Here is a 72,089-nt window from a genome sequence, read left to right on the forward strand (position 1 = left end):
AGCCTATGTTCTACACCTAGAAACGAGAGTAATAAAAAAAAAACTTCACCCATCTTGATTGGGACTGATCTCTAAATTAACAATTAGCATTTCAGAAGTTCTTAGAACCCCTTGACCAGGGAATGTTTTGATAACCGTGTTACAAATGAATCCATCTGCAACATCAGAAAACCTGTGTGATATGGACAGAAAGCTGTGGAAGTTTTATCAGACAGCACATTCCACAGGAAATGTACATCAAAAAATGTCACTCCCCAAACTTCTACTACGGTGCAAGACTCATATTGGAGACATGTACATGTACAGTTTGGTCTTGGACTCCCGGAAGGGGGTCCATTTGAATATCGAATAAGGAAGATTGATAAGTACATGGCTGACATTGGTGAGATGAAAGATTAGATGGGAAGAAAGAAATCACCACAAATAGTTGCACTGTCAAGTGTGTATTGACTGTAAGTCGTAGAAATTCTGTCCCTGAAAGTGGCTTTTCCATTATCAAGTGTACTGTTGCAGTGCGTGGTCAGAACCATTCATTGCCTTGCGAACAGTGAAAGAGCAATTTGTGAATGCTGGTGGAATAATGGGCATCCCACTCATTTCAGATCTGTAGAAATCCATGAGACATTTCTACCAGGAATATCAAGCTGACTTAGAGGTCAAGAGAAACGTAAGAGAGATGAGCAAAAAAATAAAAAATAATAAAAGAAAGCAGCAAGACAAATGGCAACAGAAAGAGAAAGTAAGTCAGAGGAGTTTAAGAAAACAGAAGAAACAGAAACTGAGAGGGAAAGGATGTCAGAGGAGTTTAAGAAAACAGAAGAAACAGAAACTGAGATAAAACTTAAAAAATGTATAATCACTGTTGCAGATGCGGCAGTTTCCGAGAGTAATCAGAAACTTGGAAATGTTCTTCACCAGCGTTCTGTGTTAAGAACCTAATTGATGAATGGTCAGGCACAAACTGACGTGGGACTGGAAAGAAAATGTTCATTGGAGAAGGAAATCGATGACCTCAGAAATGAAAAAAAAAAAAGGACACTGTTAACAGACAAAAGAAACATTAATTTGGGAATCTATTAGTCATCCAAACGTGCTATTTGATGTTGCATCTTTTATATAACTGATACACAAAATGTTACAGTGTCACAGAAAACTATGGTGGCATGCTCTGAGTAGGCCTACCTGATGCAACAACTGGTGAAAAGGCCATCCCAGTCAAAAGTTATTTGTGCGTGTGGTGAGGCTCACCAGGGCTTTGACTTTCATATCCAAGTGGACATTCACTCAGAAGAAGAATGTCAGGAAGGTCTACTGCCATTGAAAACGAATGGCCAATGTGACCTTGATGGTTGACAGGTCTCTTCATAGGGATACTTTGGTTGGAGAACAAACCAAAATCCACTCATGGAGCGAACGACAATAGAGTGACTGTCCCAACTCCCGATTTCTCACATAAATATAACGCCAAACTTATTGACATAAACATAACAAACAATATCGGAAAGTAAGTAAGTGTGATACTGCTGTAAATGTAGTCATTATATTATTAATTCAGTGACCTTCCAGTGTCAGGTACATAAGTACATGGTTTGCGGTACATTTTGTTACCACTAGCATTTGTCTGCCATTAAAATTGACGTGAATATTTAATGTAATTTTGTTATTGAAAATTTTAAGTATGTTCTACCTATCTATAGCAAGACGCCTTATCTCGTAAGGGGTGGCCACAAACAAATGTCCTCCATGTCGCTGTGCTACTCACCATTTCCATGCCCCCCTCCCAGCTCACAACCCCTTCTCTCATGTAGCTCTCCACTACATCCTTCCATCTCATCCTGTCTCTCTCTCCCTCTCCTCTCCTCCACCTCACTTACATACACTCTCCTCATTAGTCTCTCACTCTCCATCCTTTCCACATGGCCAAACCACCTCAGTGTATTCTCCTAATGCTTTTTATCACAACCACACCACAACGCTTCTTCACTTCCTCATTTGTCAGTATGTCTCTCCATATAACTCCACATGCTCCTCTCAAGTAACTCATATCCACTGCCCTCACTCATGACTTGTATCCTTCCAACAAGATCCAAGCTTCACTTCCATATGTCAGAGTTGCTATCACAATACTGTTATGCACCAACCTATATACTTCCATGGTCACTTCCCTATTTTATATCACTGCTTTCAAAGAACCAGCAACCTTTCTTCCCTGTTGTACCCTTTCAAGAATATCGTCCTTGAAACTTTCATCCATACTCATCACACTACCCAGGTACTTAAATGCACTCGCATTTTCTGTTTCACCATCATCCAACATCACTCTGCACTCAGTAACTCCATTTCTGTCGAAGACGATGATCGTACTGTTGCCTACACTCCCCTTTAGATAACGTTTCTTGCACACTCTCCCAGACTCATTCACCAAGCCTTGCAGTTCCCCTTTGTCTTCATTTAACAATTCAGTATCATCTGTAAACAATAGAATAGGAAGTTTCCAAATTTTCTCATTAAGGCACTCCAACATCCACTACCCTACCTTGTATCTCTTTAATAACCCCATCCATTTACAGACTGAACAACCATGGAGACATGACACATCCCTGTTTCAATCCAATATTCAAATAGAAAAATTCACTCAGTTCATCATCCATAGGCATTGCAACCTTAGCACCCTTATATATACTCTTCATTTTCCACATCCCCTGTCTATTCCATTCTGTTATATGCTTTATATAAAATGAAGGAAGGCCACATACAAGTTCTATCCCTTCTCTATAAATTTTTCCACTAAAGATAATAGGATCAATATCTGATCTACACAACCTCTTCCCTGCCTAAAACCTCCCTGTTCTTCTCCAAGTAATTCCTCTGTTATATCCCCAACTGTTTCAAATTTAAGTAACATCTATTTTGCCACATCAAATAACGGAAAACCTGTGCAAAGGTTTAACCTGCCGCATCCCATTGACATATATATACGTCCACACGTTTTGTCACTGTCAATCCCGTTGACGTATATAAACGCGCATCAATTGCAAGGTTCCTAATTTGCACAATTTTCAATTTTTGCATGTGATTTTTGGTATGTATACACGGGACACCTTCCTCTACAAGATGCCAGGCAGGGACAATGCCTTACCCCGCATGACCTCCCCCCCCGCACGCCATTATCTCAGCAATTCACCTGTTACCAGTGACCTGGGCAGTAAAGATATGTCATGCCATGGTACGAAATTCAGGGCCAGAGTGATTCCCCAATCGATGACAATGTGGAGGACAAAGTTTATGTAGCATTAGAGGAAGAAACAGTCAGAAATGATGATCAGGTAATGTCGCCAAAAAAGGTCAGGTATGTTGATGTGTATGGTGAGTGAAACAATGCTTATATTGCCTATATTACTGTGTGAAAACCAATATACTCTCGTACTACACAAATTCGTACCAAATAAATAAGTACCGTTTATGAGTGGTATGGAATAGTTACCCTCCCACAGAACTCGTTTTCTTTGGAGCCAGCCTGATAGAAAACCCAGTAAGGTAATGGGTACTGGTACCTGTATTGAGTATTTTAAACCTCAGGTGAGCAATTTCTCTATGAATTTTCAATGTTTCTCACCAAAAGTGGAGGTTTGAGCCAAAAAAATTTTTTTCTAAAAGTAGTTGGGACTGGGGGAAGTCAGTGGTGGAAAATCGGTCAGGACGGGGCGAGTTAACTGAATATTTTACACAATGAACTTTATAATTATGTCCTTTATGAATCATGTCTATTTATAAAGGCAAAACAAAAATAAAACAAAAACTATGGTGAGTTTAAGTTTGGAAAACTCTGATGAAGCTTTCTGTCAGTTTTTACTTTTGGTCTATTCAACTCTTGTCACACTCGGGAGTCTATATGCTCATTGTAAACATCTCAGTTAATTTTACCTTTGATTGCACCGCCAGTATACACGGTATTACTGACGTATCTGAATATATTCAAATACAAGAATCAAATTAGTTTAGTTTTATTGTCTTTATAAGTGTATATATCAGATATACCTTCAAAACATAACCATTTCCTTTGACCCTGACCCCAGTCATTTGTTTTTATTAATGACATCATTTGACTTGACCTCAGGCAGGATGCACTAATGTAGTTGCAGTCTTGTAACTCGCTATGGGCGGGGAAAAGGGGAGTGGTGTCGGATGTTGGTATATACTAAGCACTTTTGGGGACCTTACGGGAGCCGGAGTTTAGATCGCCGCTAAGGGTGGGCCAGACCACCTTTATGTCTCCTGTATCTTTCAGCCACCCGGAAATAAACCGAATAAAACATTCTTTTGTAAACGAATTATTTCACCATATTGAGTCATTTATAGATGTGCTATACAACAATATACAGCGAGGTGTATTCACAATAGTGTAAATTAGTGGTTTCAGTATTAGTGTACGTTAGTCTTCTACTGTATCATGTATACATTAGTGTTGTACAGTATTTTAGTGTACATTAGTGTTGTGTAATAGTACAGTGTACAATAGTGTTTTACAGTATTAAAATATGCTTTAGTGTTGTACAAAATTTTAGTGTGCTTTAATGTTGTAGCCTACAGTCGTATACAGTAATGTTGGTGTGTAATAGTGTAAGGTGTAGTGCTGTACAGTAGTATAATGTGTCATGTTGTACAGTAATCTACACTGTCAGGACGAAATCCCCTCGGAGAATAGCCTAATAGGTCAAGCATCTAGAACAAAAGTCCCTTTTTAAGGTACTGTTTCAAGATAGGTTAATTTAACCCGTCCCATCCCGACGTTTTTGGACCTTTTTTTTTTTTTGGCTCAAACATCCGCTTTTGGTGAGAAATATCGAAAATTCATAGAGAAATCGCTCACCTGAGGTTTAAAATACCGGAATTAGGTGCAAGTACTTCCTTACCTGACTGGCTTTTCTAACAGGCTGGCACCAAAGAAAACGAGTTCTATGGGAGGGTAACTATTTTATCCACTCATAAACAGTATTTATTTATTTACTTGGTACGAATTTATATGTAGTACAAGAGTATATTGGTTTTCAAACAGTAATATAGGCATTATAAGCATTGTTTCACTCACTCACTCATCACCATTCATGACCTTTTTTTTCCCACATTACTTGATCATCATTTCTGACTATTTCTTCCTCTAAACTTTGTCCTTCACATTGTCATCGATTGGGGAATCACTCTGGCCCTGAATGTCTTTATTGGCCAGGTCACTGGTAACAGGTAAATTGTCGAGATAATGGCATGCAGGGGGGGGGGGAGAGGTTATGCGGTGTAAGGCATTGTTAGTGCTTGGCATCTTGTAGAGGAATAGAGGAAGGTGTCCCGTGTATACGTGCGAAAAATCACTCGCGAAATCACTCGCGAAAATTTAAAATTGTGCAAATTAGGGACCTTGCAATGTTGCCGCGTTAATTCATGTCGCCGGGACGGCACGGGTTAAGATCAAGGTAAGGTTAGGTCAGTTTAAGTTTAGGTTAGATTAGGTAAATTTTTATTAGGTTAGGTTTGTTTATCTTTTGATTGGATTATGCTTGGCTTAGCTAAGTTTAACTTTGTTAAGGCCAATTGAAGGTTAGGTTAGGTTTAAGTTTAGGTTACATTAGGTAAATTTTTGTTTGGTTAGGTTTTATTTTTGGACTGGGTTATTGTCAGGTTAGCTTTGTGAAACTTTGGTTAGGCTAATCTAGATTGGGTTAGTGTTGGGTGAGATTAGTTAAAGGGTTATGCAAGGTTAGGTTAAGCCCTGGTTACTCTTAGGTTAGACTGGATAATTTAAAATGGGTTATTTAGATTATGTTAGAGTATTTTGGGGATGGAGTAGGTTAAACTTAGCTTAATTTGATAAGTTAGACTAACTTTAGTTTAGGGTACTGTGGAGTTAGTATAAGTTAGGGGAAGCGGGCAGGGGGAATTTGGACATTCTAAGGGGGGAATAAGTAGAGAAAGCCAAAACTGTCATAAAAGCTTTTTATGTGTAGATTTGATGATTTCTGACTTTTGATATGTGCCTTTTAAGAGTAAGGACATAATTTGGGTCCTCAAATAATTGGCATGCCATACAAATGTACAAAATCTTCATAATATACCCAGAACATACCAAAAATTTCCACAAGACCACAAAATTCCATGCCATTAAATTTTAGAATTAAATCTAGAGTATTTAAAATAACTCCAAGAGGGGATTCCATCCTCCCTAGGGAGTTAGAGAGGAATCATCCAGTATTTTCTGGCAAAGGGAAGGAATGACCAAGAGCAGTATGCGAGTCTCTGGCCAAGGTTATAGTTTGATAAGATAAATTTAGCTTGCTAGGTCAGGTTAGGATTAGCTTATTCTGGTAGCTTAGGTAAGTTTACTCTGTTTGGTTGTTATTTTTGTTGAACTAAGTTATTTATGTTAAGTTAGATGTTTTATTTAAGTAAGGTCAGGTTGTTCAATTAAAGTTAGGTTCGATTAGAGTAATGCTAGGTCAGCGTAGCCTAGATTGTTCAGCTACCTTAGCCTAGGTTATTTTAGGTTGTTAGGTCAGGATAGGCTATTGTTAAACAAATAAAGGAAGTAACACAAGTCTATTTTCCTTGCTGGAGCTTTTATCCCAGTGGCCTGTGTACTAGGGGTCTTTTTTCTACATATACTGTCACGTACAGTAAAGTACAGTGTAGAGTAGGGTCAGTTTAGTTATGTACAACACACATTAATGTCGAAGTATGCTGTATAGCTTTAATGTTAAATATGCGAGAAATTAAGTCTGTACAGTAACAGTATACTGAAAGCAATGTACTGTACTCTGTTGTATAATTGTTTAGTAATTATACTGTACAGTACTGCTGCACAACATGCAGCAGTAGTAACATGCAACAGTAGTTGTGCTGGTAATAATGTGAGTAATGTATTCTCCTCACTCTGCACTTCCCAAACTGATAAACATTTGATATATTTCATTCAAATGTGAGAGGGCCTGTCCCTCGTTTTGTTTTTGATTTCTTGTCACCTGAGAGAGGCAGTGTCTCCAAACACTGAAGTTTCTAGGCAGAGAGGCATCTTGCGTTGTGATTGGCCAAAGAGATCATCAGCTGAGCGGGGAAAAATGCTCCCAAACACAGCGAGTACTTCCACGCCATTAGCCTTACGGTCACCGCACGATGGTAGGAGATACGTTAGTGCATGGCAAAACACCGATCATCGTACGGGGACCGCAGCGGCTGTGGCGTTACGGTAACCCTACGGGGATGCGTTTGTGTATTCTGCCCTTAAAAAATATAATTATTTTGGATTCAGACGGCTTTGTATTAGTTTCGTATATGGATATATGAACATAAATTTTTCGCAAATTGAAATACTACAGAAAGAATATAAGTCAGAGTGATTAACTGGTGACTGAGCTAAGAAAAAATAATCATCCCTCGAATGAAACGGTTTATTAATATTTCCATGCCAATCTCGCCAGCCGGGTAGCAGACAACACTCTGAAAGTCCCTCAGTCGTGGGACGAGCCACTGAGCTCTAAACTATGGATAGGCTTTATCCGTCACGAGCGTGTGTCTTTGGCCGCCATATTGAAACACCTGCACTTGTCGCCTATAATACAAAAACATATAAGGATATTTTTTTCTGCCTGGTTCAACGAATTATACCGAATACATTTAGCCCAGAGTATAAAAAAACGCCATAAGCAGTTACAGTGCATAACATACCCTTTTTCTTTTTCGTTTTTTTGTATGACAACCTAACGTCTGTTGATGATAGTAATGATAAAACTATGTCGACTGAAGAGCACATATATGAAAATAATCTATATTTCGGCATGATAAAGTAATCTTATACAATTAGCAACAAGATATATTTCTTACTTGTGAAATGTAATGCCATCTCTCTTTGATGAATTCCTTTACCCAGTTTTGCATCCATAAGCTGCGCAGCTGACCATGGCACTATTTGCTCGGGAATCATCGGCTGCTTTCAAAAACCCAACGAGCACCCCAGCACAAAAAACTGTGGGCATCAGGCGTGGTGTAACATGGCTGCCACTATACCAGCGGCAGCGGACACACAATTTACGCAGTGCTACCCTTGAGGCAGCCTCTGCATATTATCCCCTACACCGCGGGCATGTTTACCGATGTTTTGCGTGTGCCGCGGGGTTATTTGGGCTCCGACAGACTCTCAAAAAATATTTGCCAAAAATCAGTTATTAGTCCTAGAATATTAAAATTATATATGCTTATGGCACATAACTTCAGCTTTCTCCTGCAATGTTTGTTGAGCCTTCGTCGGTTACCGTAGGACTTGTGGAGACCTCTGAAGTTGGGTAACGAAGACTCCACTTTACACTTCCCGACAACCCGTAATATGATTACCACAGCCAGATATTAACACTATAAACACTACTCTATGATTTTCAAGTAGTTTGGGATCCATACTCCAAAAAAAAAACCACTGTGAAAGCAATGGAAATTATGAGCACGTCTGACCGCCGCACTTGCGGTAGTTCGCTCTTGGTACTCTGTCATTTATTATTCATAAAACCCCTCACACTTTATATTTCTATTACTATATAACATTTATATATATCTACAGTCTTTATCCATAAGTTTCCTTTAGTAGTATTAGTTTATTGTCACTGTAGGGATTCAATTTCTTTCAGTAAAATACGTAGCATTCACTTTCTCGTCCTGTATACTAGCATTGAGAGTGAATGTCACTTTCATCTTCACTCTCATAACTCATAGTATTCAGACATGCTAGAGTGAAACTTTGACTTTCATTACTCCTAGGGTATATACTCGTATTCTTATAATACTACTGATTTACATTTCTATTTACGTTCTCTATTTCATTTACGTTATTTACATTTCTATTTTATTTACATTGTGTTATGCACTGTCACTTGAAGTAACTTATAAAACTATTTTCCATTGTTCACGTATATTTACATTCATTACTTTCACTTGCTGTTTACACATTATTTACACATTATGTACAATTCCACTTGCACTGTTTTACTCAATAGAAAGATCGTAGTCACTCTTTTATCAATTGTCAGCCCTTTACCTCTTTCCACACGAGGTTTAGTAGGGGGTAAAGGTCACAGGGGCTTTTGCATGGGGGTGAAAAAGGCCCTGAAGTCAGCAAGAGGAACAGACGCGTACCTCCTCTTCGGAAGATGAGAGAGAACTGATAAGGGAGGGCCGGCCCAGGTAGAGGCCTACTTAGGGGATATTCAGTACTACCAACGTAGCTCTTGAAACGGCTATATATTTCACTGAAATGATTGGCAGGAAATCTAGACAATACATTATAAATTAGGTTGTTCCAGGTGAATGTAAATATCACTTAGGCTTCTCCCTTCCCTCCTTATATGTATATTTATTACGAAAATAGATTATATGGCATATTTCAAGGGGAAAAAAACAGCGAAAATTAGCGAACGAGTGCACGTGAGGTGTTGTCAGGTGATAATTAGCCAATTCCAGGTGTATGGCACTCTCACTTACCTTATTTTTTTCTTGTATATATTATTTGGTTTAAGAATAGGGCATAGGGCTTATTTCAATGGATGAAATCAGTGAAAAATTCCAGGGAAGATTTACTTAGCGTAGCACGGCCGGGCAGGCGAGAGGATAGGGTATGGAAGGTGGGTAGGGAAGGGAGTCAAGAACAGGGAGAAATGGCTAAATTGTCAACAATGGATGGGAGTACAGATGAGATTAGGAGTGCTGACTAGTGTTGGACATTGGCAGTACTGATAGATGATACAAGCCCCCACTTGGAAGCCCGGGTGAATTCAAAATAACACAGAATCACAAAAGCGACACCCCGCGGTATGATGCCTTGCTCCCAAGCGTCACGAAAGTGACGCCCCGTGGTTAAGGGGTTAAAGAGCTCAGTGGGACGAACGAGTCATCGCATACAGTCTTCACCTAAGGTCTACTAACACCTTGCAATCAAATTATTTGATACTAGTTTCATATATACTGTATAATTACATATACTGTATACGGATATGACTTATTCATTTCAATCAAATAATGGGAGCATGAATATCGGTGGACTGACCTAATGGTCCCGGAAATGAAACGGTATGTTAAAGTACTTTGGTGATTCATTTTTCTTACCATAATGGAGCGTCTTTTCCTCACTGCATGGGTAAATATTTTAATATTTTACTTGTGACTATTTAAGGTGGCAAATCAGGTGAAGAGGGATAATTGGGATATTATAGGCGAGCAGTGTGTGAAAAATGATGAAGGGTAATGGTGAACAGTGGGGATATTAAAGATGCATGGAGAGAGCATTATAACCGGTTGTTGAATGAGGAGTTTGACTGGGACAGGGAGAGTTTGGAGCCAGCAGATCCAGTGTTTGGCCCTTGGCCTTTGATTGACGCTGCTACTGTGAGTGAGGCAATAGGCAGGATGCAGGTGGGGAAGGCAGCAGGTTTGTCTGGGTTGACTGCCAAAATGTTGAAGGCCTCAGGAGATACAGGGGTGAGGTTAGTCACTGACCTGATAAATATGATTATACATGAGTGTGTTGTCCCTGATGATTGGTTGAAGAGTGTAATTGTAAAAATGTGATGAGTTTTCCGTGAATGTTGGTGTGCATCAGGGGTCAGTTTTGAGTCCCATGTTGTTTATCATTGTACTTGAAGCCCTCTCACGTGACTTTAGAAACGGATTTCCGTGGGAAATGTTGTATGGTGATGATTTGGTGTTGACTGCAGAGAATGAAAGGAAAGTGGAGGAAAGACTTAGAACGTGGAGAGTTTGTATGGGGCACAAGGGCTTAAGGGAAAATGCGGATAAAACAAAAGTGATGATATCTAGTGTTGGTGGGGGTACTGTCAAAGACGAGAGAGAGTGGCCATGCGCAGTTTGCCACAAGGGCGTGGGAAGTAATGCCATCTTGTGCAGTGTTTGTGATAAATGGGTGCACAAGAGATGTAGTGTTATCAGAGGTAGACTGCGAGATAATGCTGATTTTATGTTTGCAGCGTGTCGGCAAGAGCAGCTGGAGATTGTCAGGCATGAAAGGATTGAACTTGCTAGTGAGTCTCTTGAGTGTGTGGAAGAGTTTTGTTCTTTGGGAAACATATTACGTGCTGGAGGTGGGGCTGGATCTAGCTATGTGGCTAGGGTGAGTGGTGATTGGAAGAAGTTCAGGAAGCTGTTGCCTCTCCTGACACTGAGAGGACTCTCCCTGCGTGCAAAGGGGTCATTGCATGCAGGATGTGTTAGGAGTGTGATGCTGTATGGTAGTGAGACCTGGGCAGTAAAGGAAGAAAATATTTGCAGGCTCAAACGTAGAGAAATGACAATGATTAGGTGGATGCGCAGTGCGTCCCTGTGTGCAATACCTGGAGGGGCTGGGTTTACGATGGAAGAGTTGACAGGTAGGATGGGACTGGAGTGTATTGGTGTTGTGATGAGGAGAGGTAGATTGAGGTGGTTTGGGATATGGAGAGGATGTGGGATGATAACTGGGTGCAGAAGGTGAGAAGTGTTAATACTGGGGGTGTGGTTGCGTGGGGTAGATCAGTAAAGAAGTGGGACAAGGTCATTAAGTGTGACCTCAGGGTTAAGGGACTGAACAAGGAGGCTGCCATAGATCGTGCAGCATGGAGAGCCTCCATTAGGTGACCAAGGCCGACGCATGCAAGCGTGTTGGAGCCTTCAAAAACGAACGAACAAACGAGCGACAACAGTAAGGTGACTAGATTTATTGGAACTAAAAGCGGGAGAATGTCACGTGTGTGCGTATATATATTTATATCTACATCTATCTATTTATCTATCTATCTATCAAAAGATATAGATATAGATAGATAGATAGATATTCTGTGACTTATGCGAGATCTCACCCTAAGGCTTCTAATCAAACACTAACGTCTCATGGTCTCAACTCTCAAACGAACTCCAATATACTGTGCGGTTCGGTGAATGGGCCGACAAAATTTACCAGTTAGTAGCTATTACTGATTTTATATTAACAATTCATTATTCCATTTGGTATGTATTATGCATAATTTTACTGGTTCATCATACTTTCATATAACAAGGTCATGTTATATCTAATGTAATAGCAATTTTCTAAAAATGGGACATTTTAGACAATCTGCTCAAAAGAGGGACATTTTAGTCATAATTAAAAATGCGGGACAATTGTAAAAAATGCGGGCCTGTCCCGCCTAAAAGCGGGACTCTAGTCACCCTAGACTACAGTGATACTTGAAGCACACAAGAGAAAGTACTTTAATTGACCGTCTTTTATTATATTCAATTATCAGGTGAGAACTGGGAACTTTCGGGAGTTTGTGGCGAAGGCAACTAAGCAAGAGAGGGGTTAAAAAATATATTGTTAGAAGCATAAAGGAACTTGAATTTTAATTACCTGTCATAACAGAAAAATATAATCTGACTGAAAGAAAAAGGAATACAATTATGAATAACTTTTCGAACAGAAGCCAGGAGGCGTGCTGTCATGATAAATCAGTAGTGGCTTATGCATCTAACCCCTACAGTTTTAAAGGTCTTAAATTTAATTATATCCTCTAAATGTGAGGAGAGTAAAATGAAAACTACGTCAGAATAATAAAGTGGTAAATCGTAGATGACTGGAAGGTGCAGTATGGTCAGGCAATTTGCAAAACACACAGCTTCTGAGGCGGTGATGATGGTGGTTTTGGGGGATCAGTGTGCAGCCTCATAGGTGCCAAAGGTAATCTCCAGTACCAGCAACACCACGCTCATAACACACCCAATACCAAGGACAGCAAACACTCCCTGAAATAATGTCGCATTATACAACATACATAGGGTTATAAATACCTTTATATATATATATATATATATATATATATATATATATATATATATATATATATATATATATATATATATATATATATATATATATATATATATATTTGTGTGTGTGTGTGTGTGTGTGTGTGTGTGTGTGTGTGCGCGCGCTGTATAATGACTAAGGGTCGGGCAATGATGATGAGATGTGACATTAATAGGTCAAGGGCCAAGTACCCTACATAGGGCAATATCAACTCTAAGAGTACTGGTCTTATCTGAACTATTTTTAGTGGAACGTTTTAGGGTTAGGCATGGATGATGTAATTCTTTTCTGAAAAAAATCGGACGAAGAACAAGGTCATAGAACAAAGACAGATTTTCGTCCATTAAGCCATAAATACTACTCGTGTGTTTTAATGTTTTTATTACACCTTTGTGTGTAATTAATTCACCGGGTCGGTCAGGATCACTTGATGGTCGTGATCCTCAGCTTTTACCCTCCCGGAAGGGAGCTGAGAGCTCATATAGTCCGATCGAAGGGCAAGGCTATGACCTTCACACACTCACACACCCATCCCCTTGCTCAAGGGGGACAGTAACCACCCACTTCGTCAGTGAAACTTTTCGCAACCTGAGCGAGGCGCGAACTCCCGTCTACCAGATGGCAAGCGAGAACATTACCACTGCGCCAGCGAGCGGTGTGTGTGTGTGTGTGTGTGTGTGTGTGTGTGTGTGTGTGTGTGTGTGTGTGTGTGTGTGTGTGTGTGTGTGTGTGTGTGTGTGTGTGTGACTAAAATGTCAGTGCAAAGTTTAGTGAATGTGTGATAAGCATATGCAAATATAAGAAATTTCCTTGAAATCATGCCAAGGGGTAAAAACTTACTTTCTACTAAAACATGTTTTTTCCATTATATATTATACGGAATATATAACTGGAGGACCATATAACATTTTAGTGGTATTTTCATGACAGAAAAAAATTACCAACATATTCTGGCACGGTATACTGGCATGATCACGCGAAAATAATACTGTCTATGCCGGTTCCTTCAGATGATTGGAAACACCCTAACAGTTGTATTACTGAACCTGACTACGTGAAGGAGCTGGCACGTCCCTGAATATAGTGTTCAGTTTTAAAGCATCTCTGAGGATAGTAATTGGACAGACTGCATTTTTAGATACGATAGTATCTGTAAGACCCAGGTTGGTCTTCAGACATACGGTAGTATCTGTAAGACCCAGGTTGGTCGTCAGACATTCGCTAAAGATTTTTGTAAACGAGGTCTTAAGCTATCGTAAATTTAGCCAAGTTTGCGAATATATTATTTCTTTACTAGTTTTGTCGAAATTAGCAATGAGCCAGAGACGTTAGGCTTCTTCTATTTTCGATTAGGCTACGAACTTCATAATAGTGTCAGATATGGGGTTTTGCTTTTTCTTTAAGAAACATTAGCAAAACGATATTTCCCCCTGGAAGACGGAACGTTTCCCTTTAACAAATAAAATCGTGTGTACGTAGCCACATTTAACAGAAGGTAAGCTAATTACCAGCTGCCTTTAAGGTGGGAAACTGCTAATTAGGCCAAGACTTTGAGACAATTCGGATAATTACCTACTTGTTTTAATGTCATGGTAACAGTTATACAGATGCAAAAGAAATGCTTGCTGTATTGCACTCAGTAGTTACCCACAAGTTTGACAGCGAAAGGACCTCATTGACAGTGATGGTTCTTGGTGGACTGATGCAGGACTTGGGCAGAGGCTTTTCAAATCTCAGCCACTTATCAAAAAGACCAGACTCCACCAGCCAAGCGAGTCTGAAAAATAATCACAGTAACATTGGCTACGGCATCTATACCCATTGCCAGACAACTTGTATCAGAAGCCTGGACTCCCCACCCACCGCCCAGAGAGTGGAAGTCTGTAACCTTAAGACCCTGGCTTCAGGAGGAGGGCAGGGCTTGGAATATAAGTTGCCTAATGGTGTGTATAGTGGTTTATTGGTTAGACTGCCCAAATCTCAGTGACAGTCTTATCTAGGTTCAGTCTCAAGAGGTAGCTGAAGGTTTATCGATTATTTAATACCATCACGAGACACAGCGTTTCCTACTGTCCTAAGATGTACTAAACTATGGTTATAATGGTCATGGGTTCATAAACCTCAAAGGGGATAAAATGGGATTGGTTGTTGCCATAATATCAACTTGTTTATATAGGTATCATTTGTGCATGCAGTAATCCCAGTACTTCATTGTTAAACCATTAACTACAATGACATTCTTTTTAATACAGTCTTTCTATCCCCAGACAATTTTATTATGATTTGGAGAAACTTTTTGAACTAAAGGGTGCAGTTACCTCACTGAGACCGTAGATTTTCCTGTAATCGAGTAATATCGTTTGATGGTGATCTGAATTAAGTTTCGTGCCTGAATTGTAACTATTCAGTCTGTAAGTCAATCTGATCCTTTGAATTTCGCATATCTGATATGGAAAAGTACCAGACTGTTGTCAAAGTACCGTGGTACACATGTGTTTGTATTGGATATAGAATTTAGTAACTCATCCAATAACAGAGTCCTTTCCTGTTTTGTAAATAATTATAACTGTGTGAATGTATCAAGAATAACAATAAAACATGTGATTTGTTTGAAAGAATTAACAAAGGGAATGTTTAACAAGGCTGAGCATGTACCTCTCATTACACAATATTTATCAACACTCATGCTCCTCTGGTGAATGGAATAAGTCTGATAAGCTGAATAAAATCGTCTGGCATTAGCAAGAGTAGAATATTAAAATTTACCTGACAAAAAAAATTAATTTATAACTACCAGTATCAACACTCGCAGGCGCCGACGTTCACTCTCATCTGAATAAGATCGTCTAGTATGAGATGGAATAAAAGACTCTAGATGTCCAGACAATAAAAAAGGTTAATCTAACCAGTGTTACTTCATGCTTCGAAGATTCATTCTAGTTTAAAAAGAAATCGTCTGATGTTTGATGGATTACACACTGTATTTGTACCGACCAGTAATGGAGTAAATGCTCGTGACTCACTCTTAGAAAAAATAATATCGTTTAACTTTACCTGGAATAAATTGGGAGAAAAGACGTGGCCATTAGGAAATCAGTGGTTTAACTACTATACTTTTTATTTTCACCTTAACTTGGCCCAGATTATCATCCTTTCGCAGATCATCTCATGCAGCTCAATGGCAAAGTAAGACAATGATCCGGCTCTGCATCTTTTCTATAGTATTTACTTAATAATAGCGTCACACTACTTTGTTAATCTGTTGTTCAAACTACGCACTCAAGATGGAGCAATAGTAAGTTTTAGCTAAATTAGAGTAAAATGAGTATCGGATTTATTTTGAATGAACAAATTCATCTGTCATTAGCTTAAATCAGGTTCTTAGGTGTACCGATAACAGAGAATGGCTTCTGGAGTTTTTAAAGCCGTCCAGTATTTCGATTTTCTTGCAGTTGAACTTAATGTTGCTGAAATATTAGAGCCGAGTTAAACCCCGCAGTCCCAAGACTTTTTTTTCTCTCTTTTTTTCCATTCCTACTACCTCAAGACAATTTGTTTGTGGCCACTCCTTCCGGGAATAAGGCATCTGGCCACAGACAGACAAGGTAGATAAAGGTAGAAATATCCAGACGGTTTTCTTCAAGTAGGTCACTCGTCCAGGTCGAAGCCCCTCTCGAGCTAAATAAAAACTAAGTGAAGGTAGCAAGAACATAATGCAGCTTACGTAATTGGAGTGGTGTAAAATGCTCACCCCTTATTAATACCAGGAATGAGTGGGCTGTTTTTCTGTGTCAAGATGCCCACGGTGTAGGCCAAGTAAGAACTCCTGCCCATGTAGAATTCACACGTGCCTGGTGAGAGAACATTGCTGGATGAAACAAACTCTCTCCCTCCCCCCTCCCTCCCCCTCTCTCTCTCTCTCTCTCTCTCTCTCTCTCTCTCTCTATCTATCTATCTATCTATCTATCTATCTCTGTAAGTAACTGAAACTTCTTAGAATTATAAGAATTTGACTAAGCAGCATTCAATCAACTACGTCATCATCTCTTCTGTATATTCTTTGATTTATCCCGCCATCCTTGTCATACCCTCCCTACTCCCCGTCCTAAGTTCATGAACTGCACCATTTCTCGTTCTTCCCCAGTGAGTGAAAAAATTAGAGTGAAACGTTGTGAGCTGGAGTATGAAACTTAGAGAATAAAGTGGACGAGTTGATGTGAATGGGAATGAGTGAGTTGTAAGACTTAGTGGAAGAGATTAAGTGTAATTGCGAGAACGTAGGTATGACTGAGATGGAGAGTGAAGGAAAGAAAAGGTGAGAATGAGAATACATGACGCAAGCGATTGTGAGTGTGTGCGAAATGTCCACCCTATTTCTTCTTCTCGTACTAACTGCGCTATCAAAACGCTCTCAATCTCTCTTTTTCAGGTCAACCTGTATAACTAAACCACCTGATTATATTTCCCATACTGTGTCCAGCGGCATTTATTATTGCCTTACACTCGTCAAGTACGCGTTCTAATCCTTTATCAGTCTTGTAAAGTCACTACACATGCAGTTCCAAGGTGTGATGTTTGTGGTGATACTGAGTTGTTACCCAGCTCAGCAGTACCTGTGTTGGCAAAGTCGTCCGCCAACATGTTGCGTATGGTTGTGTCCACGGCAAAAACGACATGAGTGCCGGACCTGACCAAAGTGTCCAAGGCGCCAGGGAGCTCATTTAGACCCTTGTAGGTAACTCGCTCCGTGTCCAGCAGGTCACCCACCTCCCGAAATATACCTGACTTCACTGACTGCGGAAATAAACAGGTTATATTATTTGCTTTATCATGCACGACTGAATGGGCCCAATACTTTGGTGACAATGTAAATCTATATTCCCACACTGCTTCCTCTTGTTGCACTGGGATCTTGTTGCGTCATTCGGCCCGTAAGAAAATTGGCATATGTATTATTGCCTCAGGGTATTTCTTTACCCCCTGTTGTGGGTGTGGTGTAGATGTTGCAGCACAGCAATATTCGAGTTAAAGTTATGAATGAGATCTCTCTCCCGGGTGATTCAAAGTTACGGATCACACAATGAATCAGTGTTTCGTAATCTTCAATAACGATTATGATATATGGATTTTTCACCGTGCCTCATGCTAAAGGAGATAATAAATATGCATCGTTTCACGGAATTTTGTAATATGAACGTATGACTATATGAATACAGAATCAGATAAGTTACATCATTAACAGGTGTGATTAATTCGGCCTTCACTTTTACCGTGGAAAACAACCCACCCCCTCTCATGTTAGCCATCACAGAGCTAAAAGATTCTGATGCAATGAGATTACCTGGTACTGAAGCCCTGAAATGTTTAATAAGTCCTACTTTGTCGTTAATGTCATTGCTATCATTACAGTTGTGGAATGTGGTCAATATTTCTTATATCACAAACACCTGTTATCAAAACACCCTTTGTGACATGCAACTAACATTGAAAATAACGATACATGTATGCTCGGAAAATCTTTCATATTTAGTCATCATAAGCATTGTCTTTACACAGTCCCAGGTAATTCCAAGATAAGCCTTACAAATGGACTGGGTTAGTATCAATGAACCTACTACCTCGCGACCGACTTATAGTCAGGGTTCATGTTGAAATGTTGTCACAATTCCCTGCTGTAGAATCACAGTCAATAAGACAGCTCCAGTATGAATCACCAAGGCGAAAGGTTGTCCTTAAGGGCGAGATTTGTCGGCATGAAGCAGTCCGGTACGGCTATCGCTGCCACTGAACGAGAATTTGGAGTGTATAAACCCACTGTCAGACTTTGGTGTAGGGGATGGGAAGAGTCGGGAATATACGTGATTAACCCAGGTGTGTCGGACTCATGAAAACTGCCCCGGCTGAGGACAGACAAATCCTTGAGGCAGTTAGACGATCCCCACTGACAAATGCAGCTGCACTGAGAAACAGCTTGGGATTTGATTTTTCAGCCAGAACATTCTGTAACAGGCTTCACGAAGCGGGGATGCGCCACAGATCTCCGGCTATTAAATATTAAACGATTGACGTCGACAAGCACACCTGGATTTTGCACAACACCATGTGCATATGGATCTAGAGGAGTTGGGACGTGTTTTCTCGGATTTAAAAAAAAGAAAGAAAATCATTTACTGCTCATGGCCGTCTGCATAATTGGCGCCCAAACAACACACGGTATCAGCCACATCATATTTACAACGTGGCAGGAAGCGGGTACATCATGTGTAATGTATGGGGGTGGATCCAGCTGCATGGAGTGGGTGAGCTAACGGAAATCACAGAACAATTTACTGCTGACTTGTATTTGGAAATAACGGTAGAAGTCATGGTTCCCTCCGTGCACCTTCTCATAGACGACGAATCGTTTACGTTCATACAGGTATAACTGGTTAACTATGCTGTATTTGGCGGTTATTTATTAAACTACTTTACCATACTACAGTCTGTTCAACATAAACAGTCTAGTTACAAATTGCACGTAGTACACAAGACGTATATAATACTTTTAAGTATATCTGCACCTCTTGCTAGGATTTAGGAAAAACTATGGGCAATATAGATGGTTGCATACCACCATCACTACAAGTAAAGATTTTGCTTAGACTAGAAAAATCTTTTGACGTTAACTCGAATAAAATAGTAAAACGGTGAAAAAATAGACGTCCCCGGACTGAAAGTGGCTCAGTGGGTTAGAGTGCTCTGCTCTGACCGAAAGGTCGGAGATTCGAGTCCACCTAAGGGTCACTGTTTGACATCAGGAAGGGCATCCGGTCATAAAGTGCTACATGCTCCAAACCAAAGTCCTCCACCCAGGGACAACGCTGTAGTCCATATCGAAAAAAAGGGACATGGCTTAAAAAAAAAAAAAATGCGTATTATGTTTGCAGGATAACTCCTCCATTCACAGCAAGAATTAACAGAAGATAGCTCCCCCATCCACAGCAAGAATTAACAAAAGATGGTTTGACGAGCAGCGCGACATCCACCTCCTCAACTGGCCAAGCAAAGGGTGCGACCTTAACCCGATTGAAAATGTATGGGAGCCAGGGGTGGGATGTTCGAAGACTCCTAACGGGCGCTGAGATCATCGTAGCGGGTACGATAATCATAGTGCGCTCGTAAACCGCTAAGGTGTATGTTCAAACAAGTTTTACGATCCTTCGTCCGCCATATTTGCTCGTAGTGCTACGATTTCTGACAAGTACCCTTAAGCTGATCGTAGTGTCGTTTTGTGTATGTTTCTTTAATAAACAAGCCGTATCAAGTGATGCTGAGTTTATTTACCCATTTCTGTCAACCAAGATGGAGTTACAAGTGGTTTTACAGGTAGAACTGCCATTACGAAGAGCGATGAGACTTGAGAGGAACTACAGAGACAGAATGGATCCATTTGCTTACAGTGACGAACATTTGTTGAGATATTATAGGTTTCCCAGACAAGAACTCCTTCACTGGTGTGCAAGAGTTGAACCACTAGTTGGACCAGCGACAAGAAGATCCCGTGCTGTGCCATGTCATTTGCAGGTGTTAATGACATTCAGATTTTATGCAAGTGGCTCATTTCAGACTGTGTTGGCAGACACATTCGGCTTAACACAGGGATGTGTGAGCAGAATAATTAAGAGTGGCACACGTGTTGTACAGGATATCTCTTAGGAAGTTAAGATGTCAAGAGGTAAGCAGAGATGGAGAATTTTCCATTTCTACTGCTTACACCTATAAAAATACAGACGGATGCACTGTTCATTAAAACATGGTTTGTCTGTAGGAGTTGTAATGATACAGTCTGAAGCCAATGATATATTGTTTATTCAAGTAAAAAGGTCTCAATTTGGATCTCGATATTCTCAAAAATTATCACTATGTTTTGTTAATGATATGGATCTTTCGCCCACACTATAGTTATACCTAAAGTGATGTGATTGTTCTTCAGCACTGTCTGTCTGTCGAGCCAACCCTGTATGAGCGTCATCATCTCCTCATCTGTAAAATTTGTTCGACGAATTCATTTGGTGGAGAGCTCGTCACTTGCCATGTCTCATATGTCTTGGGATGAATATCGTAGTTGTTTGCGTGATGTAATGGCGTGCTTGGATAAGTTTATTTGTTTACATTTTGAAACTGCATTATGATTGGCTCACAGTCTTTCAAAGTTTATAAAATCTCTCTTCTGATTGGCCCAGCGACAATCAGCTGGGTTGCATTATGAACAATAGGAACGGAACGGAACGGATTTTACGATCGCATCATCGTGAGCTACGAGCGTTGTTGCGAGTGTTAGAAGATACACCTTAGCGGTTGTCGTAGCTCACGCTCAAAGATGGCCGCTATGAGCGCGTTACGATGATCACAGGGAAGTCTCGCAACGATCTTTTGAACATCCCAGCCCAGGTCGGGAATGGTCCAAGGTGCACCTGCTCCAGCATACTCAAGATGAATGGCAGCTCTTATACAGAAACCCAAAGTCTGTTTATACCTACGTGGCTTCATTTCCAAACAGATTACAGGATGCAGTGTCAACTAACGGTGGATGAACCAAATACTAATAGTGATGGAATTCTACATTTCAAGCGAATTACCTGGAGGATACTTCCACCCTCCATATGTTATTTGGTTTAGAACTGTAGACTATTTCACAAGTCCTCACATCTACAGGAATGTTTGACAGTGGTCTTGGACTCAAAAGGTTGACATTTGACGACAGCGATGAATTACCAGACATCAGGCAGACCTACTACACACATGTGAATACCTGTATTATATTATTTACATCGCTGGCAACGAAACAATATTTCTTGTATATTCCTGTTAAAAATACTGTGAGTACTGGAAGCGTACTATGTATTATTTCTATACCCCTTAAAAATGGTTATAATATCACCACAGTAATCAGTGTTACATCATTTACTAATAGTATTATACATATACCTAATGTGTATGTAAATATATTGCATACTCCATAAAAAATAACATGTTCAGTAACAGTGCAAAGTAATACGCATTTATGATTGCACTGTTAAACTCCTCTTACACTATCTTGCGGCACACCTGTCTCTCGTCGTGATATTATAATTAGGAAAATAATGAGATCAAAGAAATCTCTAGCCTCATAGCAGTAGGCCAAACTAATTCATACATCTTTCTAAGGTTTTGTGATTTGCAGAACATGTCATCAGTTTTCAAGAACCGCTGCTTCTCTGATAATGATTCAGCGGAGGTGGCGGACGCTGCTTTGATGCTAATAAGCTCCATTGATAAGGCTTACCGGTACCTCCCACTTAGCTTTGATTAGATCATTAAAACACATAATCCCATATGGCACCCATTATGAGACTTTTCGCTACCATTAGTTTCATAAAATTTACCACTAAATGATAGTTATTCAAGGTTACTCAATATGAAACAATTTATATAACAATTTTTATGTATTAGTATTTCCATAATGTATCACCCCATTCACAGTTGCACTGCTTGTAAATTACATAATATCGGTCACGCCAGCTTCAGCCATCTTTTCAATGTTGGTTGCATGTCACAAGGGGTGTTTTGATAACAGGTGTTTGTGATATAAGAAATATTGACCACATTCCACAACTGTAATGATAGCAAAGACATTAACGACAAAGTAGGACTTATTAAACATTTCAGGGCTTCAGTACCAGGTAATCCTATTACATCACAATCTTTTAGCTCTGTGATAGCTAACATGAGAGGGGGTGGGTTGTTTTCCACGGTATAGGATGAAGGCCGAATTAATCACACCTGTAAATGATGTAACTTATCTGATTCTGTATTCATATAGTCATACGTTCATATTACAAAATTCCGTGAAACGATGCATATTTCTTATCTCCTTTAGCATGAGGCACGGTGAAAAATCCATACATCATTATCGTTATGGAAGATTACGAAACACTGATTCATTGTGTGATCCGTAACTTTGAATCACCCGGGAGAGAGATCTCATTCATAACTTTAACTCGAATATTGCTGTGCTGCCACATCTACACCACACCCACAACAGGGGGTAAAGAAATACATTGAGGCAATAGTACACCGACGAGCAAAAGTTCGCCAACAGTCCCTGCCAGGCATGTTTCCAAACATAACCCATTGAGGGCGGAGCGCTCGTCCACCAGAGTAAGGGAGAGGGAAGGAAACGGAGAGGGGGAGCAGGAGGGAGGCAACGAGATGGGAGGGAGAGAGCCTGTGGCGATGGTACAGTAAATGGCACATATCGGGTGTTTTATTATTATTATTATTATTATGTGTAAGAAAGAAGGACGTAATCCAGTGTTTGCCTTTAGAAAACGGCTATCTTTTGTACTATTTTTTCTGAGTAATTCTAGGCGATTTTTCTTGTGTGACGGAAGCAGGAGTGATGTCCAAAGGCTAAGGGTTTGATAAAGTCCGGCAACCCATAAACAACGGTTTGAATTAGATCCAGACGAATCAAAGGCGCCACAAGAATATCCCCATCGTCTGAGGGTTAAGTAAAAAATTTATTTAATCGTGTCAGGTAATGTAAAGGTGGACTGCGAGGTAGAAGGACGTAAACTAAGAGAGAGAGAGAGAGAGAGAGAGAGAGAGAGAGAGAGAGAGAGAGAGAGAACAAGGCGTTTGCAAGTGAAGCACTTAAAGAGAAATGCTTTGCTGGGTGGTAAGTATTTGGGAATCATATAATTACATACTCCAAGAACGAATGAAGCTGATAATTGCACTGTTATGATAATAACTTTACAAGGTATTAAAAATAATAATCTTTATTATTCTGATGACGAAAAGGCAGGGTCAGTGCTGCATTTCTACATTTCTGATGTTACACATATTCCATTTCTTTTCGACCAATGGCGCTGCCAGGCTGCGAAGTGGTCAACCAGTCCTCTTCAGTCGGAGTAGCAATAATACATTATGTCTATCACCAACATAATTATCCTGCTACCTTTCACCCTTCCATTTCTGAGGTATGTAATTATATTATTCTCAAATACCTCCAAACTAGGCATTGCCCTTTACGTGTTTCACTTGCTCTCTCCTTGTTCCCTCCTCTCTCTCTCTCTCTCTCTCTCTCTCTCTCTCTTAGTTTACGTCCTTCTACCTCGCAGTCCACCTTTACATTACCTGACACGATTAAATAAATTTTTTACTTAACCCTCAGACGATGGGGATATTCTTGTGGCGTCTTTGATTCGTCTGGATCTAATTCAAACCGTTGTTTATGGGTTGCTGGATTTTATCAAACCCTTAGCCTTTGGACATCACTCGTGCTTCCGTCACACAAGAAAAATCGCCTAGAATTACTCAGAAAAAATACAAAAGATGTCAGCCGTTTTCTAAAGGCAAACACTGGATTACGTCCTTCTTTCTTAAACTTATATCATGCATAATAATAATCATCCATCCATCCATCCATCATCCAATCCTACATTGTCCCATGAGGAGCGTAGGAGCCCGGGACTAGGCAGTTGGTCCCTACATTAAGATGAGAGCGACCAGCCTCACTCATCCCTGAGTGGCAACGCATGAGCAATCATCCCCAACCATCCCTAGGATATAAACCTTCACCGGCTCAATCCGATTGGAGAGCAATAATTACCCACTAGACCACCAGGCACCAAAATTTGGTTATATGGTTACCACCCAGCGTAGTTAATGGTTACCAGGTGTTCCATAATAATAATAATAATGATAATAATAATAATAATAATAATAATAATAATAATAATAATAATAATAAACACCCGATATGTGCCATTTACCATCACCACAGGCTCTCTCCCTCCCGTTTCGTTGCTTCCCTCCCCCTCCCCCTCTCCATTTCCTTCCCTCTCCCTTACCCTGGTGGACGAGCGCTGCGCCATCTATGGGCTATGTTTGGAAACATATGCCTGGCAGGGACTGTCGGCGAACTTTTGCTCGTGGGTGTACCTTTCACCCTGACCCAAGCACGACCAAAGATTTAGGCACATCTTATCAAATATTAACATTTACCTTGACCCATGAAAGACCTCCTACCGGTGCTTTACGTGAGTATCCTTCCACTGCCTTCATTCACACCTTAACATTTCCTATCTGCAGTTTCACCCTTTCCCCATCCTTCTCACAGAATTTGCATTATCTGTACCTTTGTATATTTTGTCCACAAAAAAGGAGCCAAAACCATCAAAATAATGATCCTCCCCACGGCAAATAGAACAGTGTCAACTCCCCCCCCCCTCTCTCTCTCCACATTACCTACAAAAGTGTACGTTTTATCCGTGGTACTGGGGAGAATGACGTACACATTGTAATAAAAGGAATATCTACTTTTCATTTGACTGATCAGTGATTCTCTTTGGACCCTCATTACCTGTGTTGCCTAATTGTCACTGATAGACCGTTTTTACATAACCTGACCCACATTTTCCACCTATTGTAGCTTATTTGATGTATCTGAGTGACAAAAAGACGAAGCTATATCTCGAATTCCTATCCATAACACCTCTTTGTGATAAGCATCGAAGTCTAATGTTAATTTATTATTAGAATTCGGTATTCAAGATGAAGCGGTGACACTTCTAGGCGAAGCTGGTGTAAAAAGAGTAGGGTATTATAGACTACTACGAGATATGCAATAAAACTACTCCTGAACATCCAAGTGAGACTCGTCCATCGTAGGTCATAAGCTCACCTCTCGCTACCAATACTGAGGCTTTTGACTCTTGGGCCATGGCAGCTATTAGGATTCAACCCCTTTGACCCAGCAATGTTCAGGGCATGATCCTCCTGAGAGCCTAGCTATGCCTGTAAGGTCCTTGTCTTACCTCTCTTTATCTTGCCGGGGATCATTCCTTATCATTTGAATGGAACCCATTGCAACCAGATTTAACAAGTAACACACTAATCACACAGATATGTGTAGAGCTTTCTTGAGCATTTTTTTACAGCAGAACAGAGGAGGGAAAAACAAATGAATAAAAAAATCGTACATCAGATTACTGGCGTCCTCCATTCATAAAAAATCTGTAACAGTTGGACTTGAACAGCTGTAGGTTGAAGTTTGGGGGGAAACAACTCCGGGGAAGCGAGTTCCAGAAAGATGCAGTTTGGGGAATAAATGAATTCTGATAGGCAGCTGTTCTTCAATATGGCTGTGTGACATTCCAGTCATGAGCACTACCAGATGCCTGTGCAGCACGAGGGAAGGCATGGAGAGGTGGCACAAAGGAAGCAACTTCGTCTAAGCATTTACCATAAAAGTATCTAAAATAATGCAAGGGAGGCAACATTCCTTCTTAGTTGTAGGGGAGGTAGTTTATTTAAAAAGGCAAGGTTATTAATAATTCCAACTGCTTTGCTCTGAATTCTGTCTAGTTGTTTTAGTGCAACCTCTCCACATCCATTCCACAAGAGTGAGCATTATTTTACCTGAGAGCGCACATGAGTCTTATAAATTATAGCTCAGTGCTCGTCAGTGAAGAAGCTACGGACTCTGTACAATAATCCAAGTTTCTTTGGGGCGGCTTTAGCAAATGATCTGAATTGAGAGGTTCAGCTGAGGGCATTGTAAAGAGAAACACCGAGAATTTCAATATCACATGCTGAATTTTAATATCACATAATTATCACTACTGCGAAAAATACTGTATGTACTGATGCAATATTTATATAAGGAATAGGAATAACGTATTCACAATAACCTGAACAATTTCATAAAAATAGATTACTGCATCTTTTAAAAGCTGGGATAGATTTATATTAAAAATATTTTACATGACAAACGCCATCAGTTTGCTGATCATGAACAGCAGAAACTTCATTTTAGCTTCAGTTCATTAGTTTTCCACGAATCCTGATTTTAATAATATTTTTTTCTGTTTCATACATAAGCAACATTGTTTTTCCATTTTGCTAATTAATTTATACTTTTATTTTTAGAGTAAGAGGTAAGACATTTACACGATAATTCGGTAAATTTGAGTTGTCTGCCGTAAGTATTAGCACAACGTTTGGATCGTCGAGAACATTCCTGAGACTCTGGTAAGCTTGGTTGATGTGTCTGACGGCCAGGAGGGACATGAGGTTACCAGCGTAGCTCTGTGTCAGCACCAGGACCATCAACATCCACACCCCCAGCACCACTCGCTCCCACCACCACCAACCAGATGGTTTCACTACGTCTGTTTGGAGACAAGTTTACATGCATCTGTCACCTCGCCAGAAATTCTTGCCCTTTTAGCTTTACAATCGCCATAACTTGTGGCCTATCATAACGTATTATTTCATTCTGGATTATGCAAGATCAGTTTATTCAGCTCAAAGAAATCAATATTTTTAAAGAGATTTAAAATAACCCTCTTGGAGTAGGACGCGAACACAGTTGAGGATGTTTGCATCTCGCCTGGCCGAGTGCTGTGCATCAGTGGGCAGGCATGATGACAGGATCAGTATGACAGTGATCACTACCAGCAGTGCCGTCATCATGGCGGCCCACACCAGTGGTGACAAAGGCAGTAGGAAGCCCCACGGGTCAACCTCAGGGCGCCCCAGAGTGGCGGTCACTTTGTGTTCGAAGTGGGTGATGTACTGAGAGAACTGCATGTACTTGAACCTGGTCTGGGTCATGAAGAATGGACCCAGGCCAATTTCAGCTTCCTGTAACCATAAACAAAGAAAGGGTCATTTATCTACGATCTACTTGTACCGCCAGATGCCTCAATCCCGCAAGGGGTGCCTACAAACAAATCGCCTCCATGTCCCCCTGTCCCCCGCCATTTCACTGTCTTCCCCCCAGCTCACACACCCCCTCTCTCATATACATCTCCACTCCATCCCTCCACCTCATCCTCGCCCTCCCCCTTCCTCCCCCCCCTCCACTTCACTTACATACACTCTCCTTGTTAGTCTCTTGCTCTCCATCCTCTCCAAATGGGCAAACCACCTCAGTGTAATTCTCCTAACGCTTTCTATGACAACCACATCCTCATACCAAGATCCCACACTTCCTCATTTGTCAGATTGTCTCTCCATGTAACTCCATAATGCTTCTCTGAAATAACTCATTGCCATCGCTTTCACTCTTGACTTGTGTCCTTCCAATGAAGTCCAAGCTACACTTCCATACGTTAGAGTTGGTATCAGAATACTATCATGCAGTGACTTTTTTACTTCCATGCTCTCATCCCTATTTCTTATCACTGCTCTCAAAGAACAGCAACCTTTCTTCCCTGTGGTACCCATTCAAGCACTTCACTCTCCAAACTTCTGTCCTTACTCATCATACTACCAAAGCACATAAATGCAATCACATTTTCCATTTCTTCACCATCCAGCCTCCATGTACTTTGGGTCGCAAAAGTATCGGTGTACAGGGGGTTGAATGCTGACCGAAAACATTCGGACAACTGCTGATGTATGATGTATGACGCATGTTATGAATAATGTCTGTTTATATAAACATAACATTTGCTATATGTTTGCAGGAGGACATTGCAAGTCAGTGATATATGACACTTCCTGACATCAGGACGTGCGGTAGGTGGGACACTAATACTTCAGTGACCTTCGTTCCATGTTCCCAAATGTTTCACGCATACTGTGCACCGATACTTTTGTGACCCACAGTACACTCAGTGACTTCACTTCTCTAGAAGACCATAACTTTACTTTACCTTATATTCATCTTTAGATTCCGTTTCTTACACGCTCTCCAAAACTTATTCACCAAGCATTGCAGTTCCCCTTCATTTTCATTTAACATTATAGTATCATCTGCAAACAGCAATACAAGAAGTTTCCAAACTCTGCCCTCTCTAATTAGGGCTGTTTAACATTCACTGCTCTACCATGTAGTTCTTTTATAACCCCGTCCATACACAGATTGAACAACCATGGATACATGATACATCCCTGTTTCAATCCAACATTCAGAATAATTCACCCAGTTCACTATCCACACACACCACAGCCTTAGCACAATCATGAAGACTCTTCATGGCATTCAACAATATCCCATTTACTCCATATGTTCTTAGTACTTTCCACATTCTTTGTCGATCCGCTGTCATATGCGTCCTTCAAATCCATGAAGGCTGCATATAACTTCATTCCCTTCTCTAGAAACTTTTTCACTAAAGACCTGAGGATGAATATCTGATCTACACAAACCCTTCCTATTCTCAACACAAACCCTTCCTTTTCTCAAACATCCCTGTTCTTCTCCAACTAATTCCCCTGTTATATCGCTAACTCTGTCAATAAGTATCCTACCATATACTTTAGTTAACAGGAATGTTCAATCGTTTAAACATTTAACCCACCACGTCCCGTTGACGTGAATGAACGTCCACATGTTTTGTCACTGCCAATCCTGTTGACATACATAAACGCGAATCAATTGCAAGGTCCCTAATTTGAACAATTTTCAATTTTTGCAAGTGATTTTTGGTATGTGTACACGGGACACCTTCCTCTACAAGATGCCAGGCAGGGACAATGCCTTACCCAGCATGACCTCCCCCTCCCCCCTGCATGCCATTGTCTCAGCAATTCACCTGTTACCAGTGACCTGGCCAGTAAAGACATGTCGTGCCATGGTACGAAATTCAGGGCCAGAGTGATTCCCCAATCGATGACAATGTGGAGGACAAATTTTACACAGCATTAGAGGAAGAACCAGTCAAAATGATGATCAGGTAATGTGGCCAAAAAAGGTCAGGTATGTTGATGAGTTTTGTTTGTAAAACAATGCTTATATTGCCTATATTACTGTGTGAAAACCAATATACACTCATACCACATATAAATTCGTACAAAAAAAAAAAAAGGACACCGCGTATGAGTGGTGTGGAATGGTTACCCTCCCACAGAACTCGTTTTCTTTGGAGCCAGCCTCATAGAAAACCCAGTTAGGTAAGGAGGTACTGCTACCTGTATCGAGTATTTTAAACCTCAGGTGAGCGATTTCTCTATGATTTTTCGATGTTTCTCACCAAAAGCTGAGGTTTGGGCCAAAAAAAAAAAATTTCCAAAAATGGTCGGGATTGGGGGGAGTCAGTGGTGGAAAGTGGTCGGGATGGTGCGGGTTAAATGTTTAAAATGGTTTTTCAGAAAGTTTGATTGATTGGGAAATGATTAAAATGGTACGGTGAAAAAGTCTGATTAAACTGGTATTTGGTTCCGGAAGTTTGATCAGCTCTTAAACTTTTTTGTTGTGTGTGTGTATATATGTGTGTGTGTATGCCATGGCTGCGCATAACCATGCATGTGTGTATGCATTTTCAATGAAGCATGTGAATTTCATGGTATATATTAGAGTTTATTATGCTCATTTTATTACTACAAAAAGAGACTGCCATTTTCTTAAAAAATTTTGCCCCCCAAAATGCCAAAAATATTGCAAATAGATGCTAAATAAGATAAATAAGGATGGCCATGGTGCTCACTCCTTGCTTCAAGCTGCTGTTCGAGACAGATGAGGCTTCAATGAGACAAATCACAAATCATATCAGATGTGCGATTGCAAATCTGGGACATCAAGAGACAGTAGTTGGCGGCGATGGTGAGGGAAACCGGATTTTTGGCAATGCAGAAGGGGATGATTTCTTCGACAGCATCGTGAAAACAACAGAGAGCTCGGACATGGTAGGGTCCTACCTGAATGACTCCCAAAGCTCACTCAGTATCCTACAAGAGGAGCAGTATCGGCGCCTGAAAAAGCCCTACATGTAGAAAATTGCTGCCCTTGCATCAAGTGACCCTGTAGAAAGATTGTTACTTCTACTAAAGTCAGATCATTTTCCATCAGGGCACAGGGAGGCGTGGCTTGTGTGTGATGTCAGTTGGCTTAAGTAACAGAAAATGTATAAAACGGCAAACGCAAATTAAATATATAATAAGGGGAGATGGAGAAGGGGAAGAAGTGAAGACTCGTTTAACCCTATGATATGGCAGTAGGTTCCCTCACACCCCTACACCTTCCATCCCACCCCCACTCCTTCCTTCACACCCCATACCTTATATCACACCCCCACACCTTCCCTCACACTCCACTCCTTCCATCACACCCCCACCGCTTCCTGCACACCCTTGTATCCTCCCTCACACCCCACACCTTCCCCCTCACTCCCTTATCCTCCCTCATACTCCCACACCTTCCCTCACACCCCCATATCATATATGCAATGACTTATCTTGCTCTTGTGTTCCTGAACTCGATTCTTCTGAATTCTCTACACTCTGGCTTTGGCTTTTGTGTCATTCTTTGACTAAATATATCTGCACTGTTTACTTATCCCCTAATTCTACTATCAAAAATTCTTCGACTATCTTACTTCTATGATGCAACACATTCCATCCATTTCTCCTTTCTGCGAAATCTCCATTCTTGGAGATTTCAATGTTCATCATCACCTTTGGCTCTCCTCTCCTTTCACTGATCTACCCAGTGAACAAACCTACATCTTTTCTGTCCTTAATGACCTAGAGCAGCTTGTACAGTACCCTACCCATATCCCTGACCGCCTTGGAGAGAGCTCCAACATATTTGACCTTTTCCTTACAACTAATCCTTCTGCTTACACTGTTAATCTTTTCTCTCTGTTGACCTCCTCTGTTCACAGCCTCATCGCCTTAACTTGTCCTATCGCTCCAGTACGGCCTGTGGACCCTGAAAGGAATCGTTATCTGTGGCATTTTGGAGCTGCGGATTGGGAGGCCCTCAGGCAGTACTTCTTTGATTTTCCCTGGAATGATTATTGCTTCCAAGGGCAGGAGGTATCTGAGTGTGCCTTGTGCATTAGGGAGGATATTCTCTTGGTCACAGAAGCATACATTCCTCTCTCATTTCCTTTGACTAATGCAAGAAACCCTTGGTTTAATCACGCTTGTTCTAATGCTGTCCGCAACAAGGAGAGGGCCTATTAAAGGTACTGGAGCCTACCCACCCCTGAATCACATCTTTTATACGTTTCTGCCCGGAATCGTGCTAAGTCTGTTCTTCACTCTGATAAAAATTAATTTCATCCGTACTAAATGCTCTCAACTCTCCAACTCGAATTCTTCCCGCTCCTTCTGGCACCTTGCCAAAAACCTTTCTAACAACTTTACCTCATCATCTTTCCCTTCTCCTTTCTACTTTGATGGCTCTGTAGCTATTTCTTCTACTGATAAAGCAGATCTCTTCACTCAGACTTTCTCCTCCAGTTCCACCTTAGATGATTTCGGTGCTGTTCCTGCATGAATTCCCCCCTCTGACTTCCTCATGGCTGACATTAAAATTTCTTCAGCTGATGAATTTTCTGCCATCACAGCCTCAATACTAATAAGGCATACAGGCCTGATGGGGTCCCTCCTGTTGTTCTCAAGAACTGTGCTTCTGTGCTTACACCCTGCCTAGGCAAACTCTTTCGCCTTTTTCTATCAACTTGTACCTTTCCTTCTTGCTGGAAATTTGCTCTCATTCAACCATTCCCAACCCTCTAACTATCGTCCAAATGCTTTAACACCCTGTATCCCAAAAGTTTTCGAGTCTGTTCTTAATAGAAAAATTTCATAGCATCTTTCCTATCACAACTTTCTTTCTGATCATCAATATGGGTTCCGTCATGGACGCTTCACTGGCGATCTTCTTACCTACCTTTCAGACTCCTGGTCCTCCTCCTTTCGGGACGGTGGCGAAAGCTTTGCCATTGCACTTGACATCTCAAAGGCTTTCGATCGAGTCTGGCATAAATGTTTAATTTCCAAACTGCCCTCTTACGGTTTCTGTCCTTCTATCTGTGCCTGCATCTCTAGCTGCCTTTCTGGTCATTCTATAGCCGTTATTGTAGACGGCCATCATTCTTCTTCTCATTCTATAGCCGTTATTGTAGACGGCCATCATTCTTCTTCTCATTCTATAGCCGTTATTGTAGACGGCCATCATTCTTCTTCTCAATCTATCAACCGTGGTGTTGCTCAGGGCTCTGTCCTATCACCAACTGTCTTCCTTTTTATCATCAATGACCTTCTAGGCTGTACATCTAACCCTATCCACTCATATGCTGATGACTCCACCCTTCACCTTTCCATTCGGTTCCCGCAACGTCCATCTCAGCAGTTACTTCAAGAAACAAGGGATGAGGCAATGGCACACCTAATGTCTGACTTGGCTCGTATCTCTGACTGGGGTAAAAATAATATGGTTGTTTTTAATGCATCAAAGACTCAGTTTTTACACCTATCAACCTGAAAAAATCTTCCACAGGTATACCCACTAACGTTTAATAATATTCAGCTTAATCCTGCATCATCCTTGAACATGCTTGGGGTTTCATTTACTCGGGATTTATCTTGGAAAGATCATATTACATCTCTTGTAAAATCTGACTCCAAGAGATTAGGTGTGCTAAGCCGACTCCGTTCCTTCCTTAACCGTGCACAATTATTGACTCTTTACAGAAGTTTTATCAGCCCCTGTGTGGAGTACTACTCTCATGTGTGGGGAGGCTCCCCACATGCAGTTCTTCTCAGTAGGATGGAATCAAAGGTTTTTCGTCTCATTAACTCTCCTCCTCTTACTGACTCCCTTCAATCTCTGTCTCTTCACTGCACTGTTGCATCTTTATCTCTTTTCTATCGCTACTTCAATGGTCACTGCTCCTCTGAACCCTCTGCATGCATTCCCCCACCTCTACAATGGGCTCGTAGCACCTGTGTAGCAGCAAACTCTCATCCCTTTTCTGTCCAACTCTCTAATGCAGGAGTTAACCGTTACTCCTAGTCCTTCATGTATGCAACAGGTCAATTCTGGAACTGTCTCCCTCTGTCTGTATTTCCTGTTTCCTATGATCTCCAGTCTCTCAAATGCAGTGTGTCCAGGCATCTCGAAATGAATTGATCTTGAATTTGGCTTATTGTTTTTCTCTTGGAAGGAACAATGCGGGCCCGCAGCCTTTGGTTCCTACTTCCTCGCATAAAAAGTAAAGGACACCACAGAGTTAGTCATACCACTAAAGTTTCGCAAGCATGTGGTCAGAAGATAGGAGCACACATACACGTCTATATTATATGAAAAACATGGGCAAGAATCAGAACATGACAGTATGCTCAGTGCACCAAGTGAGCTGCTCCCATGACGAATTCTAATTGGCTGGTGTGCAGTGGGTGTTGCCATTGGCTGGCACATTATTGTTTTTTCCCCCAGGTGCTAATTGGCTACTCTTAATTGTGACACAGATTATTAAGAGTTAATTTCATAAATATGCCACATCTTTTCTTTCTCTGAGATTACTTGTTTACTATGTCTAGCATTACCCAATCTTACACAGCCTAACCTTAGCCAGCTTAAGCTGACCTAGCCCAATTAATACTTATGGATTAAGCTCACCCGACTTTGAATAAGTAATGTTACTGAAATGCCCGCCCCCACGAGACACCCAGGGAAGGGTGTTGCAACACCCACCCCAGGAAGGACCCACGGCCCCACACCCACCCCAGGAGGACACCACAGAGGGGCATATGGAGAGAGTGCCGGGCCCATGCAAGACAGGCCTAGGTGGTCCATGGACCTAAACCCCTCTTCCACTCAGCACAGCCGCCAGCAGGAGAGCAGTCCTGGTCAACGACATCCCAGACGGGCCAGTCCTCCCCAGGGTCAGGGTGGGAATTGTCTCCATACAGTCCCAAGCAGCACAGCGGTGACAGCCACTGAGCGCACCGGGAAAGGGACTGCCACTGTACACACCGGGGAAGGGATGGCCACTGTATGCCCTTCAGCTGTTGCCCCCTGCAGCCCCGTGATGATGGCCACTACATACTGGGCAGGACATGACGGCCACTGTACACACGTCAGCTGCAGCCACCCCTGGAACCAGCCCCTCGATGACGGCCACTGTATGCACCGGGCAGGACATGACAGCCACTGTATGCATATCAGCTGGTTAGCCAGGCAGAGGCAGAACCACGGTGATGGCCGCTGTACACACCGGGGAAGGGACGGCCACTGTATGCCCTTCAGTTGTTGTCTCTAGGGTTCGTGGAACCGCAGTGATGACCACTGTATGCACTGGGGAAGGGATGGCCACTGTACGCCCTTCATCTAGGGCCCCTAAGACTACCCATTTGGAGGAAGTCCCTGGTTCAGCCCATCACCCATCTGGAAGCCAAGTGGGACATCTCTCTCTCTCTCTCCTCACAGGTGCAGCCCCCCAGAGTAGTTGCAACTCGAGGAGTTGTGGTGAGGGCCTCTCCAAGACCTGGGGATCCACGCCCTAAAGCCATCCCTGGACAACGCCCAACGCTGACGGACGCCACTAGGAAGGGATGCCACAGGCAGCTCCTGACGGCGGTCCGACCCGGTGGAGATCACAGCCCTCAGCCACCCAGGGACACCCCCAGGACCCCAGGGCAGGACCTCCTGAGCCCCACCTGCAGACAATCCACCGCCAGGAGCCGACGCAGACAGGCGCACCTGTTGGCCCTGTTTGGCCCCAGTCTCGAGGGCCACACAGCAGGTCGAGGCCCCACCAAGAAAGGGCCTCCCTACATGCCAACCCACAGCCCCACCTGGATGACCTCGCCCCTGGCAGGAGTTTTGTGCCTCCTGAAGGAAGGCACACCTGATGACCTGCCTCCCACGCCTGGGAACCACCTGTAATCTGCCCAGGCCAAGCAGCCCAAGAAAAACCAGACAGTGTATTTCCCTGTGCCATGTGTTATGTTGTATGGTGAAACCTGACAGTGCCTCTAGTTACCCTGTGACGTTCAGAATTAGTCACCACTAATGCCACCAGTGTAATGCTCAGAATTAACCACCGCTAATGCCACCAGTGTAATGCTGAAAATTTTTTTAGACCACCAGTGTAATGATCAGAATTTTAGAGATTATAGGGCAATAGGGTAGCGTGAGTTAATCTGATTATGTAAAATAGGGTAGCATGATCTGATATGAGAGTGCTTGAGCCGAATAGATATTAGTATCCCTGGCGGGCCACTCAGTCTAGTCTGTGTAACTCCTTAGAGGGTAGTAAGATTGAAACTCGAAATAACTTAACCTAAGATTTACTAAACATTAAGAACTGAAAGACAGATTACTCTTCAAACTGTGAATGAAACTAAGCAGACAAAATATAATCAGGGTCTCTAACTCCAAAAATACGAATCTTTACAACCTAAATTAATATTCAAAGAATACTGATACACCTGGATATAATAAGCCCGTGGTCTCAGTTGGACTCTTTGGGAAGAGACCTAAAGATTACCACCAAAGAATATGCTCTTAGACTAAACTTGTGTCATAAATGACTTTGTGTCATAAAATACTTTGTGGTTCTTTGTGGTTGAGTTGTAGTTGAGTTATATATATATATTTTAGACTTGTGGTCGAGCGGCTTTTATATCTTGTAGCAGCTTCCCCATTTGTCGTGAAGTGACAGGAGAGGTAAAGAATAGTATGGGACTATTTTTATTTGTCTTGGAAATATTAACAAGTCTCTCACACGGAACGAAGTATGAGTCCTGGGTAGCTACCTCCCTGTCTCGCTATCTGTCTCTCTCTCTCAAATTGCCAAGCCCTTCTCCCGTGACCTGTCTCTAGGATCGCTTGTCCCCTTCTAAGTTCTCTTTCCTAAAATCTGGTGAAACAGAAGACGTATCACGTGTATTCCTCGTGGATGGAAAGTTTAAAGAAGCCTGTGTGTGAGTATGTGTGTATATGTGCGTGTGGTCACCAGGTCTTTGTTCACGAGAGGACTGCTGACAGCTAACTGCATCATCTCCTTACTGGCCGCTGTCGTCAGCTTTCCTCAGTGTAACTTGCAAACCTCATTTCCTTTTCCCAGGCTCGCAGAGGGCTGTCTATCTATCTATTTATCTATCTATCTATCATGATTTGTAAATATAATATGTAGTCCTACATCTGCTCGGCCGTGCGAAAATGGCGTACCATCGACAGTTAATAGTCCTAATATATTATTACATACTACATACACATTATAATGAACTTATAAGCTAATTAAGTGAAATACATAATATTGTAAAGTAACATAACTGTATGAATATTGTATACATATATTATAGTAAATAGTGATTATTCAGTAATATTACATTTTAAACAAGTTGTATACATATTTGAATAAATGCATTAAAGTAAATTATTTAACTGTAATACACTATGTACTTGGGTTATTATAGTGAAATGCATACATGCAAGAATAAAAAAATTGTTTAAAATGAAGATTATGGTAAGCGTTATTAATATTTCATTTAAAGATAATGGTACTGGTCTGCCATATATGGGTCATTTATATATATATATATATATATATATATATATATATATATATATATATATATATATATATATATATATATATATATATATATATATAATTAATACAATATACAAAATATATACACTTTATTCAGGGTGGTTAACTGTGATGTTAACTCTCCCCCCACTAAATAATGACTCCAATTTAGCAATTCGTGCATGCATTCTGTGCATTGCGAACAGCAGTACTGCAACTACAATGCAGACGATTATAAAGACAGTAGGTGCTGGGCTATACACATAATATGGGTTGAACATACTCAAACTCAAATCTTCCCAGGGCTTCATTGTTTCATTGATCAGCTGCATAGTTTCAAACTTAGGTGAAGTCAGCTTAATACTTGTGCTCATGTTTAAGTTCATATTAGGCAGTGGGTGGAAATGTTTGTGTGTATGGTTGAGAATGGCGTAGTGATTGATGGTGGATAAAGTAGACATGGCTGGTGTAAATACCGCACAGTAATCTGGTGCTATGTATAATCCTGAGGCTGATGTATGAGATGGTGGTATATCTGGACAGACTATGTAAACTGATGTGTTATGAGGGAAATAAAAAAACTGTGAGTGTCCAATGCGTTGATGGTGTACAAGTTTATCTGGAGCAAAAGTGAAGTTGCAATGATGATGAATATTGTTATTGCTGATGATAGCCATTTCACAAGGGACCGTATCAGTAGGCTGAAACGTGAAAATGTACGCAGGACAAAGATGAACAGCATGTAAGGATGTGCGGCACTTTCGCTCAATCGTTGACTCACTTGCGAAAGTGACAGTGTCTCGTCTCTTGGAGACCATGATGAGTTCGGTGTCTGTGTTGATGTTGATGATGACCAAAGTGTTGTTATTTTTATAGGGGAAAGGGTGTATTTGGTATACTGTGAACAGGTCTTCAGTGATGAATGGTACATGAACTACCACTGATGTTGGTGTTAGTGTTGCTTCTAAATACGGGTAATATTGCATAAATTCCCTACTGCGGAACAATGGCTTCAATTTATGTTTATGTATTCCTTGACTAACTATCTGACGTAGCTCATGAACCAGGAGTAAGTCATTTGTGATCTTGCCATCACCAGCATTCGAAATTCCTTGCATAAGTGCCCTGAAACGATCTCTAGTGTTCTCTAATTGTAGTAGAATCGTGTCAATATGTTCTGTGATGATGGAGAAGTGCTGGAAAAGAGTAACGTTTCCTTCTAATTCATTTATTTTATCTACACTCTCGAGAGCTACGTTTTCTGCTTGTTTCAGATTTTTCACAATTGTCTTCATTGCTGAGTTCTGTCCTGTGATGAATTTATCTTGGTATGTTAGTACCTGAGCTATCTTATTAAATTTGTTGTTTATTTCTTTAAGGTCATCCTCTGTAGCCAATCCAAAGATGTTTCCAAGAACTGCACCGCCCAGATCGAACAAACCGAGCTTTTGGCGAGTACGTGTGATGTTGTTCCTGTCGCTCAGTACCTCCGGTCCATAAGATGGGAGATCTTGGATCATGACGAGCATAGTTGACTTCGCCTGTTCTAGTTTCCATTTCGCTAACTTCACCATTTCATTCACTTCCTTGGTGTTATGTGCTTGTGAAACATAATTCCCTATCTTGAAGTCCAGAGTTCGCATCGGCGTCGCAAGTCTTTCTAGATAAGTAGGTAAGTCATACAAGTAATCTAGACTTATTTCAGTACTCATGACGTCCTTAACGATTGTAGTCGTGGCCGTTGGAGCTATGAGGCATCCTTGTCGTACTATATGCTTGGGGTCTAGGTGCGCATATACTCTTACTATGTAGAGGAGAATCCATAGCATAAGTCCCTTCATCGTAACCTACCGAAAAAAAAAATCTATTAATTTCCTATAAAGCTGTGGTTGATGATAGTGATGATGTGCGTTACGGTTAACTGTTATTTCATTTATAGAAGGAGTTTAAATCGATATTTAATTCTCGTAAATGATGTACTGTAGATTTTATTGGAATAGTTGCACCTATGTTCGATTGTTTGGTATATGACCTTAATTTCTTTTTGTAATCATTGTTGTGTTCTTGCTTGGTTTCTTGAGGTACAGTCACGCGTACTAATTTCTGCTCAGGGGTTACCCCTTCCTTCCCCCTTCTACCCTGGACAGAGGGAAGGGGGGAATCGCGAACAAGTCTTCCCCGCCTTCTGCCCCCAACTCCCCCACCCTCCACCTCCAGCTGCCAGTTACTGATTAGACGCAAATTTTCTCATGTCCTGTAAACATGACTAAACTGTCGTCGCACACGCTTTCAACGGCCAAGATTTGGACTATATTTAAGAATGAATTATTACCGTATTGAACTGCATTCTCAAATTGAAAATATTCACCATCATTGTAATCCAGTGTCGTCCGCTGCACAATTCTAGGTTCCAGTGCTTACCTTTTCACTTTCCCCATCTCTTTCTCTCTCTCTCTCTCTGAATTTACTTTTCCCACTCACTCTTTCTTTTTAAATTTATATAACTTTCTCTTTGCTTCTCTCCCCCTCTCCCCCTTCTCTCTCGTTCTTTGTCTTAAGTAACCGGTTATTGAATGAGGAGTTTGACTGGGACAGGGAAGGTTTGGAGCCAGCAGATCCAGTTGTTAGAATGACTATATTTGTAGTCGCCACGCTGTCAGTGCAAAATTTAAGTCGTGTGTGTGTGTGTGTGTGTGTGTGTGTGTGTGTGTGTGTGCAGTTTATAAGCCCAGCTACCCAGCTATGTGAAGTGGAACGGTCACTCTAATAAAAATTACGAATATTGGTCTGGTGTTCTCTATTTGACCTTGGCACATAATGAGAAATACAATTATATATAAAATAAAAATTAGCTTTCCATACATCTGACCTAAGTGTGTGTGATAAATGTTGCCTGCACACGATATACGAAGGAGCGGTGACGGTATAACTGACTGCTGATCAGGCCTAAGGTGGGGGGAGGGGAGGGGTGAGAGGCGGGGAAGACTTAAGACAAAGAACGAGAGAGAAGGGGGAGAGGGGGAGAGAAGCAAAGAGAAAGTTATATAAATCTAAAAAGAAAGAGTGAGTGGGAAAAGTAAATTGAGAGAGAGAGAGAGAGAGAGAGAGAGAGAGAGAGCTGGGGGAAGTGAAAAGGTAAGCACTGGAACCCAGAATTGTGCAGCGGACGACACTGGATTACAATGATGGTGAATATTTTCAATTTGAGAATGCAGTTCAATACGGTAATAATTTATTCTTAAATATAGTCCAAATCTTGGCCGTTGAAAGCGTGTGCGACGACAGTTTAGTCATGTTTACAGGACATGAGAAAATTTGCGTCTAATCAGTAACTGGCAGCTGGAGGTGGAGGGTGGGGGAGTTGGGGGCAGAAGGCGGGGTAGACTTGTTCGCGATTCCCCCCTTCCCTCTGTCCAGGGTAGAGGGGGGAAGGAAGGGGTAACCCCTGAGCAGAAATTAGTACGCGTGACTGTACGTTCACCTGTTCGGTTGTATCCGAGGCTGAATAATTATGTGATAATTCCCTTGAAACTCGTTTTAAATGGTCAATATGAACTTGTTTCTCCTCGCCACTTGAAAGTGACTTAATTAAAACTTTGTTTGCTTTTATGTTAATTACTCTGTATGGGCCCTCAAATTTTGGGGATAATTTATTGTCTCTCGTATGAATGACTCCGTAAACAATGTCTCCTAAGCTGATAGGTGAATCTTTTGCCTTCTTGTTAAATGCCTCCGTCATTTCTTCCTTGGACATCGTTAATTGTTTTTTGACTCTTTTGTGAATGTCCTGGAATTCACGTAAACGGAGTTTAGAGTAATCATCGTAATTGTATATAGGCATGCTGTCACCTTCTAGGAGCTCATATGGTAATTTTTTATCTGTGCCATATATAATGAAATGTGGTGTGTCACCAATGGATTTATTTATAGACCCATTAATTGAGGCCTCTACTCTGGGAATCCAATCATCCCAGCTTGCATAATTTTCACTGAGAATGTGTCGTAGCACATCTAATACCTTTTTATTTTTTCTCTCTACCAACCCATTCGATGCTGGGTGATAGGCCAAAACGTTAACCTTTTTGATGTTGTATTGTTTACATATTTCTTGTAAGATCTCAGAATTAAATTCTCCTCCATTATCACTTATTAATACCTTTGGGGTAGTAAAGCGACATATTACATTATCTGTTATTGCCTTTGCTACGGTCTCTGCTGTCTTATCTTTAATTGGAGCTAAAATGACAACGGGAAAAATGATCCGTTGCTACGAATAAGTATAGGTTATTATTGTATGATAATGGCATCTTGAGTAAATCAACAGCGACAACGTCCCATGGTTGATGTGGTACTGGGTAATTACCCATCGGTGCAGGTGTGATTGGGTATCCTTTGTGTTTCGCACATGATTCGCATCTGTCTATATGATTGTTTATATCTCTTCGTAATGAAGGCCAGTAATATAATAGCTGGGCTTGGTTGAATATCTTATCCTTTCCAGGATGTCCTGCATGTGGGCTGTCGTGTATCAATCGTAATACTTGGGGTATCATGTCATTAGGTACTACCAACTGGTTAGTATTTCTTTGGCGTTTTGGTTGTTTAGAGTTAATTTTGTATAATGTATTATTGACCATTGTGAATTGTTCAAGTGGGACATGAAGTTTGGGTAATTGTATGTCATCTCCACTTTCTAACTTATATATTACCTTTGACCATATTGGGTCAAGTCTTTGTGCCTTTGCGATATCCTCGTGGTTTGGGATATTTCCTTTGAGATCTAACGCCGCGACCTGAATTGTGTTCAGGTTCCTAGATAATGCGTCAGCTACTATGTTCATTTTACCTTGTATATAATGAATTTGTACATTGTAGTTTTCAACTGTACATTTCCATCTTGCTCTCCTCCCAGAAAGGAGTTTTTCTTTAAACATACCCACCAGTGGTTTATGGTCGGTGAATAAGTGGATTTCGTAACCATATACCAAATCTCGAAACTTTTGTAATGCAAAAACCACTGCAAGTGCCTCTAAGTCTGTAGTGCAATAATTTTTCTCCGCACCTCTTGTTTGTCTGCTGGCAAATGCAATCGGTTGATTCTCTCCTCTTTTATCTTCCTGCATCAGTACAGCCCCTAATCCTTTAACTGATGCGTCTGTACAAATAAGAAATGATTTCGTGTAATCCGGATATGCTAAACAAGGTGCATTTGTTAGTTTAATTTTTAGATTGTTAAATGCCCTTTTTTGTTCTTCTTCCCATTGGAATACAGCATCTTTTTTGAGTAGTTGGAATAGAGGGAAGGCTATATGAGAGAACTGTGGTACGAATGACCTATAGTACCCAGCCAGACCTAAAAATTGTCTAACTTCGTCAGTCGTAGTGGGTTCAGGAAAATCTCTCACTGCCTGTATTTTGTCATCAGTGGTGTGAATACCATCAGAACTTAATTTGTGGCCTAAGAAATTTATTTCCTTAAAGCAAAATTTGCATTTAGAAAGTTTAATTTTTAATCCAGCATCACTAAGCTTTTGTAAGAGTAAGTCTAATTTCCTGAGATGATCCTTAATATTCTTCGTTGCGATAATAATATCGTCAAGATAAACAAATATTCCTTGTCCTAAAATTCCGGACAATACGTAATTCATAAGACGCTGGAACGTGCCTGGGGCTGTCCTCAGTCCCATTGGCATTCTTGTATATTGATAATGGCCTCTGTTTGTTGAAAAGGCAGTGTATTTACGTGACTCCTGAGATACCGGAATCTGATAGTATCCGTTTAGGAGATCGATGGTCGAGAATATATTATTCTCAGGACCAATATTCTGTAGAACATCGCTTAGCAATGGCATGGGAAATCTGTCTGGTATTGTGTGATTATTTAGTTTACGGTAATCTACTACCGCACGCATTTCTCCATTTCGTTTGGGCACAAAGAAAAGGGGGGCGTTCCACGGGGAAACTGAAGGCTCAATAATTCCAAGCTTTAACATTTCATCGACATACTGATTTGCAAGTGTACGTTGGGAGTGTGGTATGCGGTAAGCTGGTACGAAAATTGGTGGTGTTTCTGGGTGCACATTAATCATGTGATTAATCAAGTTAGTACACCCTAATTGTTCTCCGGGCAATGCTACGGTGTCCCTGTGTGTTTCCAGCAGGGTTAACAAATCATTTTCTTCGTCAAATTCACCTGAGTGAATTAAATTCTCTTTTATTCTTTCTCTATCCGTAGATTTTATCTCACTTGTTACTCCACCAATATTTATTTCCTTCACAGGGGCGAAACATTTTTCAATATTAACTATGCAAGTTCCCTTTTTCAACTGAACATCCCCATTCATGTGATTAATAATGAATATCTGAGTTAGCCCTTCGTCGTTCGTATGAATGCGTTTTCTACTGACAATCCCTTTACTTTACATAATTCTTCTAAGACAAGAACAGTACTATTCCGTAATTTGCTCTTTATGGTAACCTTCATGTATGAATTAGGTGGTATAACTAAATCATTAGTGAGATTGGCTGGAAAAATTGATAAATCAGTACTGTTATCTGGGTCACTAATTCTGGAGGATGGGGTTGCTGGTGTAAGTGGATCTATACACTCATCTGTTTGTGTATGTTTGTTTAAGCCTTTAATATTACCAATTCTTTTTGGCTCTCTTCTACCAATCGGTGAGGGCTCTGAAGTTATTTCCTCTATGAATTCATTATCAAAGTCTATTCCATTCATTTGTGGGAGTATAGTTATGTTCTCAGCTCTCATGGCTCTTAAGCCCAGTAACATATGAGTTTTAATTGCTAAGTTTTCAACAGTATAGAAAAATGCAGAGAATGGTCTTGTAGTTTCTGTGAAACTGAGATTTCATACCTTTCACTGTAATCTCTTGACCATCTACTGTGTATAAATCTAAATCAGCTTCATCCAGAAAAGTTACTTTCTTTTTATTTTTAAGAATTCTATTTAGTTCTTCATGTGTTATTAAGTTCACTGGAGAGCCTGTATCTAAAAATAAGGAAACGTTTTGATCCTCACATACAGCTGGTATCAAGATACACTCATTTCCCAACATGCCTCCTATGTGAAGTTTAGCCTTGTTCTTCTTTACGTTTGTTCGTTTTTTGTCATGACTTGGTCTTCCCCCGATTTGAACATAGACACAATTTTTTCTACTGTTTTGCAATCACTAGTCCAGTGCCCTTGGTATCTATGATGCCTACAGTAAGGACCAAATCCTTGTGTCTTTTGTTTATCCTCTTTTGCCTTGATAAAGCATTCATACCTTGTGTGTCCTGGTTTTGCACAATAATGACATAGAATGGACCTATCCCTTGACTGTGACCTACGAGGTGATTTCCCATAAGAAGTGTTGTTTATGGCGCGAGACCTGCTCGGGCTGCGCGAAAACTTATGAAACTGCCTGTAGGAAGGCGTGTGGGAACGATTTCTAGGCGTCTTTGTTTGTTTGGGCTGCCTCATTTCTGGTCGCGATCGATTTTGTTCTCTGTTTGGGGTCGGTGTAGATGTTTTCACAGCTGATACTGTCTCAGGTACCCTGATTCTACCAGAATGTGCATGTGTGTCTACCACACCTGCTTTACTGCACTGCATCTCTACCTCGTTCATTAAGTCTAGCAAGCACATTCCTGGGGTGTACGCGATCGTCTTGGCGATCTTAAGGGTCCTATCAGGTAATTTACACAAGGCAGCTACATAACCAATGATGTCCACGACGAGGTCTGGGGACATCTTTCCATCATCTGTTATCCAATTAGAATTCTCCAGAGTAGCTAATAGAGTTCTCTTGATTGTGGAGATATCAGCAGTTATTTCACTGAGCACATGGTTTGTAGTGTGCTCCCTTACAAGATCTACAATTTTATGTAATTCTGGAATTATACCTGGCAAGAAGTTCATACCTCCAGAAAATTTCTTCAGAAATTCAGTTTTAAATTCATCATATGTCCTAGCACGATGGAGCTTATCGGAGCACAATAAATTGCTTGCTGGACATCTTTCCTGGCTTATGCAAGATGAAAAAATAGCAATTTTCTCTTGTTCATCTAGTATGTGGCGCTTGATGAACATTTGTTCGCACTGACTGACTAATGAAATGACATCAATGCGATCTTTGTCTGTGCCAGAGAATTTTGGGGCAGTCTTATCCTCGTGATACACAAAAACGTGAGGTGTGGTTTTTAGATCAGCGGTATTTGTTTCTTGATTCATTTTTAATGATTGCCCTGTTAATTCAACTTGTACGTGTTTATCGTTGTGTGAGGGAATGGTGGAATATATATGACCGGACCGGTGAACCCTGTTAAGTATATTGGCATACGTATGCAAGGCAGCTGCAAAGTCCACACTCTCTATGTCTGAAGGGTTTCCCACTCATCATCTGAAACTCCCGTATTTGTTTCTTTATCTTTAGCGTGTGGTGAGGTTTGTACAAGGGGTGGGCTGTCTCTTAATTGTGAGTCTGATGTTGTGGCAATTTGTGTGTCATCTGGTATTAACGTGGGTGGTGGCGAAAATATTCCTGTCATTAAGATATGGTGTTATGAAATACACCTCTTGTTTATTTATGTCCTAGCAAACTAGATGAGTAAATAAGTTGAATATAGCTAATTTTAGCACTGAGAAGAAATGAGCAAGTATAATTTTACCCACTTGATACAGATCGTAGAGGTGTGTCGATACAAAAGTCGATCTCGGAAGAAAATACAGGTTTGATTGAAGATCTCTTGATAATTCTAGTGGTGTTGATGGACGATATTACTCAGGAAATTCCATGGCCTGGTATTTGTAGTGGTTAACGGCTGTCCCAGGCAAACCTCAGCATAGAACGTCGAATTTCCAACTTAACTGTGAAAATAAATGAGTATGAGTAGGAGCTATGTGAATAATGAGTAATGATTAGTGGGTGAGAAGTGCCTGGTGTCAGTCACACGTTGCTTGGCATGGCAGACTCGCGTTGTGATGTCATCTCAGCACATGGTGACGTCGGCTTCCCACACTGGTAGCTGTGGTGAGTGAATGAGTAGCGATGAGTAACTTGAGTGAAGACGGGTGAGTAAGACGAGTTGTGAATATGGACTTGGTGTTTTGCTGCGTGTCTTGACCTCTGGGTCAGGCGGGAGAGTGTGGTGTGCTTGTTGCTTTGGTTTTTCCTCCTCTTTACTTGCTTCGTTTTATATTCTTGTTGCTGCTTGAAGTTACATGAAGATTATAGAATTGTTTCGTAGACTTGTAGACTATTTGCACTGTAGGCTGTATTTTGTCGGGATTCACTGTAGAACTGAAGCTAATCTTGTAGAGTCTCGCCTGCTTTTGTAGAAATTTGCTTTTAATTGGGAGACGATGTCCGTAGTTTCGCTGGTTCGTCGTAGAAATTGCAATATTGTATCAATTTTGTTAAACTACTTGGAAGGCGTCGTGTGATCTCTTGACCTCTGCATCAGCATGATGATCTGGGAGACGGAGGGGGCTGGTTGGAGAGAAGTGTCAGGAGCTGGTTGTGTTGTTGGTTGAGAGAGAGATATTCTTGTTTTCAATCTTGATATTTTGTGGGAATTTAATGTTGATTCGTAGACGAGGTTCGTATACGTTCGCTGCTACCAAATGTCATAAATGACTTTGTGTCATAAAATACTTTGTGGTTCTTTGTGGTTGAGTTGTAGTTGAGTTATATATATATATTTTAGACTTGTGGTCGAGCGGCTTTTATATCTTGTAGTAGCTTCCCCATTTGTCGTGTAGTGACAGGAGAGGTAAAGAATAGTATGGGACTATTTTTATTTGTCTTGGAAATATTAACAAGTCTCTCACACGGAACGAAGTATAAGTCCCGGGTAGCTACCTCCCTGTCTCGCTATCTGTCTGTCTCTCTCTCAAATTGCCAAGCCCTTCTCCCGTGACCTGTCTCTAGGATCGCTTGTCCCCTTCTAAGCTCTCTTTCCTAAAATCTGGTGAAACAGAAGACGTATCACGAGTATTCCTGGTGGATGGAAAGTTTAAAGAAGCCTGTGTGTGAGTATGTGTGTATATGTGCGTGTGGTCACCAGGTCTTTGTTCACGAGAGGACTGCTGACAGCTAACTGCATCATCTCCTTACTGGCTGCTGTCGTCAGCTTTCCTCAGTGTAACTTGCACACCTCATTTCCTTTTCCCAGGCTCGCAGAGGGCTGTCTATCTATTTATCTATCTATCTATCATGATTTGTAAATATAATATGTAGTCCTACACTTGTACAATAACTCAAGAATCTTATACAAATTTGATACAGTAGTTACATGGACAAGCAATCAAAAGGACCGTAATCAAATGGACCAGCCAATAAGTACTTTGACTGCATGAACTAAGAAAAAGGAGAGGGCGTGTGATTTAATGTTAGAGGTTAGGCAGTGACTTGAACACACGATCTGTGAATGATGAAGAGAGGAGCGGCGATCTCATTATTCAGTACAAGTAGGATCAGTAGAAATATCACCAATTTTTACTCACGTATATGAGGACTTATTACACGAGGGAGAAAGGAGGAGGGATGAGAGTTCGGCACTAACCTGTGAACGATGGAGAGATGAGCAGCGATCTCATTGTTTGGCGTTCGTTCGTTCGTTCAAAGATTTCCTGCCCCTATAGTGCAGGCCGGGCCATATATTAGCCCGGTCAATGGGGTATGGGCTGGTTAAAAAAACAGTAAGTGGGGAGGACAGTACCTGGGGATTGCCCAGCACACACGTCCTGTCTCCTGGCTGGCTTTGTGGTGTGTGATTTTTTTTTTCCTGGCCTATATATATATATATATATATATATATATATATATATATATATGTACACACACACACACACACACACACACACACACTTCCATGCATACATAAAGACACACTTTCATGCAAACGTACATATATATAATAATAATTTTAATTTAATTTATTTTTTGTATTTTTATTTTTTTACATTTTTTCTTGGTTTTACATTTTTTATACCTTATATTATAAAGACAAACTAATCTAAAGACCCTAAAACTAATCACCTTAACGGACAAATCGCTAACCTATATTAAATCCTACAGAGACAAATAGCTAGACTTACACTAATGGTAAAAATACCTCGACTAACAGAACACCATCGACTGCAGATATGTAGTGTCTTTCTACATGACATACCTGCACTCATCACCTGGTGACTGTCAGTCGACGCACAACCTAATATAGAGAACATCAAAATATGAAAGGGAACCAGACGAGTCAGGAACATTTCCATATACGTCAGCTGTCGGCCCTAATTAGAATAACTTAAGCAAGATGGTATACTGTATTTACATAATTTGTACAAAAAGTGAAGAACCTCAGCCAACAGACCACCATCGACTGCAAGTGCCCAATACCTTTCTGTAATGAACACTTACACTCATCAGCTGGTGACTGTTAGTCGAGGAACAGAGTTTAATGTAGGGGACATCAATATTAGAAATAGATCAGTGGGTGGAGGAACTATTTCAAATACGTCAATTGTCAACCCTAATTAACAGAACTATATATACATATTTACAGGTGATAAAAACTATAACCATACAATAAAAAAGTCACATCACTCTGATCAATCCGGTCTCTCTCAGGAAAGCCATCAATTTATCAGTCATAACAACGTCCCCATCACCCAGGATGGTGGAAAGGGTGAAGGGGACGTCTGCTGCACCGCAGTAATTTATAAGTGAGGCACGTTCACGAATAAATCGCCGACAACGCAGGATGATATGACTGATAGATAACACCGCATTACAGATGTCACAGTGCAGTGGGAAGCGTCTTTCCATATATGGTTTCATGTGAGTTAAAATGATGGCATTAAGCCGTAGCCGTGCTAATACTTTTTCCTCAAGGCGACTAGGGCGGTTGGCGGTGTCCCAGTCGCCTAGGTGCGGCTTACAAGTTGGAATATTTAGTCTGGTCCACTGACCTTGCCACAGAGATTGTTTTGTGTGGTTCCCCACCTAATATACTACATCATCACAGTATTCGGGAACTGGCTAAAACGAACTTATTACCTTGTAATAGTACTGACTCTTCCAAGTTCTCCAAAGAATATGAATGATACGTTTGCACTCGACATACGTAGAAAAGTGACTTACGATGTTTAAAAATATTTTAATAGGCATAAAGGAACTTTAATCATAACGAAGCCAAATCAATTAGGAATCCGAACAATTTTATTACCATGCAATGTTCATGTGTCTACGTTACTGTAAACTCGACTCCAATAACATGAATTTCGCGCTTCACTAATGACTATCATCAACAATTTTATTCCAGACAGCTCTCAATCCACTACTGCATAGTTCAAAAAGGGAGCACTATTAACACTGACATATAAATCTCTAGATCAGAATACGAAGAAAGACATTCGCGATTATTAATCTCTACTAAAACTTCCGCGGTTATAAGTCTTTGTTGAAACGGCTGGTTCATATGTAATAAAAGTTAATCATATTCACACTAATATTCGACTTAGTTCTATCAATAACAGAATCATGCTTACATTATGAATATCAACTAAGACTAAACTTAAATTTAGGACTTAACGGCTAAATCATGAACTGTACGAACTATATTTACAGCACTAGTTTATACTAACTTACTCTATACTTAAAATTATGGCACTACAACCTGCGTATCAAGGCCTGACAGTGTCCATATCCACCTGGCCATATGTTATTGTGTAAATACAGGCCTAACAGTGTCCATATCTACCTGGCCATCTATTACTGTACATTTCGAGGTCTGACAGTGTCCATACCTACCTGGCCATATATTAATGTGCATATTAAAAGCCTGACTGTGTCCATATCTACATGTACAGTATATATTTGTTGTATATTGTGAATGATAAGAATTAAGGCAATATAAGTGTAAGGCTGGTCTGCTGAGTTTTTATGCCCTGTTCCTCTTGTGGTGTATCCTAGTTCCGGTCTCGAAAGGGAACCCCGCCCATTAGCTAGTGTTCTTATAGGACGAGAAGTCGACATTAAAACACTTAGCATAACAGTTACCTAACCAACTTAGTGGGTGGCTGTGTGAGAATGGAAATATATTCTGCGCTCAACCAAAGGGTCATTAGTTCAAATCTCAGGCCAGTCATGAGACATTTGGGTGTGGACTTCTTTACTGTCCCAGAGGTCCTCTGCCCATATACTCTTAGTGCCCACCTACGTTATTGTTGCTTCCCCCTTTACACCTCATTGGCTCCAGAAGTATGTAATTTAAGAATCACTTTAAAGAAGTATAGAACTATATGTATAAATTCCCCTTCATGCAATTCATAGTGCTATTTGAATTCATGACATATTATCATTAACAGAATTCATGACACATTATTTATTATTAACAAAGTTAATATGTAAAGCTTTACATGACAGAGTCAGAGACGTACATTTGTGGTGGTTGGTGGCTCAATTGGCAGAGATGTCGTCTGCAGTCCTAGCGGACCCTGGTTCAAATCCCCGCTGAGGCAAGGCACTTTTTATGAATTTGAATGTCATAAAAGTAGACTTTCCTGATCTACCAGAAGACCTACCGACATGTAAACCCCTCCCCCCCTCCACTACCAATACTCACTCCTTTATGAGACAGCCCTAGTAAGTATTCACTATGGATGGTGGGTGTTAGCACCGAAGTTGTGACATGTTGAGATGTTGGAGAACTACTGGGCCTTGGGGATATGCCCTGGAGATAGACCCTGAATCCTTTGCCCAATGTCGGACACATTAGAAAATACTAAACTAAAGACCAGGATCAAATAATATTTTAAGGAACTCTGCAAAAACATACTACAGGAAAGTGAAAAGAATGGAATATTTTAGTTACTAAAGAATTACTCCAAATCACTTTTAAATAATGAAAATAAAATATATAAGAGTATTGTATTTTCGAAATAGCGGTCACCCACCAAAACTTAAAATTAATTTTCCTGGATTTTTGCTTCAGTATTGTAACTACACTGCAATAATAGGAAACTTGACGTTCCTTCTTTGCAGCTGTCAGTGGCAGTCAAGGTGGTGTGACACATAAAGCACATCTTAGATTTGCCTCAATATCCAACTTATTTAGTGTTTTTGTCTTTATTGCTAGCAAAGATAGAAATGCAGATGCACACAGGTAAGTGGATGAAAATGAGATGAGGATCCAAAGAGCTCGAAAAGAGATCTTCGGGTACAGAGGAACTACTTTGACTCAGAACTGAGAGAGGCTCAACTTGGGAAATTCAAGTTTCACAGTCGAATCATTACTTAACTCCAAACTCTTACTGAATTTCTTCAGGAAAATCATCCACTTTACATCTCAGTGGGTCCTGTATGACACATTTTTCAATGCCGTCTGTGTTAATCCCTGAGAATCAACGCTTGAATTAATTTTCAAGAGCACTAAGATGCTCTCTGATGTCTGTTTTCAGATCACCGTTAATGGACTCACCATCACAGGTTTCATTCAGTCTGTGAAACATTGAGAACTTAGCTTAATCCACTTCTTTTCTCCAAAGGCAAACTTTGGCTATGAATGCCTTAATGTGATCGCTGTGACTAATTATGCTAGACTCCCTGCCCTGCAGCTTGGTATTCAAAGAATTCAGTGCATGATATGCGTCAAATAAGTAAGATAGATGTGTTTTGAATCCAGGTGTTCTCATAATTAACAAGAGGTCCTCCTTCCTTTGGGCTTGAAGAAAAATTTCAAGTTCATCATGTAGCTCCAGAAACTTTGCAAATATATTTTCTTTTGACAAACACTGGTGTGAAACAGCAGATTCTAGTGCTCAAAGAACAAATTTCCACATAATTGCCGAAATAGTTTGGTAGTAAGAGCCACACACTTGCATTACCTTTGATAACACATGCCTCAGTGTCCACCATGTAAGTCCAGAACCCGTGACTCAAATCTCTCATCAGCACAACCACCATGCCAGTCCAGGACCCAAGACTCTCCTCTTTAAGCAGGAACCTCACCATGCCAGTCCAAGACCCGTCACTCACCTTTCTCATCAGCAGACCTTCCATGGAAGTCCAGGGATCGTGACTCATTTTTTTTATCAGCAACCCCACGAAGCCAATCCAGGACTCGTGCCTCACCTCTCATCAGCAGCCCCATCATGAATGTCCGAGACCCGTGACTCACCTCACTCATCAGTAACCCACCGTGCCAGTCCAGGACCCGGACTCACCTCTCTCATAAGCAGTCCCACCATTCCAGTCCAGGATCCATCACTCTGCCTGGTGCCCCAGTTGTTGTCAGTGGGTCGCTTGTACGTGAACCTGGAAAGGTCAGGATTTGGACTATCGAGCGTATCGTCAGCCCAGGAAATCTTGTGAAGTTGCTTTACATTTTATTCATGTAAGTTTTCATTGCAATTTCACTGCAGTCAGAAGTTTCCTATGCACACAATACAAATGCATGCAACCACCATATATACTTCCAAACTTTTGTTTTTACAAAGTTTTTTCAAGCATATTTTCACTTGCCCCATCTCGCTCCATTACCTATTTAAAATTCATTCATTCACACACCTAATGCCATTCCGTACATAATTTATAAATCTGACAAAATATACAAGTATATATATCTGATTCCGTACACACACACACACACACACACACACACACACATATAGATAGATAGATAGATAGATACGGATATATATATATATATATATATATATATATATATATATATATATATATATATATATATATATATATATATATATATATATATATATATATATATATATATATATATATATATATATATATATATTAATTATTCAAGCTTACACACACCCTGTGTGTCTAAGCCGAGAGTACTTTTCCTGAGAACTATTGTTGACAAATAGAAAACAGATATGGCTTTAAACCACAAATGCTCGTGGTGGAATTAGCACAACTATGCATAAGGATTCTAATTGTCATGTGGATTCTAATGGTCATGTCACACACGTGAAATTCATCTGCCTGGCAATGAAGCGGATGGTATTGTCCATGTGACCCCTGAAGGTGAGCCTCTGACCCCCTGGCGCCGCTGGGTCATCCACCATCACTGCAAAATTCCCTGCCAGCTGCTCTGCTGTCACCACCAGATGAGGACCGTGGGGGAACCTTGGGTTAGAAATTATCAGTACTTTATTACAAAATGAATATACCGTGAGTAATGAATAAAACAACGATGTTGAGATTATGAAATGTGTGGATCTTATTTCAACAACCTTGTTAAGAAATTGGAAGAAACTAATTTTCTTGGTAGCAAACTGTTGCGTATTTGGTAAACCACTTTTTTTTTTGCACATTACAGGTCAAGTACAGTACATGTAAAGTACATGTAGTATTTACACAACAGGCAGACCAGAGTAGGCCTGTATTACGAACACACATCTTAAAACAAACATTAATGTATGAAACACATGCCACTGATCCATTTGCTGCTTGTCATCGTCGAGGACACACGTCTCGATTCGCCAATGTATTCACACATGATAATATTGAATAGTAAGAATAAATACACGTCTTGGAAGAAAAATGTAGGATTATTGCTATGAAAAATAATTCTGAATTTCATTAATTGTTTAGCACCGAATTTTCATTCAATTAATGTGAGATCTACAGCAGTAACATATGAGAAAACTATTAAATCAACATTAGGATGAAATCTTGCAAGTTCTGTGCTAGTGCCAAATCTCCTCTAACGTAACATAACGTAAGCATAACAATGGCGCCTTTCAAGGAATCCCAGGAACAAGACCAGTATCAAGAAATGGATATAGCAAACTGCTGGTCTAGCAAAAATATTGCCACCCTTTGGCCAGTACATTCGAAAGCAAAGTTAATTCGAATCTTATTTCCCTGATGCTCAATGTAAGGAATGAAATTGGTAAGGATAACTAATGTCCCCACATGTTTAACCATGTGAATTGTAGCCCTGCTTCCACTCCACTGACCCTGAAAACATCGGTTCAACTGCTTCTGCTGCGTTCTACGATAGCGAATGGTGGATGATGTATACAGGAGGTAGAGTCAAAATTTATTCACGAATAGTTTCGTTGTAAATCTTCATCAGAGCTGTACAGCAAACTAGTCAGGAATAAACTTTGACCCTGCCTTGCGAAGTCTTCATCCACCATTTACCAACCAGTCACAGTGGTTCTATCCAGAGCTAGGAATTGCGCCGCTCATAGTAGCGTCGCTACATAGCGCCGCTACTATTTTAATAGCGATGGTGGTAACTCCAATTATATGTTGCCAACCAGTGACAACCGAAATTCCCCACAGCTCCAGGTTAAAATTCCCCAAAATTCCCCATTCAGTAAAAATATATTATAATCTCTAATAATTATTGAACAGGTGTAGTCTAATAGACAGAATACTGCAAACATATTAGGGAGAATGGTTGTTCACAACTGATTTATTAAAATACAAGTTTTTCTAATTGTATATCCTATTATTTTGTGGGAAATAAATACAATGGCTAAAGAAGATATGCACTTTTGGGGTTATGACGAACATTAAGCATATACAGTAGTCTCAACAATATACTCTTGGGGAGTGTTACACTACTCTTATGAATGGTAGAAACAATACCACCCATATTGCTTTTGGGTTAGCCTTGGAATATGTAATATGCGAAACAAATATAGATTATGCTTCATCAAAGTATCCTTGAATTATGAAGAAAAACATTACACAAACTAACATCACTTAAATTTCTCTTAAGTTAACTTAGGGTATGTCTAATTTCTTTTTCTGTACAGTAACTTCTGGACAAGAAAAATAATAATGGGTACAGTTTGTGGAAGGCATCATTATCATTATTAACAGTCAGCTGATCTCTGCTACTGTTGCTGCTCTTGTTGTCACCCATTTTCGTTCATTCGAATGCACGCTAATTATTGACCTTATCGATAAAGAAAAACAAATGCATTATTGTTTCATTTTAGAAAATATAAAGTCATTCTGAAATTATGATTTTTATATATAACCTACTTCAATTTCTACAGCTCAGTTTATAGGTTAAGTATCCTGCCATTGGCAAAAAAAAAAAAAAAAAATCCCCAGATTGAAAGCCGATTTCCCCGTTTCCCCATTTGTACCCCGAATTCCCTAAATCTGGGGATAATTCCCCCTGGTTGGCACACTGCTCCAATACTTTTTTTTTCAGCCAGTAGCGGAGCTGACAGCCCCGCTACATTTTGGCTGTACTCAAGCGTTACCGCGCTCCTCGCTACTCACTCGACAAATACAGGACCGGAGTCAGTGAGTACATACAGATATGCCGACGGTTTGGTTGTGTTTATTAATGACGAAAAATAATACTTTCGTCAATTCTTTCAGTTAATGATGTTTGCTCTATATTACATCAGTAGTTTATTAAATATTATTTATTAGTAATATGCAATAATTACACAGGATTTTGCTAGTTAATTATCGATCATATAAATTAAGTAAAGATAAATAAGGATGTCAGCTAGTTGTGGGCAATGCTGACACACACACACACACACACAGAGAGGGATTCAAGCTGGACGGACGTGTGACGCCAGCGCTCCGTGCCGAATCATCACGGCCAGTGGCATTACCTAAATTTGTATCTTTGTATGAGTCAAGCTCAGTACCAGGTTAGACTAAATGATTGTTCATTATTAAAAGGAAAAAAATAATAAGTTTAAACACGACTTGTTCAAACAGGAACTAGAACCAAGACGAAAGAATACGCTGAGTCATCTATGAGGTTTGTTTAGACTACAACACGGAGATTGTAAGTATATGCTTTGCACTTTAAGTATTGCAAAATGGATACATACTTTAGTAAAGCAAATTTGGAAAAGAAAAGGGATAAAGGTAAAAAGCAAAATGATGATTTCTACCAAGAACTGGTTGAAGTAGAGACTCACAATAGACTGGTTGAACGTGTAAACAAACTAGAAATGGCTTTCAAAAATGAAATTGATGAAATAAAGAAACAGATGCACTTGCAAAAGGAAGAAATAGAAAAACTAGGAAGGGAGGCCAATAAGAAAGACACAACCATCAGTGAACTAACAGTGGAATTGAGTACACTTAGGAAGAAAATGAGTGAAATGGCTAGTACAGTAGTCAATCACGAGAGTGTTATGGAAGAGTTCAAAAATGACACAGAGACAATTAGGCAAGTTAGCAGTCTTATTGACCAGAGCAGTGATATTGAGGAGAAGATAACACAAGTGAATGAAGCTGTGCAGAGCTACAAAAATGGTGTAGAAACCACGTATGCTGAAATGGTGAAAGTAAAGAAAGACTTAGAAACAAGGGTGGAGGAAAAAAGCATTAAAAAGGAGGTGAAAAGAATAATCCAAAACAATCCAAAGTTAGTCAGAGATTCAGGAGAGATAAACAAATCAATAGTAATCACTGGTATAGAAGAGGAAGAAGTTAAAAACAAGATCACAAGAGACAAAAAGGAGATGACAAATGTAATGAACTTACTGAAAGAAGTATCAGAGGAAATCTGTAGTAAAGACATAGAGGAACACAAAAGGTTAGGGAAAAACGAGAAAAGCAAGGCAAGACCTCTAAAGGTGACTTTCCAGAGTGTAAACACTGTGGAAGAGATACTAAAAAATGCAAAGAATCTTATGGAAAAAGAGGAGTTCAAAAATGTATGGATAAAAAGATGCCTAACACAAGAGGAACTGGAAATACTGAAAGAGAAAAGGGAGGAAGCAAAAACAAAAAATGAGGGAAGATCAGAAGAGGAGAAGAAGAAATTTGTTTTACAAAGTAATAGGATTGCAGGTACGAAAGTGGTACACAAACAGGATGGAAGAAAAAGGAGGAAGGTAGTAGAACCATGTCATGACAAGTATATAAACAAGATGATAAAGTTGATGTACTCAAATGTGGATGGAATGGTATCTAAATTACTAGAGATGAATGATTGTCAGAGAAAATGAACCACAAATAATATGCCTAACTGAAACAAAATTAACACCAAGGATAGCCAATGACATACTAAACTTAGAGGAATACAATATATGGAGAAGAGACAGAAATTTAAAAAAAGGAGGAGGAATTATAATATTAACTAAGAAAAATCTAAAAGTCAAGGAAATAAAACTAGATTTATCATCACAAGTAGAACTGATTGCAGTAGAGATCGACACATCTGAAGGTAAAGTAATTGTAGCCAATTTGTACATGCCACCCAGATCAAACACATGGGAAAGAGACGAATATGAGGACCTGGCAGAGAGTACAATTCAGAGTATAAGATCATTGCTACATAAAATGGAAGAGAAATCAGAAAGAATTATACTAACTGGGGACTTCAATACAAATATAAATTGGAATATTCTAGATATAAATAGCCAAGAAAGCTGTTGGGACCAAAAGCTCCTGGATCTCGTACAAGAGTTTTTCTTAACGCAACATGTGAGGGAAACCACCAGAAAAAGAGGACTCGATGTACCTTCAGTGCTAGATCTAATATTTACTAGGCAAGAAAATGATATTGTCAGTTTAATATATCACACTCCACTCGGCAAAAGCGATCATGCAGTACTAAATTATAACTTCAGGATAGCATATGACATAGTAAACAGCAATGACAGTTACAAAAAGAGCCTAAACTATAAAAAGGGAAATTATCAAGACGTAAAGAAGTATTTCTTAGAAGTTGATTGGGAAAATGAGCTTAGAGGACAAGATTTAAATGCTGTATATAAAAAATTTTGTGACTTTTATGAAATAGGAGCCCAGAAGTACATCCCACAGCACAAAGAAGCAGATAAGAAAATACAGAAATGGTTCAATACAGAATGTAAAAAATCAAAAGAAAGAAGAGATTTGTTGTGGAATAGATACAGAAGACACAATAGTGAAAGGGCGTATAATAATTACAAACAGGCAAGAAACGATTATACAAGAATAAGGAGGGAAGCCCAAAAACAGTTTGAGGAGGATATAATAAATAAAAGTAGTGATCAACCAAAGCTGTTTTACAGCTATATCAGAAGCAAAACCAAAATAAAAGATATAATACAATCCATTACGGACGAGGGAATCACTTATACACAAGAGAAAGATATTTGTGAAGCACTAAATAAGAATTTCCAATTAGTTTTAACAGAAGAAAAAAATTTTGAGAGGGACTATGTGGAACACGCGTGTCCACACATACTACCAGATATACAAATAGTAGAAAAAGTAATACAGGAGGAGTTGAGTGGATTAGACAGAGGAAAAGCAAGTGGTCCTGATGAAATTTCATGTTGGGTATTACGAGAATGTGCAAAGGAGTTAAGTAAACAATTATTTTTAATTTTCAAGAAATCCTTGAGTCAAGGTAAACTACCTGATATTTGGAAAAAAACAAATATTGTCCCCTTATTCAAGAAAGGAAATAGACAAAATCCACTCAACTACCGACCAGTATCACTGACCAGTGTTGTAAGCAAGGTATTAGAAAAACTTATAAGAAAAGCTTGGGTAAATCATCTAGAAGAACACAGTATGATAACAGAAGGACAGTTTGGTTTCAGAAAAGGAAAATCATGTGTTACTAATCTGTTGAGCTACTATGACAGAGTAACAAACACAATACAGGAAAGGGAAGGATGGGTGGACAGTATCTATTTAGATTTCAAGAAAGCTTTTGACACAGTACCACACCAAAGACTTTTATGGAAACTGTACCATCAAGGAGGAATTCGAGGCAAACTTTTTTGTTGGATGCAAGACTTTCCCATAAAAAGAGAAATGAGGACAGTACTTAGAGGAAACTACTCATCATGGAAAGAAGTGACTAGTGGAGTACCACAGGGTTCGGTGCTGGCACCAATCATGTTTTTAGTGTATATAAATGATATAAACAGTAACACTGGAAATGAGAGCTATATGAACATGTTTGCAGATGATGCAAAAATACAAAGGAGAATTACTAACACAGACTCTTGTAGGGAGCTACAAGAAGAATTAAACAAACTTCATGAATGGAGTAGTACATGGCAAATGGAATTCAATGTGGACAAGTGTCATGTAATCAAGTTTGGTAAAAGTGGAAAAAGACCTGATTGGGATTATAAGTTAGGAAATAAAACCCTATACACATCAGAAAGAGAGAAAGACCTAGGTGTGATTATCAATAACAGACTATCTCCGGCAGACCACATCAGCGAGAAGGTACGGAACATGTATACACTGCTTGCAAATATGAGAATAGCATTCACATACATAAATGAAGACATGCTAAGAAGGATAATAACATCATTCATTAGACCAACCCTGGAATATGCATCAGTAGTCTGGAGTCCTCATCTCAAAAAGCATATAGACAAGATTGAAAAAGTTCAAAGGGCGCTACAAGATGGATATCAAGCTTAAGGGACCTAAGCTATGAAGAAAGACTAAATAAACTGAATCTACCAACACTACAGGAGAGAAGGAAAAGAGGTGACATGATAATGCTATATAAGTGCATATCAGGAAAGGAGAAAATAGACATAAATGATTACTTGACATATGGAGAAGCATCAGCAAGAGGACACTGCAAAAAACTGCATAAGAAGAGAGGTGATAAAGACGTAAGGATATTTAGTTTCCCAAACAGAGCAATTGATCAATGGAATGCACTACCGAATGAAATAGTGTGTGCCAAAACAATTCACAAATTTAAGGATATGTACGATAAATATGGTTTAAGACATGGGACAGTACGAGCTTGACTCATTCCTGTAAAGATACAATTAGGTAAGAACAATTAGGTAAGAACACACACACACTCTCTCTCTCTCTCTAACTAACTATCCCCGTCTCTAACTCCCGCTCTCTCCCCCACTCTCTCTTTCAGACTGATTCTTACTGCGTTATTATGTCGTAACTGTGCTACTTTCAGTTTAAAGTAATGGAAAAAAAAATTGCTATTGTATAAGTACCATTTAAAAGAAAGCCCCAGTTCATTTTTACTTTCGTTTTCGTACATATCTTAAATAGGTATAATTGAAAATTTAATAAATCTATATAATATGTATCAATGGTAGGCCACATGTATTTGCCTTTTATTTACGTATGTTACTTTCAGTAGGTGTACTAGGTAACAATGTAAAAGAACATTTGTTACACTATACTTTATTAGCTTTTTCCTGTACCTTCGGCTCTAAGCTTCATTAAAGTGACACCGACATGTATATGATGTTTTTTTTTTTCCATAATAAGTATATACTGACATTACTGGTACACAACATAACCACTCAGACTAATATCGAAAACAGTACATAGTGTATTGCTGTATCACAGATTTTTGTTAATCTTTCCTTCGTCTACCTTTTTCTTATCCAAAGAAGCGGGAGTGCCGCTACATTTCGTATCAAGTAGGGAAACCAGTAACGCCACTACTTTTTCGAGCTAGTAACGGGAATGGGAGCGCCGCTACTTGTTATTAGTAGCGTTCCCAGCATTGGTTCTATGACAGCAATGTGGACAGTGGTAATGATGATATTGGTAGAACTGTTAATACATGTATCACACTTTTTACCTAGAAAAACGATCACACAAGGAATGGGTGGTTTGGTATATGGCTTCTTGTACTGTAGAGTGGGGCAGAGGACTTTGCGATATATTTAGTCCTGCCCACTATCCCGCTGCCTGCGTTGAAGCTCCCTGAACCCTACAATATGCAATGTAGGCACGTGTTGAACAAAACATCTTAAGTAGTGCTGCAGTTTAGTAAATGTATTTATTCTACATAATTCTGTCTTTGTAGGAGTTCATGCAACACCTTACCTCAAAAATTTGTGTGGAAACATGTGGGGTGGAGAGGCAAAAACCAAGCCTCGGCCAGTAGTCCATGAAGCCATCAGCATCGGCGGAGAATTGGACTCGCTTAATGGTTTCATGGAGTACAAGCTGGCCCTAGCCAAGCAAAAGAAGAAGACACAATATTAATGTATACACTGACTGCAAAATTTGTTTTTAGAATAACTGCAAGAGCATATACGAGTACCTGTATTAATAAAAATATAAATATTACTTATGCACTGTTGATGCATCGGTAACGGTGACAATGAGTGAGTTGGTACGTGAGACAGTCTTGTGAAGGTGGTGGAGATTCTGGAGACGGTAGAGAGGCAAGGGAGTGAAGATAATCAGCCTCGTTGTCTCTATCAGCAGAAGGTGGTTCTTGAAGGAGGATTCAGCGAAAGCAGCAAGGAAGACCGGGTCATCACTCACCACAATCACAGTCACACACCACAACACTTCACACAGCTGTAAGGAACAAAATTACCATTATCGCTAGTGAGATTCGCCAACAGTGAATCCATCTCTAAGTACCCTATTAGTGAGTAACAATCAGAGTATTTCAGTACATTATGATATTAGTATATTCAATCAATACAGTAATTACCAGAATGCATCGCTTAGTATTAACATTTCGCTCTTTTTGCTGGAGTCACGTTGCAGCTAAACACATTACACCATGTAATTTTTATTGGAAAATGTCCCTTGCTAATACAGCTTGGAAAATAGCTCTCCTACAGTTGTATACTGTACATAATGTTCAGAAACTCATTAACGCATTTTACTCTTTTCCATTACGGTTTGCATACATTTCCTATTCACGTAAGCTTTTCGTTATGCATGGTTCTCCCCACTCGCATTCCTGTTATTGTATAAAAGACATCTTTCCATCACTTGTGTTTTGTCTTTTATCTTTGCCTTTTCTTCATCTGTTTCACTCTACCTATGTCCAACCAGCTCAGAATTGTTCTTGATTAGTAGTTGCTGATATTCTCCATTACCCCAGACTCATTTGAACGTGAACACAGTTGAATGTCGGACAAAATTACCCTTCTTCCACAGTCCGTCATCCTCCTTTCGAAAAATAAGGAGGCAATGCAACTCCACCTCGCAGTCATGTCAGTGCCACCACATACAGGCATCCTTCTCCACATCCAAAGAGAGTGGCTGAGGGGCAAGTGTGACTGAGTTTGAACGTGGGAGGATACATTGTATGTCAATAGAAAACAGGATAGATATGACAAATGAGTGTGTGAGAAAGCGAAGTACAGAGACTGAAGTTAACGAATTGACAAAAGATCGAGCTGGTTGGAAAAATTTTGTACAAGGGAGATCATGACAAGGGTTTGGCATCCCTCTTTTAAACTTGATGGTCATCGAATCGGCCCCATCAAACATCTGGGGGCCTGATTTGTGATTGAATGAGAGTGTTGCCCATTATCATTAGGTAGGCTGTTAATTAGTCCTGCGTCTATCACGTGATTCGTTTTTCTTCCCTATTGCATTCGACTTCATGTCACCTGTGTGTGGGATAAAAGGTATGATGATGATGACGATGATATAAAAAAAAAAATATATATGATAATAGCTAATTGTTATTCAAAAATAATCAGCTAGAAAAACAGAAGTAAAAATTAAATCAGTTTCGTAAATGTTACCAGCCAGATAACGGAACGGATACCTCCAACAGAAGTGCAAAAATGTTGCCAGTCAGAGTGGTAAACTCTGTACGGTACTGAGATTCAGAATCTGCTGATACAATCATCAGGCCTAGATTCATAGAAAAAAAAAATATAGTTGAATAAAATAAAAATCAGTTTTTCTCTCACTCAGTCACAGAAGGTGAAACAGCATTGCAGCATTAGTGTGCACTTAGCTTAATGTTAATGTTCTCTTGCAGAGAAAAATAGTGAAGAATATATTTTCCATTCATCCTCTTTTAGGGAATTCCTTGGCAAGTTCTTTGGCCAATCTAACTTTTTTTCCTGTCGGCTTCAGTTTAAGAGACTGGTGGGGTGAGAGAAGTCTTCTTACTTTTGCGATCCGTATCTTGACGCGTAGAACACTTGTCATGGTCTACATTGTTAACCAGCCATTAAATGACCAAAACCTCTCTTCCTGTTTTCTGTTCTAAGTATTCTTTCGTGTTAATGTTGTTTTCTTCAGTTGTTGTTGTTTTTTATATATATAAGACGTTACCATCCCTACCAAACATTCTCAGTGCTAACATTTCAGCAAACAAATGGTCACAGTTACTCTTAGCATGGAATATTTGCCTTATAAGAATTTCCTCTATATACATGATGACTTCACTTTTCCTCAGATCAAGAATGAAAAAATATTTGTCATGAATGAGCACAGCACTCCCTCTAATCAGATACATACATGTCCAGCCTGGGTGACCACACGGAAGACCTCCAACAGAGTTGAATTACCAGTCCCACCACCAGCCGTGTTGTATATACCAGCACCATATGGGGCTGGCAGTTCCTTCAGATCCTGTAGCACAAAAAGTATAAGAAAATGACCGCTAATTGATATTATCAGCAAGACATGCTTTTCAATTTAAGTACAGACTATGAGGAAATACCATTTTCCTCGTTTTTATCTGTAAACAAGGTGCACCGAGCGTCTGTAGTATTTCGGTTAAGTACCGATAAATATAAAATATTTACAAAGAAAGAAAAGTTTATCGTTATTCATATAAATAATTTCATTCCAAAATGGCGTAATAATTATTTTTACAGCTCACAAACTTTTTTTTTTTTTTTTTTAACTAGCCACTACCCTGTTCCTTTGCCTGTCTAGATGTAATACAAAGACGGGAAACAGCTTTCTACATTCCTAAGGGAATGCAGTACATTCTCGACAGAAATATATATTTTTTTAACATCAGTCTATCTGCCTGCCAATCTGTCTTTATCGATCTTTGTCTGTCTACCCATCTATCTACCCTATATATATATATATATATATATATATATATATATATATATATATATATATATATATATATATATATATATATATATATATATATATATATATCTTTGTCTATCTATCAATCTCTCATTCTTTTTATCTATCTCTCTGTCTGTCTGACTTTCTGTCCATCTATCTATCTGTCTGTCTATCTATCTGTCTATATGTCTTTGTTTATCTGTCTATCTATCTGTCATTCTGTCTATTTATCTATCTATCTATCTGTCTGTCTTTCTGTCCATCTATCTGTCTATCTCTATCTGTCTATCTGTTTATATATATATAATATATATATATATATATATATATGTGTGTGTGTGTGTGTGTGTGTGTATTCCCAGATGCCTTAATCAGGTAAGGGGTGGCCACAAACAAATCGCCTCCATGTCGCCCTGTCCCCCTCCATTCCACTGCCCTCCCCCCAGCTCACATCTCCCTCTTTCTTATACCACTCCACTCCATCCTTTCATCTCATCCTCAGCCTCGCCATACCTCTCCCCCCCTTTGCCTGACTCACATACACTCTCCTTTTCAATCTCTCACTCTCAGTCCTCTCCACGTGGCCAAACCACCTCAGTGTATTTCTCCTAACTGTTTCTGTCACATCAATATCCACACTACAATGCTCCTTCACTTCCTTATTTGTCAGTCTGTCTCTCCATGTAACTTCACATGCTTCTCTCAGATACCTCATTTCCACTGCTCTCATCTTGACTTGTGTCCTTCCGCGAGGTCCAAGCTTCGCTTCCATACGTTAGGGTTGATATCATAATACTATTGTGCAGCGACATTTTTATTTTCGTGTTCACTTCCCTATTTGCTATCAGTGCTTTCAAAAAGCCAGCAACCTCACTTCCCTGTTGTACCCTTTCAAGCACTTTATCCTCCAAACTTCCATCCTTATTCACTACCTAAGTACTTAAATGCATTCACATTTTCCATTTCTTAATCATCCAACATGACTGTACATTCAGTGACATCATTTTATTCGATGAAGAAAATTTTACTCTTCCCTACATTCACCTTTATATTTTGTTTAAACTCATTCACAAAGCCTGCAGTTTCCCTTTTTCTTCACTTGATACAGTATCGTCTGCAAACAACAGTACACAGTTCTCGACAAAAGTTTTTGGCACCAATATCAAGGTGCCACAAACTTTTGGCGAAAAAAGAATGGTGCTTTTGTTGGTGAAGAAATTTAGACAGAAGTTTTGGGCAATAACATGACGTCACGGCAACCCAAGGCAGTACTGGCGCCTCAGTTGCCTGTGGACTGTGAGAGAGAGGGGAACTTCGCCGCACCTGTCTCTCTGATTGTGCGATTTCTTTCCCTAGTGAACCGCTGTGTTTCTGCTTTTGGTACTTTACTATGGCCCATACCAGGGAATTATCAAGTGAAACAATATCGCAGATTATTGCTGTAAAGGAGGCAGGCCACCCCACAAAGGAAATTAGTGGGTTGGTTGGTTTGGCAAGCTCGACAGTGCAGAAGTGGTGTGCCTGTTACAGGGAGGAAAACAGTGGTGCAATTTCTATAAAGAAACCACGGTCTGGTCGGCCCAGGAAAACTTCCCCAAGGTCTGTTAATGTGCTCAAAGGTGCAGTGGAGACTAATCCTCGTGTGACTGCAAGAAGGCTTAAGGAGAGCAACCTGGAAGTGTTTTGCGAGGTCTCAGTGTGCACTGTTTCTCGAAGGGTCCATGAACTTGGTTATACCAGCCACAGGCCAGTGAGAAAATCACTTCTTACACTTTTCCAGAGAGTTCATAGGCTTGCCTTTGCTAATAAGTACCTTAACTTGGGTGAGGAACAGTGGTTGTCTGTGTTGTGGTCTGACAAGGCAACGTTTACTATAACCTGTAATCGAGGAGTGCGAGTGTCCCGGCGCAGAGGTAGTGACTCGTTTGACCCCGTTACATGGAAAGCACAGTTAAACACCGTGATTCACTTATGGTATGGGGTCGTTTTTCTGGTAAAGGGTTAGGGAACCTTGTTGTGCTTCCCAGGAACCACAAAGTGAATCAAGAAGTTTACCTGGAGCTGCTTTGTGATTATCTACCTGAGTCCTTCAAGCTCACAGATGCCCGAGTGTTTCAGCAGGACGGTGCACCTGCTCACACCACCAAATCTGTCACCAACTGGCTTCAGGATTGCCAGGTGCCCTTCATAAAGGACTGGCCAGACCTCACCCTGATAGAGAACCTCTGATGCCTCATAAAGAAGGATCTGCAAGGGAAGGACGTGAGCTCTCTGCCTAAACTTGAAGCAGCCATTCGTGAGTCCTGGGCTAATATATCACCCCAGCATCTGAGGAACCTGGCCCTTTCACTTCCACGATGTCTCCGTTCCGTGAAGAAGCGCAAAGGTACCCTACCAAGCATTAAAGGTAATTATAATGCATTATTTACCTGTTTTTTCAATATGTGAAAGTTTTTTTTTTTGTGTGGGGGGGAGAGGGAGCCTGCCGCCAAAAACTTCTGTCGAGTACCTACAGGATGTTTCCAAACGTTGCCCTTTCTCATTAAGGCTGCTCCAACATCCACTGCCCTACCTTGTATCTCTTTTATAGCCCCACCCATATACAGACTGAACAACCACGGAGACATGACATATCCCTGTTTCTACATTCAGACAGAAAAAGTCACTCAGTTCACCATCCACATGCACTGCATCATTGCCACCCTCATACATACTCTTCACGGCATGCAACAGCTTCCCATTTACTCCATATATTTTATAATATTTTCCACATTCCTTTTCTATCCACTCTGTTGTATTCTTTCTCTTAATCCATGAATGCAGCATACAACTTCTTTTCCTTGTCTAAAAACTTTTCCACTAAAGTTGTAAGAATGAATAAATTATCTTACCTACACAACCTCTTCTCTTCCTAAAACCTCCCAGTTCTTCTCCAAATAATTCCTCTGTTGCTTCGTTAGCTTTGTCAATAAGTATCCTACTCCTATTACACCATGAAGACAAATGTTCCTGTGATTACCACACATTTCTTTTTCCCCTTTTCCTTTTTGCAGGGAAATAATTATTCCTAACTTCCTATCCTCAGTGACTCTACCTTCCTCCCAGGCCAATCTGCACATCTTCCGTATCCTTTCTACTATCATCTCTCCCCCATGCTTCATGATTTCACCACACACTCCATCAATTCCTTGAGCTTTCCACATATTGACTTTCTTCATTGCTTCCATTACTTCCCTACTACTGATTTCCTCCACTCTGACCTTCCTTTCTCCAGCCATTACACAGCCATTTACATTCGCATTGCTTTCATTCCCTGTGTCTAATAGTTCCTTAACCAGCTGAGTGCTGGAGCCATACAGGTACGGCCGTGCCTACGTCTGCGGACAGTGCTGGAGCTGTACCTGTATGGTCTGCTATTGCAACCGGCATCAACACGGGAATCTTTAACCCATTAACTGCTTTATACAGCCTGGTCTGTTCCGAGTGCGACTGCTCAGTACAGCCCTGGCTGTGCAGGTGAATTTCGAATATAGTGCCATGGTGACCAAGGCCGACCCATGCAAGCATGTTTGAGCCTTCAAAACCGAAACCGAAACCGAAAAAGAAAATGAAAACCAAACATTCCAATAGAGAATCAGACACCTTGATGTTCATCCATGGCTTTACCAAGGTAAATATTGAGCTAATATTTCGTTACTGTATACTTTGGCATGTGTTCTCTCAATTCCTAAGACAAAATTTGGCCTTTGGGAAATTTCATTTCTACCTCTATGTCTACGCACCGTGGACACCTCCAAAAAACCGCCATATGCAGTTAACGGGTTAAATTTGGTAGGAGATGACTGGCATGGACACACGCGCACCCTTCCCACGTATGTACCCACTTCCTATATCATCTGTATACCCAACTAGAGTGTCCTTGGCTCGAATAGCATAGTTACCGATGAAGAAAACGAAGATCTGCCTCAATTCAATGGATGTCGGCAGCAGCCGATAAAGTCTATGGGTGTTACTCCGAAGTTTTCAGCTGCTTCTTAGGGAGACTAGACCTCAAAATCGACCTAAATGGCTTCTGTGAGTATTATTATGGTTGTTCTGCACGTTTTCTCATCATTTCTAACCTATCTAGGAAAAAAAAGTCGAAAATTGGCTGGCACCACGGCTCCATGAGGGTCCAAAGTCTGCTGGCACACGGGGGGTTAATGTGTCGTCTCCAACTGCTCTCTTTTCTCCCTTCTCCACTATCAAACTACCATTTTTATCTTTCACTTTCCTACTAACTTCTTTATCACCCTGTCTCTCATTACCCCTTTCGAGGACATATTCTTACATTCCCTCCACTTTACACCCAAATTTCTTCCAAATGAATCGCTTCCCAATCTTGTCTTATATTTTGCCATTTTTCATCCCCTTGCAACCTTTGTACCCTCCTTGTATGGAGTACTTCGTCCTGTCCTTTGCAATTTCTGTTCATCTATTGGATTTGTACCATGACTTTCACCACCACCAATTGGTGGCCAGAAAATCCACTCCCCAACCTCTTTGTGCTCTCACATTCTGTACATACCTTCTTTTTCTCTCAGCCACACACACATAATAAGTCAATGTCATCCATTGATTCAGTTCACCACCCACCCTTCTCATCACTCACCGTGTATACCTGTGGATGATTCTGTACCTAAAGAGGGTATTAGCTATCACCAACCTTCTCCTTGCACAAATGTCCACTGCACCACTATCATTTTCATCCACATCTGTATACACACCTCACTCACCAACTACTCCATCCCTCTTTACATTCCCTACCTTTCCATTCATATCTCCAATAAAAAAGTCTCTCATTCCCCTCAAAGTTTTCATGCGTGCTTCCACACTTGCCCAGAACTCTTCTTTCACTCTGCATGCACGATCTTGCATTGGTACACACACACACACACACACACACACACACACACACACACACACACACACACACACACACACACACACACACAAACTTCCACATTTTGTATTCCTACTTTCAGTCTTACCCTCATAATCCTTGAACAAAGTGATCGATACTGTCTTATATTCTTCCATCTCTCGCACACAATAATACATACACCCTCTTTTGCCCTCTCATTCTCACCTTCTTCCGCGCATATATCCATTCTCCCACTTTCTCACATTCTCTCCCCTATTTTTAGTCTCAGGCAATCCGCATATGTCCACTTTTACATCTTCAGTCACCAAGACAATCTCTCTCTCTCTCTCTTTCACCTTATCATTCACAACCCTTTCATTTCACAGTGTAATCCGTACCATGTTCTTTTCTCCGGTCCTTGGTCGTCAGCTGTAGGTCTGTCCTGGTCAGAGGCATTTTGTTTGTATTGTTACCTCGCCCAGACGGAGTCCGCGAGGTATTGTTTCTGGTCGAGTTTGTTTGTTTCCTTGTTTGTTAGCAACATTACGGAAAATCGGCTGAATGCAATTATATGAAACTTTCAGGATACGTGGGCACTGGCCCCAAAAGAAAGTGATTAAATTTTGGAGGTAACTGGATGAACTTGAAAGGTCAAAATCAAGGTCGCAGGTTTCCAGGGGGCTATAAATTGAAAACGGTTGAAGATAGAGATATTTACTATTATAAACATACAGGAACACGTAATATTGGCTTTCATTTTCACTAAGACCTTTGACTTCGAATGACCTTGAAAGGTCAAGCTCAAGGTCACGGATATTCAGAGGGCTATAACTCGGAACTGTTTGAATATAGAGATATTTATTATCAGCATTTAGGAAATCCCATATGAGTTTTTAATTGGTACCTTGACCTTTGACCGTAAGTGCTCTTGAAAGGTCAAACTCAAGGTCACGGATAATCAGGGGCTATAACTCGAAACTCGTTGAAGACAGATGTACTTACTATTATCAAGATATAGGCAGTATCATATGGATTTTTATGAGGTACCATGACCTTTGACCTTGAGTGACCTTGAAAGATCAAATGCAAAATCACGGATTTTCAGAGGGCGTAACATGTAAACATTTCCGCCATTACCTTAAACTATAATTGTGCACCGTACTGACACTGCTGTGAATGACAGTTTGATTCAGTATTTAGCATTATATATATATATATATATATATATATATATATATGAATGAATGAATATGTGTGTGTATATATATATATATATATATATATATATATATATATATCTATCTATATATATAATTATCTGTGTGTGTGTATATATATATATATATATATATATATATATATATATATATATATATATACACACACATACCTAGTGGTAGATGGGGGCGCTCACCATCCACTCACTCAATATAGTGCTGCTTTTGTTGTCTACCCTATCCCCTCTTCCTTCCTTCCTCTTCCGTCTTTCTTTCCTTCATTTTTTCCTCTTGCATCTGCCTACGGGTGACTTTACGCTCCCTCTTCTGTCTGTCTCCTTCATTCTTTCCCCATCCTTCTGTCTTTGGGTGACTCTACACTGAGTGACAAACCAAATGGCTTTCTGAGCACCAGGAAACCATTTACTATGCTGAGTGGTAACCATATAACCAAATTATGGTGCCTGGTGGTTTAGTGGGTAATTAAGGTTCTCCGATTGGATTGAGCCGGTGAAGTTATGTACAAGGGATGGTTAGGGATTATTGCTCACGTAATGGCATTCAGGGACGAGTGAGGGTGGTCACTCTCATCTTAAATGTCAGAACCAACTTGCTTAGCCCCGGGCTTCTACGCTCCTCATGGGGTGATATAGGATTGGATGATGGATGGATTTATGGATACACACACACACACACACACACACACACACACACACACACACACATATATATATATATATATATATATATATATATATATATATATATATATATATATATATATATATATATATATATATATATATATATATATATATATATATATATATATATATATATATATATATATATATATATATATATATATATATATATATATATATGTGTGTGTGTGTGTGTGTATGTGTGTGTATAAAGTACAGCCAAAACTGGAAAGGGAATTGCGATGAAACTTGACAAGATGGCTGGAATTGGGTCACAAAAAGCCTGTTTTAGTTTCATGTCAAACTGTTGACTAATTTTGTCCCCAGTGATCAATGGTGTCAAACTTAGTCCTTCCCAAAGGCCACACTTCAGTTTTGATGATCGAAATCAGCGTAGGATTATACAAGGAGTACATAGTGAAGCGAGATATACATATTTTTTAAAATCAAACATGGTTTAATGCTGTCACTGAAAGGGTCCTATTAAAAAAAAAAAAAAAAAAAAAAAAAAGGAAAAAAATAAATTTCATGAAAACAAAATGAACGTAGACTACTCTTAAAAATGTTTGATTAGATAAATAGAATTTGGGTTAGGAAAGGCTGTATTAGGTTAGGATAGCTAAAAGTTTGTATTTTGTGACAGATTATCAACATCCCTTATTACAATTTCATCTGGTGACTAACAACTTTTGTTCCCATTTGCTGTGCAGTGCAATAACTACTGACCTCAATTAAATGTAGAAACAATAGGATAATACCTATTAAGCATCAGCTCACCCAAATTGGTGGTATATGTGTCCCTGCGAGCCTAGACCAGCTTGTTTATATTTTGCACTTCGTCTGAATTTATCAAAATATGAAATACTGTTTACAGATTTCCATCAGGTGAGTGAACTACGTTTGCACACTGTACTATACAATATTGCTTTAAAGTGCATGCAAATTTAAAATTTGCAATATAAAATTGGTAACTTTTTGAGTGATAATAATACTGGTATAATAGTACGGCAAAGCCACAGCCTATTCAAACTTTCTGAGAAGTTAGGCATGCCTTCTAACCTTTGTTGTGGCATTGGCTTCTGCTTCAAGTTATTGATAATAAATAAAGTAAAAATTTCATAAATAAAAGTTTCATGACATTCGTTCACCAATAAATTTTTCAAATTGTATTTCTGTCAATCAAATTATCAATAAATCTTACTTAACAGTGCAGTAATATATGTTCATTTGATCATATGACAAATTTGATGGGATTTTCCGTTTGTTATTTTTCCTTTTTTTCTTAAGTCATCACGGGCCACTCGTTTCCTCCTTG

The 72,089-nt window shown here is 40.0% G+C and overlaps 1 protein-coding gene across 1 annotated transcript; it reads right to left on the bottom strand.

The window, feature by feature from the left end:
* Window positions 1-12,708: 12,708 nt before the first annotated feature.
* Window positions 12,709-27,893, bottom strand: LOC145407219 (uncharacterized). The gene is made up of 6 exons (XM_080278258.1): window positions 27,873-27,893; window positions 27,260-27,538; window positions 17,479-17,659; window positions 16,617-16,716; window positions 14,513-14,642; window positions 12,709-12,801 (listed from the first exon to the last, which is right to left on the bottom strand). Exons 1-6 carry the CDS (start codon window positions 27,891-27,893, stop codon window positions 12,709-12,711), a joined length of 804 nt encoding a protein of 267 aa, XP_080134384.1.
* Between the last annotated feature and the right edge of the window lie 44,196 nt (window positions 27,894-72,089).

The sequence above is a fragment of the Coenobita brevimanus genome, chromosome 8 (genome assembly GCF_032717465.1).
Source record: "Coenobita brevimanus isolate Jiangsu-jjx chromosome 8, ASM3271746v2, whole genome shotgun sequence".
Taxonomy (NCBI): Eukaryota; Metazoa; Arthropoda; class Malacostraca; order Decapoda; family Coenobitidae; genus Coenobita; species Coenobita brevimanus.

What these genes read in the sequence shown, in the direction of transcription:
- LOC145407219 (XM_080278258.1), bottom strand. Translation starts at nt 27,893, where the DNA reads ATGAGGAAGTGTGGGATCTTG. An exon ending in ATGCAAACATCCTCAACTGT is followed by an intron (nt 17,660 to 27,259) that starts GTTCGCGTCCTA and finishes TTATTTCCGCAG; the next exon opens with TCAGTGAAGTCAGGTATATT. An exon ending in ATTCCTGGTATTAATAAGGG is followed by an intron (nt 14,643 to 16,616) that starts GTGAGCATTTTA and finishes ATTATTTTTCAG; the next exon opens with ACTCGCTTGGCTGGTGGAGT.